Source organism: Eleutherodactylus coqui, chromosome 5, assembly GCF_035609145.1.
Source record: "Eleutherodactylus coqui strain aEleCoq1 chromosome 5, aEleCoq1.hap1, whole genome shotgun sequence".
Classification (NCBI taxonomy): Eukaryota; Metazoa; Chordata; class Amphibia; order Anura; family Eleutherodactylidae; genus Eleutherodactylus; species Eleutherodactylus coqui.
This window is the reverse complement of record NC_089841.1, coordinates 176,598,829-176,670,582: the sequence shown is the minus strand read 5'-3', so window position 1 is coordinate 176,670,582 and position 71,754 is coordinate 176,598,829. Positions and strand designations below refer to the sequence as shown.

The following is a 71,754-nucleotide window of genomic DNA, read 5'->3' as shown; positions in this document are numbered from 1 at the left end:
TGGCCATCGGAGGGCGAAAATTAGTCGGCACCATGGAGACGAGGACGCCAGCAACGGAGCAGGTAAGTATAAAACTTTTTATAACTTCTGTATGGCTCATAATTAATGCACAATGTACATTAGAAAGTGCATTATTATGGCCATGCAGAAGTGTATAGACCCACTTGCTGCCTCGGGACATCTCCTTTAATGATGCAGCCCCTTTTTTCCCCCCTTTTCTTTTTTTTTTTCCTCCCCCTGTTATGATTTTTTAAACTCCTTTATTTATCCATCGACGTTGCTGCATGATGGCTTGTTGTTTTTTGCGGGACGAGTTGTATTTTTCAATGGTGCTATTTAATGTACCATATAATGTACTGAAAAACTTTTACAAAATTCTAAGTGGAGTACAATGAAAAAAAAAAAATGACATTACGCCATATTTCTGTGCGTCTTGCTTCTACAGCGCACAAACTACAACAAAAAGGACATGATAATGGATCAGTACAAATACTACGATACCAAACTTGTATTTTTTTTCTGTGGTACTTGTATTTTTTTTTTCAAAGACATTTAATTTTTTTCAATTACTTGCTGCTCCATCTTCTGAGCGCAATAACTTTTTTATTTTTCCGTCGACATAGTTGAGCAAGGGCCCATTTTTTGCGAGATGTACTATAGTTTACAGCAGTACTAATTCGGAATATGACTTTTTTGATTGTTTTGTATTGCATTTTTTTCTGGGAGACAGTGGGACTGAAAGTGCATTTGTGGCGGTTTTATTTTTTTTTCGGACTACGTTCACTGTATGGGGTAAATAATGTGTCACTGATAGATCAGACTTTTACGGACACGGAGATGCCAAATATGTATTTTTCTTTTATGATTTAGATTTTTTTTTTTTTTTATGGATATGGCAAAAGGGGGGGTGATTTAAACTTTTATTACTTTTCTTTTTAAACTGTGAAAAAGAAAAAAAACTATTACAATTTGGTATTGGCATAATTGTACCAGCCTGTAGAATTACTTTAATACGTTATTTATACGGCTCAAAGAATGCAGTGAAAAATAAAATGAAAAACATGCCAGAATTACAGATGTTGTTAATCTTGCCACTAGAAAAAATGGAATAAAAAGCAATCATAATGTTACATGTTCCTAAAAATTAGATAAATGAAGACTAGAGTTCCTCCCACAAAAAACAAGCCCTTCTAGAGCGCCAGCAATGGGAAATAAAATTAATTCGGCTCTTGGAATGTGGCGACACAAAAGCAAACCTTTAAGAAAAAAAATGTTTTAAATGTACAAAACAACAAAACTGTATAAACTTGGTATCGCCGGAATCGTGCTGACTCAGATAATAATGTTATCACACTATTTATTCTGCACGCTGAACGCCGTAAAAATGAAATCTAAAAAACAAATGGCAGAATTTCTTTTTTTTTTTCCCCACAATCTCCCTACAATTTTTTTTACAAAAGTTATGCAATACATTATATATACACAAAAATGATGCCGTCAAAAAGTACAACTTGTCCCACAAACAACAAGCCCTCATATGGCTTGGTCAATGGAAAAATTCATAAGTTATGGCTCTTTGAACACAAAAATTAGTTGAAATTAAATGATTGGCCCATTTAAAAAACCTGCTTTGGTGGGTCTGACGAGGTGATAAGAAACCCGCCACTCAAGGGGTTAATATCTATAAAAACAAGTAAAATATCAATGGCTAAGAAAATAGTAATTCTATCAAACTGTAAGATCTCTGTATCCTAATTCTGGGTAAGGAACTGTGTCCCTGTTACACTTAGATGCTATTTTTGATATTAAAGAGATTAAAATCTGGTGTGTTTTTTTTCTTTTTTCTTTTTTTCAATAGAAATCAGTGGGTAAATGGATTCAGACCTGTAGCATATCTTGTACAGCAAACATTTAGATAAGTCTAAAAAAATAGATCTGTTAGGCTGATCCAAAAGTAAGTTAACTTTGTACTTTTCTTTTTGGGTCTGTTAACTGGAATCTGGAAAAAAAAAACTAAATTAAAAAGACAGGTTTGTATAAAAATGTCATAACACTCACAGTGCTATGACTTCCTGAGTTGTGCGGCTGGTCTGGGGTGATGTTAGCACAGCAGCCAGGGACCATGTAATGCATTGGGTGACACGTACAGTGTCAATCTGCACTAGTTACTGAGGGAGTAACGTCTCCCTCTGGAGCCAGCGCTTATAGGCTAGCTGTGTTCTCCTGCAGCCCAGTCAGCCTATCAGTTTACACGTAAAGGTATTTAAATCGGCCACTTAATACAAGGGTTGCCTAATGTATTGGCTATTTTGCTGCGTCACGTTAAGGGATGGGTCTCACCGGTATGTCTTGGACTGGTTCTCGATCTTACTCCTACAGTGGGGTCACCCTTTTCAGGGTGAGTGCTCTGAAAAGCTGCTTGAGGGTCTGGTGCAGTTTGGGCAGTTCTTGTAAATTACTTAGCACATTTCTTCAATCCTTGTTGCATTCTGCTATAATACTCTTAGTCCAGAACAACACAGATCACCAGCTACCAATTTGACTTTGGATACAGAACTTGTTACCTCCGGTCATGCCAACTAGTCGTACCAGCCGTGACAAATAAGTACTAAAGCAAACTTTTTTTTAAATTTATTATATATTTATTACTTCAAATGCTGCTAAGAATAGTAGTGAATCAATATATATTGTGATAGGACAAACACGCTGCATATATCAACCTGCCCCACCCATCCCAAGGAGTATGATACATGTAAACTAGACCTTGATACAGGAGGTCATGATAATGTTTAATGTGTGCCACCAATGGACATAATAACACTGAATTCATGGAGGAGCCCTTTTATTGTTGTGTGACATGGCAGATGAAGTGGGGCAATTTTTTTGCTTTCAGTGTACAAAGTTCTTCTGTTATCTCAGAGTTTGACAGGGTGATATTTGTGTTTGATAAACAGCGTTATAACAATCCTCATAAAACATAAGGCTGAGCGGAGGATTTAGGACTATTGCCTTGTGTCAACATTGACTCTCATGTATCAAAGCAGTCTCAGAAAAATATGTCCTTGTTTGCCAGTGGCGGTTTGTTTTTTGTATTTATCTAGTGCCGTTTAGCCAGAACAATATAGAGTTAAGTGATTCCTTCTAGTGGCGGAGTGGATTAAATATGGCCGAAGAGCTCGCCATACACATGCTTGTTGGGCTAACAGCTATCTCCTGCAATCTTTGCATAAATATTCAGGCTTGGTTTGGCCAAGTACACTTTTATTTCATTGGGGAAAGGGAGATAAGTCAATGACAGGCCAAGGTAGACAGGAGACCATTGGGTTGCCCCTATATACATTAGACTACTGAGTGATCACCCAAAATTGGTGGATTTAGCCAACATTAAAGCAACCCTTTGGGCCTGGACAAGCGAAGATGGCCACACCAGCATTTCTGACTACATGATGCACAATGTGCACTGGTATGCATCGTTAGCCTAATGGCCCTTAGAATAGATAATCATCCCATATGAACGCAAGCAGAAAACTCAAGGACGTGCCATTCAGTGTAAACAGCAGTTATTCACTTCTGAATGACTGCTTACTGTGAATGGAGGCAGCGCTGTGAGCGATGCCAATGATACTTCTTCCTGTGCAACAGCACGGGAACGAGCATCACTGGAATGAATGTTGGGCATAGTTTGCCCCACAGCTCGTCCCGTGTAAAAGGACCATAAGACACTATATATTGCTTTGATTCGCCAGTGCTGTCTATGTATTAGGCCTCTTTCACATGGGCAACAGTGATATCAGCGAATCCGAGCCAGTGCTCGATGATCCAATCACAGCCATTCAATACAATGATTGAATGGCTGTGATTGGTTCATGGAGCGCTGCAGTGATTGGCTAAGCCACGGCGCTCGAGAACTGACCACAGCCAGTGCTTCCTGAAGGTGGAGATTTTGAACCTCCAAAGCCAGAAGCTAAAAACTGCAAGCAAGCCTGCCAGAGCTGAAGAGGAGACGCGTGGTGGACCTGACAGCGGCTGTTGGGTGATCTATTTTTTATTTTAAGGAACCAGGGCTTATTTTAGGGCTCTTATTTTAAGACCTCCTACTGTAAAAGTTGCATTGCACTGCACGAAAACCGTGTTTTTCTGTGATGCAATGCAACAGAAAGAAAGGCTCCATAGGGAAACATGAGCTACAAAACATCGCGGCAATATTCAGCAACCCACAATTTTTTTTCTCGCAATGTAGCAGCCTACAAAACCTCGCTAATGTGAAGGAATCCATAGGAAAGCATGGGCTTCACATACATGCGATTTGTAGCGCTGTCACGTTGCGATTTTGTCGCTGTGTGAAACCGGCCTTAAAGTGAATGAGGCTCTTGTGTAGCGGCAGGACAGCCACAGTCGTATGCACATTGCAAGATACTGAAGTGGATTACCCATCAGCCAAATCTAATAGTAATCTAATGGCCTAATCTAAAGCAGGGGTCCCCAACTCCAGTCCTCAGGGACCCCCAACAGGTCATGTTTTCAGGATATCCTATAGTAAGAACACCTGCGGCAATGTCTGAGGCACCGACAATAATTACATCACCTGTGCAATACTGAGGAAATCCTGAAAACATGACATGTTGGGGTCCCTGAGGACTGGAGTTGGGGAACACTGATCTAAAGTATCCTAGAAAATCCCCTTACCTCTACATTGTCAAATAATCCAATTGTTTGGCAAGAAGAACATTTTGAGACAGTTTCATTATATGAGACCCTCTGTGTATTCCTGGTTTTGTAGACCCTACTTTTCAAGTGGCGACTAAGTGCTCACATGATGCTGCATCGTTCTCTGTGAAGCGCCCCCTGCAGGCAGATGCTGGATGTGTGGCTCCTGCTTCGCGTTGTGGTACTGATGAGAAGCTCCTTGAACAGTAACAGGATGTGCCAGTTGTTCCGGGCTGAACATTCCAGGTAGCCACATTTCCAGCTCTTCTTTACGAGAAGAGATAAAACATGGCGGGGTACAAAGCGATGCTTCTGCTGGTCTCTCTTGTTCCCAACCACTACGATCAGCGGAGGTTTGCTGGTGCTGCAGAATATCAACCATTCAGACATCAATAGAAGGTAATCTCTCATAAACAGCAGAGAGGATAGAAAACATTTCCATCCAAGCACATTAAATCCCTTCTTTGCCTTTTAAAGCAGAAATCTATGAGATCACACTGCTGAAGTCCTTAGTAATCGGCACTAGGCAACATGCAGGGGCTCTACAGAGAGATCAACACCCCCCCCCCCCCCCCCCGCCGTATTCTAAAAGCAAAGCTATATAAATCCATGGTAGTGTGTTTAGGGGGCGTTCACATATATTATTGGCGATTTGTGTTTTTGTAAACAACTGATGACAAAGATGTGAACTTTCTGCACCTCCTTTCTCCTTCCCTTAGGGCTCCTTCACACTGGCGATCATGATTATGCCGCTAGAAAATCGCTACAAATTCGAAATTTTGCTCACGAGATGTCTGAGCGTCCGCTGCCACTTACGATTTTCTCGCGCTTTTTCAACGCGATAGACAATAACAGGTTCTAATGCTAAATCGGATCGCACGAAAATTACAAGTCTGTGCTTGACGATGTGATAAAAATGAGGCTCCATAGGGAAAAATGGCAAAACGCAGAAAGATAGGACATGCTGCGCTTGTTTTTTTTTTCCACTCGAGATCACATGAGTGAAAACATCGCAAGTGTGAAAGCATCCTGGGGCTAGTTTTACACAGGATATCGCGATATCGTCGTGAGAAAATCACAGCAAAATCGTGACTTTGTTCCTGTGACTTTTGAGCATTGGCGCTGATTTTCTCGCAAAAACATTGCTGCTATTTGCGATTTTTCTCATGGTTTTTTTTAGTGTAAAAGTCAATAAGGCTTTCTAATGTTAAAAGACACTTTGAACGGAAATTGCAAGTTCGTGCGTTGCAATAAAAAGAAGACTCCATAGGGAAACATGGGAGATTTAAGAAAAAAAAAAAAAAAACGCAAAAAGATAGGGTATGCTGTAATTTTTTTTAGCATTGCAACATCACATGAGTGAAAATGTGACGGAAACCATTGAAAATCATTGGTTTCATAATTATACGTTTTTATTCTCTCTCGCATTGCCGGAAAATCGTGTGATTTTATCGCTCATGTGTAACCATCCGTAGGAAAAAGGGGGTGGGGGAGAGCTAAAAAAAAGGCAATAATTCTAGATGTGAGCATGACACTGTACTGTTGTTGCACGGTTTCCATATGACATGGTGGAGGGATGTGATATAAAGGGGTTGCCCCAGCTGATTCTGTAGCTTCTGCTCGATGTACTTGGTGAAAGCAGGTAATTACATTTAAATTAGTGCCATGTAATACTGCACTTCCACACTTCAGTGGCCACTGCTGTATCTGTATGGGTATGTTCACACGGTGCGGATCTGCTGCAGATTTCCCACAGCAGAAATCTGCATAGCAAAGGAGGAAATCCACTATTTGCTGCAGACTTTGTCATGGATTTTGGTCAGATCAGCGAATTTCACCCTTGAAATCATATTGAAGGGGTGAAATCAGCTGCAGATCTGCATCAAGATCTACAATAAAATTGGCAGTAAATCAGCTACGTGTGAATGCACCTTTACAATCTGCAATAAACAATTGACATGCTGTGGATTTAATATCTTGTCAATTTCGCTGTGGATTCCACATTAAGTTTTTTTTCCCTCGCTCTGAATGTACTGATAAAATCCATCCACAGAGAAATCAGATAGGGAGGAGGCTGAATAGTTCTAGTAAGTGATTAAGGAATTACAATGTACAATTTCCTAATTCTAAGCATATTTACCATTAGCATAATTGGTCATGAATGTCCCCAACTGTTATGATTTGTAGTGAGATGCTGACCTGTCTAGGATTTGCTGCCTTAATTGCTTCACATGGTGGAAACTCTCAGGACTACAGATATCAAAGACCAGAATGAAGACTCTGCTGTTCCTTAGACCCCGAAATCGTGGATCCAACCACTCCTTGGAAAAGTAAGAGGGGAAAAATAAGTATTAGAACTAAAAGTATTTTATTCCTCCGTGGTAAGTTGTAGTGACAGCCTGTTATTTATTTTCCATCTCCTCTATTAAAGTGTATTCCTAGTCATATATTTGCACACAGCCCTCCAGTTCTCCCATTGAGAGGTTATTTATTAAATTCTAGTATATACATAAAAATACAGTCATTTCATATGACAAGACATAGTCCCACATTATGCTGTCATATTGTATATACTCTATGCTATGATTTTAGATAAACCATTTTATAGTTGCACATTATTTTATTCTTGTGCCTCCTGCACAATGAAAGTATTTATGCACTGAGAATCTCTACTCGCACAGAGTCCATATCAGTCTGTAATATGGAGTCAATGACGCTCTATGTGCCTCCAGTGGGAGTTTTGGACGACACTATATTCTCCTCTCTTAGCATTGCTTCTAGGGAGAGTGCCTGCACAATATGTCATGTATGAATCTGCGAGAAAAATGTAACATAGTATGTGAGGCTGAAAAAACACACACGTCCATCCAGTTCAACTTATTACCCCCCAATATTGAGCCAGAGGAAGGCAAAAAAACAAACAATGAGGTAGAAACCAATTTTCCCCATTTAAGGGAAAAAATTCCTTCCTGACTCCAATCTGGCAATCAGAATAATCCCCGGATCACCGACCCTTTTGGAGTTATTAATGACTATAACATAACATTGTATCGAAAGACATCCAGGCCCCTCATGAACTCTTATCAAATTTGCCATCACGGCTTCCTTAGGCAGAGAGTTCCACAATCTCACTGCTCTTACAGTAGAGAACCCCCTTCAATGTTGGTGTAGAAACCTTCTTTCCTCTAGATGCAGAGGATGCCCCCTTGTTACAGTCACAGTCCTGGGTACAAAAAGATGATGGGAGAGATCTCTGTATTGTTCCCGGATAGGTTTCTACATAGTTATATGTATTCCTTAGAATAAAACCAGAAGAATACGGAAGTGCTTAATATGAAACCAGAGAAGTCCAGAGGTACAGTACAACCCAATAGATTTCAATGAATGCCACATTAGAGGTCCACACAACACAAACCAATAATACGACAATGTGCACAAGGCCTAATACTGTTAACTGATCGCATACATCTCAGCACATTCTGCAGATATTTATGAGGAGTGGCCAATGATCCCCCAATGAAGTTAAATAAATAATAAATCTTATTTGTATAGCGCCATATTTTTCCAAAGCGCTTTCAGATAATTTATTTATTACCCCCCACCAAGCTGGGTGCTCATTTTACCAACCTCGGAAGGCTGAGTCAACCTTGAGCAGGCTACCAGGTGGGGATCACAACCTTCAGGTCGTGAGCGAGAGCTTAGGACTGCATTTTTGCCCCCTTAACACTCTGCGCCACAACTACAATCACAGACATTGTACAAATTTATATAATAGCTTTAAACCAAAATAGCAGACTGTATAAAATATATTGTCCAGCAAATTTGGAGATAATTTTGAAATGGTGATTTAAGATAGATGTTATAAGTATCCATTATGGCAGGGGGTGATGAAATGGTGTGTGCATCATATGAACAAAAAGTAGTTTAAAAAAACATAAGTCTCAGGAAGAGAGTTTGTGAGTAGATCCTAAGAAAATATCACATTTTCATGAAACGTGGCAGTTTAGTGAGGATGGCAGTATGGCAATTCTCACCTGTACTGCAGAGACTGGGTATCTTGGCAGATTTGGTAAATCCAGGATTAGGAGCTCATACATCCTCTCGCTTAGAACAGCAGAGGCCCGGTACAGCTGCCTGCTCTCTGTTGGAGTGTATTCCTCTCTAAACTCCTGGGCTACAAACTGCCGAATGATGGAGGTCTTCCCAACTCCAGGTGCCCCCAGTACTGCCACCTGCACGGTCTGCACCATGGTCATAACAGCACATCTGATCTCTCATTTACTTCTACATGTCCATCAGAAATCCACTATTACCTTAGTATCCTGAAGATAAGCGGCACTCTCATTCTGAGGTCTGTAGGGGCAAAGTAAAAAACAAAATGACTGTAAGTCCAATGGTGGCTACAAATATTCGGAATGACTCATAAAAAGAAATGGAAAAGAACAGAGAGTCTATAAAATAAGAACACAAAGGGGCACTAGGTCTCGTTCTTGTATATATGCATTCAGAGTGCTTTTGGATACAATGTATTGTTCTCTGTCAGACTAGAGACTGTACTGCTCTTCACTGCATAAGTCATTATCGCTACTTTATATCATATATCCCCAGTTCCAGATGCATTCACCCACCACAAATATAACTATCCGAGATAAAACCTCTGCACACATACAACACAAGGCTGTATGGACATGAGCGCTGAGCTCAGGGAATACTTCTTCCCTCCGGGTGATAATAAGGCTCCATTGAGCTTATGCCACAGAGCTGATGAGCACTAGAGAGGTAAGCAGATTACAGTGTCACTGGTGAAGGTCACCTTCAGGTGAATATAAAGAGATGCTGCTAGTTTTCTGTGGCATGGGGTCAATGATAGCATATATACTCAGCTCACATAGTACTCTCACCCCCTTTCCTGTACATGCTGACCCCACACTTACCCTTTGTGCCCATCGGCACCATGGACAGCGCATCCAGCCCTCTGTTCTCTGCACTCTACCTCTCATCCCCCCCTCCCCCAATTCCTCATTACTGCTGAGAGCAGCAGGATTCTGGGGAGGTGCTGCAGAATACAAATAGACCCCCTCCCTTTTCTCTAAACTGCGGCATCTTGTCTCATATCAGTACAGGGGTCTCTATACACAGAAGTCTGTTAGTTCTGGGGTTCTGGGCTGCAAAAACTTACAGTCTATAGCAATTCTTAACTTCCTAAAAGCTGTCAGCACCTCCCAGTGTTCTAAGCAGAGGCACGTAGTCCCCAACATTCACCCGATTCAACAATATTTATCTGGAGATTGAAACATTTCGTTAAAAAATCCAAACACTTCTGTTAAAAATTAACTTTTATTCATTGCATCATAAAAATGATCCAAGTCGTGTGATCGTAACTAGAGATGAGCGAGCATACTCGCTAAGGGCAATTGCTCGAGCGAGCATTGCCTTAGCGAGTACCTGCCCGCTTGAGAGAAAAGGTTCTGGTGCTGATGCGGGGGAGCGGTGAGTAGCGGCTGTCAGCAGGAGGGAGCGGGGGGGGGGGAGAGATAGTTCTCCCCTCCGTTCCTCCCCGCTCTCCCCCACCACTCCCTGCCCGCCGGCAGCCAAAACTCTTCTCTCGAGCGGGCAGGTACTCGCTAAAGGCAATGCTCGCTCGAGGAATTGCCCTTAGCGAGTATGCTCGCTCATCACTAATCGTAACCTATCCTACGCGTTTGTAGCATTACCGCTCTTAAGCATGACATATTTACAAACAATAATCGGTATCTCCATCCCATTCACTGGTATGGCCGTTTCATGGATGATATTCTGATCGTGTGGGATGGAGATATCAACCAAATATCCAACTTAGTTTCCATTTTGAATGATAATGAAGTTCATCTACAGTTCACTAACAATTCTCATAAACATTTCATTAATTTTTTGGATATTATGTTAAGTGGAAATTCTAAAATATGACATGTAGTTACAACACCCTACTGCAAAGATACAGCTAGGAATAGCATCCTTCATGCCTCCAGTAGTCATCCGCTACATACAGTAGAATTATACCAGTGGGGGACGCATCATACATAAGCGAGCGTGTTCAGACACTGCAGTTTTTGACACATGAAGAAGAATTGATTACAAATAGATTCACCAAACGAGGTTATCCGGGTTGGATTTTAAATCGAGCTAAGCATATAGTTCGGGGGATAGATATAGAATCCCTTTTTTGTTCCAAACGGAACTTAAGGAAAAGCCCCCCTAGAATGTCTGATCTAACCTTCTCCACTGTTTACAGCACGGATTGCAGACAGCTTGTGGACATTGTTAGGAGAAACATTGGAGTGCTGTTCCAAGATGAGACAATAACAGATATTTTAAGTAAAGGGTGCCGTTTTGTAGCAAGGAGGGGACGCACCCAAGAAAATGACTTGTTACCAACACATAATAATAAGAGAGAAAAAAACGTGGTTGCACCATAATGGAGGAATATTTGCAAGGCATGCAGGTTCACATTCACACTGAACAGATTTACGAATGTGGAAGGCACACTTTTTTATATTAGTTATAAGTTACATAAATTGCATTGTTGTGTGTATCATTGAATGCTTGGCGTGCCGACTGCAGTATGTGGGGCGACACCAGACAATTAAAATGTACAATTCTAAACACATATCAGGAGCTGCAAGAACATTATCTCCTGGCATAAGCGTGATCTTGCCTTCTTCTGACACTATGGCATTGAAAGGGTTTTTAACCCCATATGCTGAGTACTACATAAATAACAATGGGCATACATATGTATACAGCTGTGTATATAGTTATATTAACCCCCAAAAGATAGTTTCAACACACAGATTAGGAATCTATAAAAAAAAATCTTTATTTATCATATTAAAATATTTCTATTTAAAATGTACAAGTTTTACAAGAGAGTGCAGCCTTCACACAAAAAACAGTACATCATCAGTCTAATGTGCATTAGTATAATGGCTGATGTCCCATATGTGTGTTACAATGTATACCAAGCATCATATCACAATACATTAATAGCAGTCACATGTTACAACGCAGAATAAATGAACATACTTCTACCATAGAACACCGACCTAGATGCACACCTTGGGGTGTGCATCTAGACCTTGGGGTGTGCATCTAGACCTTGGGGTGTGTATCTAGACCTTGGGGTGTGCATCTAGACCTTGGGGTGTGCATCTAGACCTTGGGGTGTGTATCTAGGTCGGTGCTTTTTATGGTATAAGTTTGTACATTTATTTTGCATTGTAATATGCCACAACTATTAATATAGTTTGATATGATGCTTGATATACATTGTAACACGCATATGGGACATCAACCATTATACTAATGCATATTTGACTGATGATGTACTGATAAACTGTGTATCTTTTTGGGGCCCATATGCTGAGGCGATAGAAAGAGGAAGCTGCTACACAGAGAAGCATTGGGGTTTTTTGAGTTGCACACTAGACTTCCATCTGGTTTAAATTACAAGAACGATTTATTATACCTTTACTTTGGGGGATATTGGGAGACAAGGACTTTTTTTTTTTTTGGTCCGTTTTTTTTTTTTACCCTGTCCTCTGCTCTCATTTCTTTTGACACTCAGACCGGTTTCACACGGGGGGGGGGGGGGGGGGGGGGGGAGAGGGAGGGAGGGAGAGAGGGAGGGAGGGAGAGAGGGAGAGAGGGAGAGAGAGGGAGGGAGAGGGAGGGAGAGGGAGGGAGAGAGAGAGACCCGGCGTCCCACATACAAAAATGCTCGAGTCTCCCCTTGTACTCAATGGGGCTCGTTACTCGAGTAGAGCTCTCGAATTTTACGAAAAGCTCAACTCGAATAACACGGACTCGAACATTAATAACCACTTAAAGGCATGTTAAACTTTTTGAATCTGTACCACAAACACACCCTCACTTCAATGCAATAGTAATAATATGTACAATAGGCTATTGTATCTACACTGGCTGTGTATATTAAGGGTTTACTGTCTACACTGTCTTCCCCTTTATCTCTCTGGTTCCCCTCCCTCAGTTTCTAGTTTAAACACTCCTCCGACCTTCTAGCCATCTTCTCCCCCTGCACAGCTGCACCTTCCCCATTGAGTTGCAGCCCGTCTCTACAGTAGAACCTGCAGCCAACAGTCGTCTGAGTTCTCCAGGAACCCAAACCCCTCCTTCCTACACCAACTCTGGAGCCACTTGTTTACCTCCCTTATCTTCTGCTGCTTCTTTAGTTTGATACGTGGTACAGGTAATATTTCCGAAAATACTACTTTGGAGGTCCTTGCCCTAAGCTTACATCCTAGTTACCTGAAATCGTTTTTAAGGACCTTCCACCTACCTCTAACTTTGTAATTGATGCCAATGTATACCATGACTGCTGGGTCCTCACCAGCCCTCCCAGTAATCTGTCAACCTGATCTACGATATGTTGAACTCCAGTGCCAGGAAGACACACTATTCGGCGATCCCAGTCTTTGTGGCAGATTGCCCTGTCTGTCCACCTACGGTAATAACTGAGTCTCTTGCTGCCAGGACCTGCTTAGCCTGCCCTGTACTGCTATTCCCTTTCTTACTGGAGCAGTTATCCCCCTGGGAGTTAGAGGTCATGTCATGATGCAGCAGTGCTAATCCTGTAATTGCATTCTTCTCATCTGCCAACTTCTTGGAGTGTGCCAGTTCAGGACTAGCCTCCCTGGATCTTTTCCCTCTACCCCTCCTTCTAACTCTTACCTAGCTAGCTGCCTGCTCATCCTGTACTGCTATACTACCATCCACCCCCACATCTACCCCATCAAGTGTCTGCTTAGTAAGCAGCAAACTCCTTTCCATGTTGTCAATGAATCTCAGTGTTGCAAGCTGTGCATGTAGATCCATGATCTGGGCTTCCAAACGCACAACATACTCGCATCCAATACAGTAGCATCCATCCTCGAACAGCTGTTGAAGGACTGCATACATGGCACAAGATGTACACTGGATGGCATTGTCAATCATGGAGCACATTCTTTCAAAATGTGTTTATTAATTTTCTATGCCAATCATACAACATTTCAATAAAATGGATACTTATTGTACCTGCAGGGTGTTGTTCTCTTATCTTGTGGCGCGGTCCGGGTCGCGGGCCAGTGCGGGTTCGTGCCTCTCCACTTTTCCTTTTTGTGTATCGAGAGCTTTATCTTAAAAAGTATTTATTGGTCAGGGGGGCCCCCACCTAGACAATGGTGTCGTTGTGTGGACCTCGGGGTCTGAGCCCCCCAATTTCTATGGAGGATTCCTCCTCTCAATGCTCTTTACTTTTAGTTATCGCTGTCAGCAGATGGGCTTCTGAGGGAGTCGCCCGCACCGCCCGCCACCCAGGAACCGCCGCCACTGCATTTTCATTGAGCCCTGCGGAATTGAACAATGTGCGTTGCAAACAGATTTTGTAGGTAACATTATATTCGAAACAAAACCGGACAAACCGATATATAGGTATACCCCAGACAATGCTGGGGGACAAATAAAGAAAAGGAGAAAGAAAACAGGGGAGGGAGAAAGAGAACTAGGTACAAAGGGGAGGAGGGGACGGAGGTGAAGGGTTTGGCTGTCTCGTGAAATCGCCGAGCGTATATGGATTCTGGGAGAAGAGAAATTAAGGAAACAGGCAGGTAAGTTGGAAGGAGGCCCCGATATCACGTGGGTGGGTTTTCATCTCTGTCTATAGAGATCCGTCGGCCAACCATTTGAGAAACGAAGGGGAGCCTTTGAAATCTATCCAGGCCATCCAGGCATCTCGAGACCCGGCTGCTGGTTGGTTCTGCACAGTTTCGCTGTTCCGAAGGTCCTCCATGTACCTAATATGTTCGACCTCCTCCACCCACGCGGACCTCTGGATCTCCCCTCCACGCCTCCAGTGGCGCATGGCCATGATGAAATGGCCTATAAGGCTCTTTTTGATCCTAGAAACCGAACCAGGGAGCATGGAAAGGAGAGCAGCCTCGGGGTTCAGGCCCATGGGAGATCTGCAGACCCTCTCGTAAACTCTGGCGACATCTCCCCAAAGGGGCGCAATTAGTGGGCAGGACCACCAGATGTGCAGCATGTCTCCCACATCGGAGCAGCATCTCCAGCATGTGTTTGAGACTTCTGGGAAAATTCTGTGGAGCCTGTCCGGGGTTCTGTACCATTGCGTGACGATTTTGTAATTGAGCTCCTGTGCCTTGGCAGAGATGGACATCTTGTGGGTCATCCGGTATGTCCTGCTCCAGAGCTCTCCGGAGAATTGCCCGTTCAGTGTCTCCTCCCATCTTGACTCCCATGGCGGTCGTGTGTCTCCTATTTTCGCCTCGGCCAGCAACCCGTACAGCAGAGATATTGCGTGAGGGGGTGCGTCAGAGCCCACACATAGCTTCTCGAGTGGAGTGAATTCCGAGCTCAGTGCCCCAGGATTCCCTAGCGATCCTATGTAGTCCCTCACCTGGAAGTATTGCATCCAGGCGCCTGGTTTTTGCCTGTGGGGCCCGACTAGTTCACCCAGTGTGCGCATACCACCTGAACCCCAGACCTCTCTGACTCGTGGCTCCAATGTGCCTGGTAAAATTGACAGTTTGGTTACTGTTAGGGTGGCCGGGAATTGGGGGTTGCCGGTAAGGGGGGTTAGTGGGCCCGGTATGTTCATTAGCTTTCTGCTCCTAGCTATTCGATTCCAAGCCCCCAGGAGATTTACGGCAAGGGGGGAGGCTCCTTGTCCTCTCCAATCTACCCTTCCCGGGATCCAGAATGCGCCCCCTAGGTTTAGGTTGTTCTCTTCCGTCTCTAAGGTCACCCATGTTTTTGTGTCTGGGTAATGGAGTATGTCTAGGATACATTTCCCTATTGCTGCCTTATGGTAAAGTTCTAAGTCTGGCAGGCCTGCTCCCCCTGCTGCCCGTGGGCGAGTGAGGACCTTATGGCTGATTCGCGCTGGACGGTTTCCCCATACGTATCTTGTTGTTGCCTTCTGTAATAGTGTGAAGAAGCTCCTGGGTATGTCGTGTGGCATGGTCTGGAAGACGTAGAGGATTCTGGGCAAGATATTCATTTTAAGTGAATTAATTCTGCCGAACCAAGAAAGGTGTAATTTGGACCAACCCGTCATTTCAGATTCAAATATGGAGAGTAGGGGTTTGTAGTTAAGTTCGAAGGTGTCCGACGGATTTGCTGGGATGTTTATACCTAAGTATTTTAAGGAGTTCTTTCTCCATATGAATGGAAATGTCTCGTTTAACCGGTTGGCCTCCGTTGATGGTATAGATATGTTGAGTATTTCGGATTTTTGAAGGTTTATCTTAAAGTTACTAATTTTCCCATAATTTGTTAATTCTTGTAAAATTGCGGGAAGGGACGTGTTGGGGCTCGTGACGTACAACAGCAGGTCGTCAGCAAAAATGGAGATTTTTTGTTCACCGCCTCCATCTAGCGGTTCCATCGCTAGAATGTATAACAGTGGGGAAAGGGGGCAACCCTGTCTGGTCCCGTTCCGAATTTGAAAGGGCTCCGACAGAAGACCATTCACTCTGATACGCGCAGAGGGGTTGCTGTATAGGGCCATGATCCAGGCAAGGGCCCTCGGGCCCAGCCCCACCCCCCTCAACACCTGTTCCAGGAAGGACCATCTCACCCTATCAAAGGCCTTCTCTGCGTCTACCGCGAGAAGGCACAGTGGGGTATGAGATCTCCGAGCTTTATTGATCAGCGATAGTGTTTTTATCGTGTTCTCTCTGGCCTCCCTTCCCGGGACAAATCCAACTTGATCAATATGGATGAGCGATGGGATGAGGGGATTTAACCTGTTGGCCAGCATTTTTGAGAATATTTTAAGGTCGCTATTAATGAGGGAGATGGGTCTATAGCTTTTACATGAAAGAGGGTCCCTTCCAGGCTTCAGGATCACAACTATGTTGGCTTGCAGGGCCTGGGGAGGGAATGGGCTGCCCCTAGTGACAGCGTTGAAGGCGGACAACATAAGTTCTGATAGCTGTCCACCCAGTAGTTTATAAAACCTTGGTGTGAACCCGTCCGGGCCCGGACTCTTCCCCAGTTTCAGGTCGTCCAGAACCTGGGAGAGTTCTGAGGGCGATAAGTCACTCTCAAGTGCTTCAGAGTCAGCACCTGAGATAGTGGTGCGTGTATGAAGACGCAGGTACTGCGCTGTATGCTCGTGAGTTTGTCCATCCGTCTCCCCCTGGTGGGGTATGTTGTAGAGCTTGGAGTAGTAACCCCTAAAGGTTTCTAGGATCTCACTAGGAGCGCACACCTCGGTTCCAGAGGGGGTGCGGATGGACATGATGTTTGTTTGGGGGGTCTGGGGACGCAATGCCCTAGCCAACCACCTCCCACTCTTATTGCCGTACTCGTATTGCCCCGCCCGAAATCTGTCCCTTGCGTTCAGGGTGTTCTGATTGAGTATGGCCAAGATCTCGTGCCTGATATTTGTGATGTCTGTTAGTAGGGCTTCTGACCTCTGTGCTTTGTTGGCTGTTTCGCGGGACTCTAGGTCACGGAATAGCTGTTTAAGTCTATGTGTCCGCTCTTTTTTAAGCCTCGAGCCGTGCGAGATAAAGACTCCCCTCAGGGTGCATTTTAGTGCCTCCCATTTGAGTGGTGCTGGGGTTGTATCTGCTGAGTGGGTCTCTAAGAAGGTGGTGATTGTTTTGGTGATGTCATCCATGCAGATGGGGTCTTTAAGTAAATTGTCGTTTAATTTCCAGTTAAACCCTCTGTAGTCCTGTTTTGTCGGGTTAAGTTCGGCTAGTATTGGGGCATGGTCGGACCAGAGGAAATTCCCTATGGTGCATTTAGGGGCCCCATCTAACAATTTGTGTGTGATAAAGATGTAATCGATTCTGCTGTACGAGTTGTGGACCCGCGAATGGCAGCTATAGTCCCTATCGGCCGGGTGGAGAGATCTCCACAGGTCGACTAGGTGTAGACTCACCAGGTGTTTCTTGAGTCTGCGAATGGCCGAGAGCGAGACCGAGGAGCGCCCTGAAGAGGTGTCCAGATGTGGATCTAGGACCATGTTGAAGTCGCCTCTGGCTATGATGGTCGTGTTTTCTGCGAACTCTGATAATCTCCGGAGAGCTCTGGTGCCGAACAGGACCTGGCCCTGGTTAGGGAAATAAAAGTTAGCGAGGGTGAGAGTGTCGTTTAATATCTTAATTTTCAGGAATAGGTACCTCCCCTCGCCCTCCTTTTCTGACGCTATGATCTGTGGCTTAAAAGATTTGTGGAAGGCTATGGATACACCTCCAACTTTACGGTCTGGGTGGGGAGCATGAAACCAGTGTGGGTAGTAGCGGTTTTGGCAAGCGGGTGTGCTTGCAGTGGTGTAGTGGGTTTCTTGGAATAAGGCAATCATGATCTTCTTTTTGTGGAGATTATATAAAATCTGGTTTCTTTTCCCGGGGCTGTTTAGGCCTCTCGCGTTGTAGGAGCTTATTGTCACAGGAGCCATTGCTTACCCTTGGGGAGACATCGCCAGCAGTGTTGAGGAGACAGCCTCATGGTTGTGGGATGGGGGAACCTAGGGGAGGAAAGTTTAAAGAAGGGGAGAATCCAGAAAAGGGAAAGGTGAGAGCAAAGATTGGTGACAATTAGAACTGTTCTCCTGTTGAGTCGGGATCTTAGGCCAGGGAAAATCCCGTCTCCGAGTGTAAACATCACGCAGCTGGTAGAACTGCGGAAAAAAGAGAAAAAGAAAAAACAAAACAAAAAAGGCAAGAATTGAATAACTAGCATGCAGCAACTCGTGCTGCTGGCCTAGTATGGGGGAAGCTGGACCCGAACACCAGACCTCGGCTCCCCCCGTACCCCGGCTTCTGATGCTGAACCCCCAGAGGGGTATGATTCAAGGCATCCACGGATTTTAACGATAAGTTCTCCGTCGGGAGGCTGCTGTCTCCGGCAGTAGGCGCATCGGGCCTACGAAGAAGGGATACTGCTCTCTCTGGCTAGCGTTTCCCGTTTGGGCTGACCAGGTGCCATTCTTCTCTTGGGGGCTGCGGGTCTGGTGCGTCGACTTTGGGCCAATCGGGGATGGCTATCATTGGAAGTTCCAGTTTGGCCAGGAACTTTGGGAGGTCGCCCAGACCTCTAAATGTGGCTGAACGCCCGTCTCTTCCGGCGTGCAGCTGAAAGGGGAATCCCCAGCGATAGGGTATGTTTCTTTCTTTTAGCGCCGTCAGTATAGGCTTCAACGCTTTGCGGAGCTGCAGGGTTCTTCTAGATAAGTCTGGCAGTAATAAGAGGTTAGTGTCCTTGTAGATTAAGGGGCCTCGTTCCCGGACTCTTCTGAGGAGCTCCTCTTTGTCTCTGTAGAAGTGAATTCTACAGACGACGTCGCCGGGTCTTGCTGGGTCGGTGCTCCTAGGCCCTAGGGATCTGTGGATCCTGTCGATCTCCACTGGATTGTTTTCGGGTCTATTGAGGATGTCGCCAAAACTTTTTGTAGCCCATTTCTCCAGGTGGGCTGGTTCTATTTCCTCGCTCAGGCCTCTTATTCGGATATTGTTCCTCCTGTTACGGTTTTCAATATCGTCGAGCTGGGTTAAGATATTGGAGATTTGTAAGGAATGGTCTTGTAGGATTCTGTGGTGGTCGGTGAGCTGTGACTGCATCTGGATTTGTGTTTCTTCCGATTCAGCGACTCTGTATCCTATGTGTTTTATGTCTGCTTGCAGGGCTTCAATGGCTTGCATTTGTGAACTAGTTGCCCTTTTCAATAGTGCGTCGACTTCGTTTCTTGTAGGGATACTCTTTAGGTGAGCTTTCCAGTCCCATTATCCGTCGTCGGCGGCTTCGTCTTCTTCTGAATCTGTCAGCAAGGTCGCTTTGGCATGGACCTGGGATCCTGCCCCCTTTAATGGTGGTGTCGAGATGGAAGGCGACGTGTTTTCAGGGGTCTCAGAGAGCTGCTCGTCTGACCCATCGTGGCCGGAGCGTGCGCTTGGGGGTCTATTATCGCCGCTTGTCGTCTCTGGCATTTGGCTGGAGGGGATTGTCCCTTGGTCTGCTGTGTCCAGGGGAGCGCAGCCTCTCTGTCCTTTTACTTGGGAGCCTGTGCCCTTGCTCTTCTGACTCGGGGTGCTTCTAGGCAGCAGCTGCGGTCCCCGGGTCCGAGGAGCGCTTATCTTGTCTCCCTTGCCGGTTTCTGGCTGTGCTGGGGTGTCTAGGGAGCCCCCTCCAAAAGCCCTGGTTGTTGGCCCCTTCTTGGGTATGGCGCCGGACGAGGTGGGCGGGGCCTGCCGCAGGAGACTGCTGGCTTGCTTGCTCTGTCTCTGGGGCTGCGGAGGTAAGTTCCGCTGGTGTCGGGGGTCTGTAGAGCTTATGGTGCTGCCCTGTGCCGGGGGAGAGTACCGTGCAGCCGTCTGGAGCGGCTCGGCTGGGAGCGGACATGAGGCTCCTCCCACTTCCGGGAGCGGCGGCGCCATCTTGGGGACCTCCGTGCCGGCCGGCCGCCTCGGCATATGAGCCAGGTACACGTCCAGCGGACCTGTTTCTTCTTGTTCCGGCGTCCCCCGGTCTCCCTGCTTCTTCATACGTCCCATCAGAGCGGTGCTGTGTCCGTGGATGCAGTTTAGGCACAGTTACAGCCGGGGCTTAGCGGGAGCACTGTTGAGGTGCGACCTACTGCTCCATGTCCTAGGCCATGCCCCCTATCATGGAGCACATTCTAAAAACAGATAGATTAGATAAAAGTAATGTATGAAAAATTAAAATATATTGGCAGTAAATAAGTACACATAACTCTTCCAAAGTATCTTAATCCAAAGTTACTGATCCCAAGTCACACACTTAATTAACAGCACACTTAGAATGCATCGTGCACACGCGCTTAAGTTTGCTTTATATAGCTCTTATCTGTAATACTCCTGTTCCTTCTCTTTGTGAAAACGCCTTAAGTGTACAATATGTCTGCATAGATGCCTGCATGGCACACAAAGTAGCAATGAGTACTATCTACAAAGAATATTTTCTATTTAATGATGCGTGGCCATGCTGTGACCAATCCTCGGAGCAACAGTGCGTCAGAACGAATATACATTTGTCTTATTTCCTAGCGTACAGAATAGTGTGGAGCAGCATTATAATATAGGCAGCTAATACAATAAATGTACTGATTTTACGAATTGAAGGGGCTCACAAGAAATGTTGATCGCCAGTTGTTGGAAATGCTAAACCTGCAGTCAGCTGATTGCTCACTGTACTGGCTTCCATCTGAAAATTGGCTGGTTTGAGAAGTCTTAATTTTAAGATATAGATGACTTCCATGATCATATATAAGAATTCCAGGAAAAGTCAACTTTTACTTATTGTAGAAAAAAATGTAAAATAGAGAACATAAATTCCTGAGATTAAAAATTATATTATAACGGGCAAAAAGCTTAACTTAATGGCGCAACGCAAAATAGGTATCAAAGGTACAATTATGTAATATTTAGTGTAACCAATTATGTCCACATAAGGATCCCGAAATTTGAATTACACTAATCAAGGCATACCCCAAGAGTAGTGTACCACAACTTCAGTCCTCATTTACCCCCAAGAAGTCATTTGAGGATATCCTATAGCAGGAACACCTGGCAGCAACAATAATGGCATCACCTCTGCTATACTAAAAGCTATAGGGGGCACAGGGATTGTAATTTCAACTGGCTCCCTAAGCCATGGGGGCCCAGAAGCTCCCTTGCCACTGTAATAGTTTTTGTCACCAATATACCACAAATGGAGGCACTATAACTGAAAATGGGTGACAGAAGGCTGCACTACAACTATGTTGGAGTCAAATGGGAAGACACTATAATGATGTGAGGGGTCACAGAGGGGAGCACTATAACCATGTGGGGGGTTGAAAAAGGAAGCACTATAACCATGTGGAAGGGTTGCCAAGGGTGGCACTATAACTGTGGTATACGAAGGCAGTTTTAGTCTATTGGAAGCTCTGCGAGAAGGGAATAGCAACAGGATAGTTTGTGTGCAGAGATGACTCATGGCTAGAAGAAGTCCTCATAATTATCTGGGCGCGGATAGAGGAGAAAAATGAAAACGGGCATTACCTGTGATCACTGGAGGTAACTGCACTGTAATCACTATTCCTGTGTAGACCTGGCATCTGACCATTACATAGTGACTGCATTATTAGGTGTACTAGAGCTGAGCCATGGTATTTAAGCCCGCCGTGTCCTAAACATTCTCTAGCAGACATGCTGTCTGTGATATATATTCTTCTGCGGGGGGTAATGCATGTATTTCGGAGCTTGCGCTCATAATCTTTCAAGACTAATTGATATGGCTGCCAGATTCATGTCTCTGGCAGTGAGACCAAGTGCTGTAGTGGAAAGTTCCCGATGAACTATACCAGCAGCCATAAAGAGCAGAGGGTGGGGGTGTTCCGGGATTGAACGGGGCTAGAGTATAACTTTTACACCAGGACCCACAAGCCTTAAGCTAATTGATTTCAATGGCCTTTGCAGATGAGCACTTTAGCATGGCGTTCCTAACGCGTGCTAAATCAAACGCTGTCAGTTCTATTTTAATGCGTTTCAGTGCTTTTTAACACACCGCATCACTCATTGCAATGATGGAGTGCATTAAAACCGCTATCGAGTGTGTTTAAAACGCCATTCTAAAATGCTGTAAAAGACCATGTTTTAAAAGGCGGCATTTTTACAAAAAGGCCTATGTGAGTCTGGCCTTAGAAACATCACTTTGTTCTGAAGGTCTGTAATCTCATCTGGTACTCCGTGAGATAATTGTATGCAACAGTGGACAATATGTCATACTATGGCCAGAACACTTAGTAACCGTGTATTTTTCAGTGATGCTGTCATATTATGAACCCTAAAATGCAGTTATTCTGCAGCTGTCTGACAACAGACTAAGGGCCCTTTTACACCGACCAATAGTTCACATTCTCCCTGAATAACTAATCTGAATGACAATCATTCAGTGCAAATGCTGCCAGCGACTGAATGATGAACAATAACTTGTTCCCCTATTGTTCGTCGTTCATTACCCTCTATAAAAACTAAAAAACGGGAAAAACAAGTCTGAGAAAAGATATTAAAAAAACATCCCTATATGTCATGGAGAAAAAAAACACAGAAAATATAAGTTTGGTAGCGGAAGAAAAAAAAATAGGGCAGTAAAACCACCACGAGTTAAATTTCTGAAAAGTGTCTGGTCCTTAGGCCCAATGTCCATGGGGAAAATACAATCATTAACCCTTTGCAATGCAATTTTGGATTCAGGGTTTCCTAGGGGGCTTTCTCTTTCTGCCATTATACAATGGCGCCATCTGCTGGCCAGAGCCAGTACTGCAGTATGTGACATGCTGGAAAGGCCCCCGACAACAGAACAGCTAGTAATATACAGTAGGAATACCCTGCCGGACGTCTTCCGACATCGGAGCTGTACAGCCTTCAATCAGAATGTCTTCAGAAGTCACACAGTGGATTGGAAAGGGTTAAATCCGCACGAGTCTCCCTCACTCGTGATGCGTGCCCATAGGGAATCATTGGGCACCCATAGGTAATGAAATACCTGCAGATCGCACACACAGGAAAACACCCGCAACATGCTCCATTTTGTGCGGTTTTCCCGCACGGATGGCTTCCACGGCTTCTATTGAAGTCAATGTAAGCTATCTGGCTCGCGATACAGACGCAGCTGACACTGCGTCCGTGCTGCCTAAGGCCTCATGTCCACAGGACCATAAGGTTTCCCCATGCAGAATGCTGCAGCGGATTCCATCCGGCCCCATAGACATGAGGCTAAAAAACAAAGTATACTCAGCTGTCCGGACACGGACATCACTGAATGTCTGTGATTAATTGGATGGAGCGCCAGCTCTGATTGGCTGGCACCCGATCTAATCACAGCACTCGCTTTCCGGAGGCGGGGTAATTCAAAACCCTGTTACAAGAAAGAAGAGAATCCTCGGTCAGGCTGACACGGTAACCTTCTGCAGCGTCCGAGACCAGCGCAAGGACCCGGATGCCGCAGACCAGGTAAATATAAGCCCCCCCACCCTGAAAATAAGACACTGTCCCTCTCTTAAGGAAAAAATTAAAATAAGACAGTGTCTTATTTTCGGGGAAAAACTATGTACAGTGTTTGTAAAGGAACTACAAATCTAATTTAGAATTCACGTCAGATAAAGGTTGTTTTTAAGCTTTCTGTCAATGAGGAACACTAGTTTTTGTTCCGTAATCAAAAACACACAAAAAACTATAAATAATCTGATTTATATAATGTGTGCAGAGAACAAGTAGAGGCAGAGTCTGGTAATACATAGTTCATAATTACAGCCATGATGATAAAAGGGATGGGCCAGTGACAAACCTAACAGTACATAGCTCTGGGCTGCATGCAGGCTGCCAACTGCCTACACATATTAGTGCTTCGAAGTGCTGGAAGCCTATGGGGCAGAAGGGTGATCAGTGATTGTGTGCTAACAGAAGCTTAGATAGACTGTCTATAAATGGCCATTTATATTTATGGAGTATCACTTCTCACTTTTAAAGTGCTCATCTGACTATATTCAAGTTTGCATAAATCAATAGTACAAGCGAAGGTAAGAAACTTTGTAATATACAGTATCTTATCAGAGCAATATCCCCCCTTCTACACTTTTCAAACTCCTTTCCTACTCACCCCTCTCTCCATAATTCCTTTACTCACCCTGAATTCATTGATAAAATCCATACAGCAGAGAAATGGATTTACAGCTTCACTGACAGATCAGAATATAGTTGCCCATAGAAGTCAAAGGAGGGGGGAGGAGGAAGCAAAAGCGGGAAACTAGCTGCTACATGTCCTATATATAGTATACATAGAGGAGACCTTGTCTCTGGTATCTCTCTGTAGCACAGCCTAAAAAGAAGCAGCAGCAACATGGACACCATTATACAGCAGTACTGAGCAAGGAAGAGATGAATACAGCACTGGGGTGAGACAGTAAAACAGTTACTAGAGATTTCAGCAGGGTCTCTGTCTCTCAGCAGCTATACATCCCTGTACCAAAAATGTATTGATCGGCCCACATACCTCAGATGGGACAGATTCCATCCCAAACACATCAAAAAGTCCATCGTCTACAGCCAGGCCATCAGATACAACTGGATCTGCTCTGACCCAACAGACAGAGAGGAACATCTATACCATCTTAAAAGGACATTTATAAATGATGGCTACCATCCAACCTCAATTGATGATCAGATCACCAGAGCCATCAGGATACCCAGGAATCAACTACCCCAACACAGAGAAGGAACGAAATGGTCATGGACCTCTAGTACCCACAATTCACAGCTAGATGTTCTAAGGAAAACCACAAAGAAACTCCATCATACCCTACACAAGGATGACTGTCTGAAAACCATATTCCCAGAACCTCCCTTTTTGTGTTACAGGCAACCTCCAAATTTGAGCTTTATAATCAGGAGTGCATTTCCCTCAGACACACAAAAAAATAGATTATACCTACCCGATAATCGGGTTTCCAGTAGTCTCCACGACAGCACCAATTCCTCAGTGGATTCTAACGAATTGCCAGGGTAGGAGCTCAACTTAAATTTTTTCCCTTAACCAGTGTTTTTTTTTTTTTTTTTTTTATTATAAAATTATATTATATATATATATATATTTTTTATATTATATTCTATAGTTTCTTTTCTATCAATTTAGGGGGGGGGAAGGTACGGGTGCTGTCATGGAGACGACTGGAAACCCGATTATCGGGTAGATATAATCTATTTTTTCCCCAGTCGTCTCCACGACAGCACCAATTGAGACGTACCAACTAAAGTTTCCCTAGGGTGGGATTGCTGCCGAGAGGACTTTGCGGCCGAAGGCCATGTCCTCGTCCTGCTGCACTTTTACCCTATAGTGTTTAACGAATGTGTGGGGTTTCTTCCAGACTGCGGCTTTGCATATCTGCTCGACGGAAGCTGAGCTATGTTCGGCCCATGAGGATGCTACTGCCCTTGTAGAATGGGCTTTAGGAGCTAAAGGGATTTCCTTCCCGAGGGCCTTATAGGACTCTATGATGGCCAGGCGCATCCACCTGGCTATGGAGCTTTTTGCTGCTTTGTTCCCTTTATTTGGGCCACTGAACTGGACGAACAAGTTGTCGTCCCGCCTCCAGTGGCTTGTCGCCTCTATGTAGCCTAGGACTGCTCTCCTAACGTCCAGGCAGCTTAGGGTTTTTTCTTCCTCGTTTTTAGGTTTACTAAAAAATGAGGGGATTATTATGTCTTGGGACCTATGAAAATGTGATACTACTTTTGGCATAAACGCCGGGTCCGTTTTAAATACTAATTTGGCGTCCGAGATTTTCAGGAACGGGTGGCGAATGGACAAGGCATGCAGCTCGCTAACCCGTTTTGCGGAGGTGATGGCTACTAAGAAAATGGTCTTGATAGTAAGCATTTTTATGGGTAGTGCTTCGATCAGCTCGAATGGTACCGTTGTCATGGCCCTTAGGGCCCAATTAAGGTTCCAGTCTGGAAAAAGATTTATGGGCCTAGGCCGTAATCTAGTTGCTGCTGCTAGGAACCTGTTGACCCATCTGTTGTCTGCAAACTTTGTGTCACATATGGCGCTAAGGGCTGCGACCTGGACCTTCAGGGTGCTTGGAGAGAGGCCCATCTCTAGGCCCTCTTAGAACTCTAAGATTAGAGGGATGTCCGTGATAGAATCCCCGCGATCCCTTCCCTGTCTCCATGAGGAAAACCTTCTCCAAATTTTCTGGTAGATAAGGTGGGTCGTCTTTTTTCTGCGGGACATTAACGTTTCTACTACTCTCTCTGAGAATCCCTTCTCTTTTAGTGAGGATTCCTCAAGAGCCATGCTGTTAAGTGCAGCTTGTCTAGGCTCAGATGGTTCAGTGGCCCCTGCGATAGAAGATCTGTCCAGGTAGGGAAGGTGACTGGGTCCTGGACGCTCAATGTTGCTAGAAGACCGAACCAGCTTCTCTTGGGCCAGAAGGGGGTCACCAGGATTAGTGTGCATACCTGGGTTCTGAAATGTTGTAAGACTCTGGAGATCAACGGTATAGGAGGAAAGGCGTACACCAGCCCCTCTCCCCAGTCTTGGCCTAGGGCGTCTACTGCTGTCGGACGATCTCCTGGCCGGAGGGAGAAGTTGCTTAGTTTGGCATTTTCCCTGGTTGCGAACAGGTCCAATTGTGGGGTCCCCCACTGGTTGGTCAGGATTCTGAATGTTTCCAGGGAAAGAGACCATTCTCCTGGGTCTATTTGCCTCCTGCTGAGAAAGTCCGCTTTTTGGTTTAGCGTCCCCTTCAAGTGGGTTGCCGTGATCCAGAGGATCCGGCTCTCTGCCCAGTGGAAAATTTTCTGTGCGATGTTTTGCAGGGCGGGAGATCTTGTGCCCCCTTGGTGTCGTATATGGGCGACCGCGGTGATCTTGTCTGACAGTATCTTTATATGCTGGTCCCGTAGCGAGTTCCCTAACTGCTGTAGGACCTGCCGTACGGCCTGTAGTTCCCTGTAATTTGAGGACTGTTCTTTTGTCCTTTGAGGCCATGGGCCCTGAAAGAACTGGTTCCCCACATGCGCTCCCCATCCCCAGGCGCTTGCGTCCATTGTGATGTGAGTGGCTGGGTTTTGTAGCCAATGAACCCCTTTCCACAGGTTCTCTGGGGATGTCCACCAACGCAGGGATGTTTTCACCGCGCTTGGGATGTACATTTTTGTCCCTAGAGAGGACTGCTTTTTGTCCCACATGGATAGGACTGAGGCTTGCAGGGCTCTGGTGTGAGCCTGGGGCCATGCCACTCCTGGAATGCATGACGTCAAGCTTCCCAGGAGAGACATGGCTTCCCGAATTGTGCATAATCGTCTCCGTAGAAAAGTTTTGACTAGCCGTCGGATTTTTTGTATTTTCTCCTCGGGTAGGCAGGAGCATTCTCATTGTGAGTCAAGCGTTATACCCAGAAACGTTTTGTGCTTGTCGGGATCTAGGCTGGATTTTTTCCCAGTTTATGATCCATCCTAAGGATTGGAGAAGTTCTAGCACTATCCTCAGGTGTTTCGTTAGGAGTTCTCTGGACTCTGCTATTATTAAAATATCGTCCAGGTAGGGTACTATTAGGACCGACTTCTTCCTCAGGTAGGTGGCTACCTCTGCCATAATTTTGGTGAAGATTCTGGGTGCTGAGGAGATCCTGAAGGGCAGGCATCTGAATTGATGGTGCTCTATTCCTTTGCCCATATTCACTGCGAACCTTAGGTATTTCCGGGACCCCTCGTGGATCGGTATGTGGAAGTAAGCATCCTTTAAATCGATGGATGCCATGTAGGCTCCTTTGGGAATCAACTTTATCGTTGAGGAGATGGACTCCATCTTTAATTTTCTGTATCTGATGCAGGTGTTCAGAGGTTTCAGGTTCACTATCATCCGCTGTTTCCCGCAGGGTTTCCTTACTAGGAAGAGCCTGGAATAATGGCCCTGGGTTTCCTCGTTTTGCGGTACGAGGGATATTGCGTTTAGTTGTTGCAGGTCCCGAACGCTTTGCCTTAGTAGGTGTGACTGTTGTTTGGAGCCTCCTGTGATAACGAATTTTCTTCTGGGGAGGGACACAGCTCTATCCGGTATCCCTGCTGTAAGATCCTTGGGATCCATGGGCCTTTGGAAATCGCGGCCCATTGATCCACAAAGCTCCCCAGCCTTGCCCCTACGGGGATGGCGTCAGGGTCTCTGCTTTGGCTCCCCTTGGTGGGGGTTAAAGAGGATGTTCCTTCCTCTGCCCCCCTTGGGGTAACTCCAGCAGCCTGTCTTGCCCTTGCCTTGTTGGACTCTGGCTGTTGCACTGGGGCCCGAAAGAAGGTCTTCCCTCTCTGTGGCTTTTCTTCCAGGAATCCCTTCTTTTGTCGTCCGCCTTCTCTAGAATCTTGTCAAGGTCCGGTCCGAACAAAAACTGGCCGTAGAATGGGAGGGCGCATAGCTTATTTTTTGAAGCTAGGTCGCCTGACCACGATTTCAGTCATAACACTCTTCTGGCTGAGTTAGACCGGGCTGTAGCTTTCGCCGAGAGCTTGACAGTTTCGGCCGCGGCGTCCGCTAGGAAATTTGTTGCCATACACAGGATCGGAAGGGAATTTAGGATCTGTTCCCTCGGCGTCTTACTGGTTAGGTGTAGCTGTAGCTGTTCTAGCCATACCCCCAGAGTTCACGCCACACAAGTGGCTGCGATCCCTGGCCTAAGTATGTTTGCCGCTGCCTCCCATGATTTCTTTAGAAGGCCCTCAGCTTTGCGATCCATGGGATCTTTTAACTGTGCAGCGTCCTCAAAGGGCAGGGTCGTTTTCCTGGCTACTTTGGCCACTGGGACGTCTACCTTAGGTACCTCCTCCCAGCTTGCGCAAACTTCCTCCTCGAATGGGTACCTTCTTTTTACCCCTCTAGTGGAGAAGGAGCTTGCGTCTGGTTTCCTCCACTCTTTCTGGATTATTTTGGTGATATTCTTGTAGACAGGGAAGGTATGCTTGCGCCTCTCTTCCATTTTTAGTGTAGCCCTGACTGACTTAATCAATTCCGTTAAGTCGTCCTGATGGAATAAGTATCTTTTGTAGTCCTCCTCATCTGAGGACTCCTCGGCCGCCTGTTCCTCTTGCTCCGACCCGATAGAACTCTCGGAAGTCGGAGTCGGAAGTCTCGTCAGGAACATTCGCCCTTTTCTGGCGTTTCGCTGGCGGCGCCAGCTGTGACGTTAGGGCTGATCGAACCTCCTCCTTCACCAGCTTCCTAACGTCATCCAGGAATCCCCCCGATTCCTCTTTGACTAGCCTAGCTACGCATGCCTTGCATAGAGGCCTCTGGTACGTAGCTGGCAGTTTTATCCCGCATTCCACGCATTTTCTGAGTTTTGTTCTGGGGGGGATGTCTTTTTTATCCCCCTGACAAATAAAGCATTTTTGCAGGTAAATATGCAATTTTTCCATACACAATACACTGGATATTTGCATTGTATTTTTTGCCGCACTGGCTACTTACGGCCGCTGAGGCTGAGGTTTCAGCTCTCTCTGGGGCTGGAGCACTCATTACTATACCGGTGCTGCAGGCACCTTGCGACCTGTAGTGCTGGTTTGTTCTGGCTTCTCTCAGGTTCCTATTTTTTTTTAATTTTCGCGCTCCTGCGCTAAGCCCCGCCCCCTCCGCTCCTGATGCAGACACGATGATGTCATCGTGCTGGACACGTGACGCGGCGCCCCGCCCCCCGCCGTCGAAGGGCTTCCTGGAGCGCCGCGCTGTAACTTTGCAGGGAGGACGAGGGGGACTGAGGCTCCCGCTTTGTACCCCCCATGGGCCGCTGCGGGAGGAACCTGGCCCGGGGGTTACCACCCCATGTGGCGTCCCGGGAGTCGTCTGGCTTGGAAGGGAGGACAGGCTGACCCACTGCCCTCTGATCCGCCTGTAAGTAATCCTGGCTGGCTTCTCCACCAGCCCCTCTCAGAGATCCTGCCTCCTGGCAGGACAGGAAGACACTGAGGAAAGTTGGGAAGGGGGGGAGCTTTTAACCTCTCAGTGTGTTCCTGTCCTATCAGGAGGAGGCAATCTCAATTGGTGCTGTCGTGGAGACAACTGGGAAACGAACTTATCCCTGTAAGGTAAGGAGCTGTAGGACCTGCTCACATGTACAGACCGCGGACAGGATACAAATCTCCAACACACAGCACAACTATAAGATCCCGGGGACATTCACATGTTCCACGTCCGATGTTGTGTACCTGATCCTCTGTACTCAATGTCCTGTTGGGGGGTGGGGCTGGGTTCTTCAAATCCCAATTTCATAGAAGAATTTGGGAGTATAAGTTTATAACCATCTTTCACGTTCAAGACAGACCTAAACATCTCAAGCAGCTTCATGCAACAGTGGAGAATATGAGAAATCAATAGCACAGATCACACACAGGCCTGGCGACCCCCTAACACCAATTTAGAGACCATAAAAGTTTCACATACCTAATCAGTAGATTAAGTATTTACTCCTCTGCTCATCTGTTCTGGTATGTGCCTTTTTATAGGACTGTGTGTATAAAATATATTACACACACTTCGCATCTATTCCATGAAGCCTGAGGAAGAACCCCCAAGTAGGCTCAAAAGCTCGCTATAACATTATGTCTTTTTGTTAGCCATTAAAAAAAAAGGTATATCTAAAAGATTAATTGGCTTCTCTTATTGAGAATCACATTTCTGTTTTTAAAACGGAGTAGCGCAGCAACTTGCACTATTTGTTCCATTTTAAAAACAGAAATGAAAAGGGAACTGACGCAAACGGAAACATGTCAGACTTTTAAAAAAATACATTTAAATCAAAGGGGTAAAAAAATGGAAACATTTAATCACTTTTTTATGTCTGTTCCAAAAATAGAATAGAGGAATGAAAATAACTAACGCTGCTGTGAACATGCCCTAATACTACCTCGCCTATCAGCCACAGCTTCAGAAGTACTACTGCACTATCAATTTATTTAATAGCAACTTTGCTGAAGCAGCAAAGTTACTTTTAGGCCACATGCACACAGGAAGGTTGGATTCCGCATGCGGGAGCCCACAGCGGAATCCGACCCTATCCCAGTCGGCATCTGCGCTTACCTGCATTTTCATCTTATTTTCTGTACTGGAGACGGTCCGTGCGGCTCGCCGTCGAACATGCGCAATACAGATTTCTTATTTAAACGCCTGCTTTTCCAACGTTATTCGCAATGTCAGTTGCGGACGGCCTGCGCATCAGGTGGCTTCCATCGACTTCAATGGAAGCCATCCATGCAGAATCCGCAGGAAAATGGAGCATGCTGTGATTTCTCATCCATGAGTGGAAACTGCAATTTGTTTCCGCTCGTGTGCATGAAGAATCATTTTTGCATTGCATGCTATGGATGCCCACACTGGATTCCGCAATTCAAATCTGCCGGTGTGCATTCACCCTTAAATAAGTTGATGGGGGAGTACTACTTTTGAGGTTGTGCCTGAGTGTGGGGATGGTGGGGCAGGTAGTACTACTTTGTCCAACCCCTGCCTTGCCCCGCACACACACACACTTTGCAGAATCCTTACAGCCTCAGCAGGGCGCATGCAGCAGTCAGTGTCTTGTATCTTCATCTGCTCCATGCGTCCATCTTCATTCATTCTCTTTTGTCTGTGGTGCTGCAATGGAGCAGACAGAAGTAATCAAATGACGACACAAGACCGTGACTGCAGCAGGGGGCGCCATGTTGGCTTCAAGGATGATAGTGCAGGCAGTGCTAGTTGGGCGAGGGGGGCCCGTTGGCCCCCTAGCTTAGGGGGCAATGGTTACAAGTGTGACTCCTTATAGCTATGCCACTGGTCTGCCTTACGGAGGCAGGAGAGAAGGAAAACAGTTGGTTAAGAAAGACATCTTGCTTTAGTAAGAGAGTATAAAGTTTCTCATCTTCTCTTGTAGTATTAATTTCTGGATAGTTGTTTGTATCAGTTACACCTTTAAGACAAACTGACTGACATTGTGAGCCCAACTGTAAGATACAGAAGGTGTTTCACCTGCAGGTGTTGCCTTGACATAGCATACACTCCTGGTAGTAAACAGGACATGAGTCATCCATAAATACTAGGCTCCTGAAAATAAGTACAGTTCTGCACAAATTACAAGCCTAAAGAAGGGTTGCACTTCGAGTAAAACACCCTGTATGTAGAAATGACACCGCGAAGACATGTAAAACATATTATTGCTTTTGGGGAGGTTTTTTTTTCTCTTTTAAAAGAACCTTATTGGAAAAACATGGTTGTTTTCACAGCCACTTGGCACCACAATGTGGGGTCTACGCTGAAAATAGTGAAACAGATTGTACAGAACACATGAGGACTGGGGAAATAAAGCACTAATACTGAGAGAATCAACCAGGCAGGTTTCAATTAGATAAATGAAGGATATATAAATGGGATTCCTTGGTATGGACAACTGCTCCATGAGTTCCCTGGCAGGCGGTATTACTCTATGCATAAATGCATCTCTAACAATGTTCCAGTTCTGCCCACAGTAACCTCTCAGATAACATATCTCCAATTCCAACCTGCACTGGTAAAGTGAAGTTTAGAATCCGAATGGTTGCTGTTGGCAATTCTGACACCCACTTTCCCCACTGTAGAGGCATCATTAGGGCCCTTTTACACGGGATGGCTGTCTAATGCTTCAGCACCTGACAGCCACCCAGAAAGAATTGCTTCTGTGCTTTTATCCAGGAGCGATCATCACTCAGTGAATGGAAGTGGAGCAGGTCGGGGATGGCTGCAGCCTCCAAGCCTCCATTCACAATAAACAGGCAGTCATTCATAGATGAACAACTGCCTGTTTACATGAGCCAATCAGCGTTTGATTTTTATGCCTGTACAATCCAAACGACTAACAAATTACACCGGTTAACAAATTTTATGTTTCACAGAGTTTTATTGGGTTTAAACTTAAAGTTGGCAATACTGCCTCAAAGACCCCATGCAGGGAGATATAGTCAATTCTTAACATTGGAGTACAGAGATCCCGTACTTCAGATGGGCATGAATCATTGGTATTAAAGCAAGAAGAGGGGAAGGGTAGGAAGAAAGAAAAGAAAAGGCTATGAAAAATTAGGTGATGCTAGGATAGAGGGGAAAAGGTAGAGAAGGAAAAAAGGAACAATAGACAGGGTACAGTTTTCAATTGCATGCTTAGAAAAATCAACAGCTCGTCTTACATCACACGGAAAGAAGGGAACTGATTCCGATATCTCCCACTCACTGTTGTGCTATAGATTGAGGGCTGTATGTGGGTGTGGAGTTGCTCCAATGCCTATCTTATTATTTTTGAAGCGTGTCATTCATTTTCTGCCTATAATCTCACAAAGTAGGGTAAGTTCGGTACATTGGTGTAAGCTATCCAGGGGCTCCACACCTTTTCAAATTGCTGGACTTTGTCTTGTCGTATGGCTATGAGTTTTTCATTTAAAAGGGTTTTGTTGATGCGGGTTACTAGGAGTTTGAATGGGAGTGTTGGTTTACGCCACTGCTGTGCTATCAAAATTTGTGCTGCCATTGTAAGATATTGTAGTAGTTTGAAGGGGGGCGTTGTGCATTCCGGCTGGTTTGTTTCCCAGCAGAAATACAAAGGGGTCAGGTTTGAGGGTCATCCCGGTCACAGAAGCTATAAGGTGAGAGACCCTTTTCCAAAAGGCCTGCGCCACTGGGCATGACCACCAGATGTGGAGTTGAGAGCCCACATCATTACATCCTCGGAAGCACAGATTGGAGGCCTCTGGGTAGATCATATTCAATCTCTCTGGTACTAGGTAGGCTCTTTGTAGGACTTTTATGGACGTCTCTGTCAAAGAGACTTGCCAGCTGTTTTTGCTTATGGTCTCGCAGCAGTGGTGCCAACGTTCTGATAGGGAGGAGTGTAGGTCAGATTCCCACTGTAACATGAAGGGCTGTTTGGAGTCTTGTAATGATTTGCTCAGCATATTGTAGAAATGGGAGAGCGTGCCTGGGTGAGTGGGGCAGAATTTACACACGGCCTCAATGTGGGTCATTTCACTCTTGGTTGAGGAGGGTAAAATAGAGGACCAGTAGTGGAAGACTTGTATTTTTCTCCACCATTCTTGTGGAGGTGGCCTGTGTTGATAAGTGAAGGCAGACATTGAGATCAGTTTGTCATGTATAAGGAAATCGTACAAAGACGTCAAGTTGTTTGTTTTCCACCATGTAAATTGAGACGCATCTAGGCCAGGGGGGAATTCTGGGTTGTGTAGTAGGGGGTTTAGTGGGGATGGGGTGGGTGTAGGGTTAAGCTTAAAGGGGTTGTCTCGCGAAATCAAGTGGGGTTATACACTTCCGTATGGCCATATTAATGCACTTTGTAATATACATTGTGCATTAAATATGAGCCATACAGAAGTTATTCCACTTACCTGCTCCGTTGCTAGCGTCCTCGTCTCCATGGTTCCGTCTAAATTCGCTGGCAGCTTGCTTTTTTAGACGCGCTTGCGCAGTCCGTTCTTCTCCTTTCAGCACGAGCCGCTTCAGTGTGCTCCCCGCTACAGCTCTTCTGCGCATGCGCAGACGAGCTGTCACTGCTCGGGAGCGCGCTGGAGCGGCCATTCTGTACCATCCTCTGTTAGAGGAAGGTGCAGAGCCGTCAGCTGTCCCGAGAAGCCGCCCAGCTGTCCCGCCGTCCTGCCGCCCAGGTAAGTGATGGGCCGGGGGGGCTGCTGCTGCGCCGGGCTGCGCCGGGGGGGGGGCTGCCGCTGTGATGGGGGGGCTGCGCCGGGGGGGGCTGCCGCTGCGATGGGGGGGGCTGTCGCTGTGCCGGGGGGGGCTGCCGCTGGGATGGGGGGGCTGTCGCTGCGATGGGGGGGGGCTGTCGCTGTGCCGGGGGGGGGGGGGGGCTGCCGCTGTGATGGGGGGGGCTGTCGCTGCGATGGGGGGGGGGGGGGGGGCTGCGCCGGTTACCTGCTGCCTGGTGGTGGGTGACTGGTCGGCCGTGTTCAATCCAGGGGTCCGGTCAGCGGCTGCGGGGCGTCTGGTTGTCAGGGAGACACAGCTGGTAGCGTCTCGGGAGCGCGCACGTCGGGCTGCAGCAAGCGATGGGAAAAGAGCCGGCGGCCATCTTGGGAAAATTTTTATAAGTTGCTGAAACGCTGGAACTGTAAGTACAAACCAGCTAGAAAAGTCATTTACAGGGGGGCTTAGTAATGTATGCTTAATTAGGGGGACTGGGCAAAAAAAAAATTCACTGCTTCCTCGAGACATCTCCTTTAAATCTAACTTGTCTCCATAGTAAAATGGAGAAAAAGGTGAAGGGTGTATTAGTTCTGAAACCGGACGGGAGAGAGGCTTTTGTCCAGAGTAGGGCTGGCCAAGTGTGCGGGGAGAACTGGGTTTCCTCAATAGAGGTCCACAATGGGGGCTGGTGACCAGCATAGATGAGTGGGATCTGTGCCAAGCGGGCGGCTTTATAATATTTCAGGATACAAGGAACTGAGAGGCCTCTGTATTTCTTGTGCAGACACATTATGGATTTAGAGATTCTGGGTCGTTTATGTGCCCATATAAAGGTGAATATTTTTTTTTGGACCGCTCGGAGGTCTGAGGCTGGGACAGGGATAGGAAGGGTTCTGAACAGGTAAAGCAGTTTAGGGAGTAGGGTCATCTTGATGCTATGGATACGACCAATCCATGAGAGATATGGGCAATCCCATCTCTCTAGATCTAGTCCTAGTTGGCGGAAGAGTGGATCATAGTTGCACTTGTATAGAGAGTCTAGCGTATTTGTAAGCTTGATCCCCAGGTAGGGTAGATAATGGCGTTGAGTTTTAAATTGAAAATTGGTTTCAATTAGATTTTGCGTGTAAAGAGGGGTATTGCAGTGGAGGATTTCTGACTTTGTCTGGTTGATTTTAAGTCCGGAGGTGAGACTGAATTTTCTTAATAACTCTAGCAGGTTAGGTAGGGATGTTAGTGGTTTAGTTAAAGTTAGGAGTAGGCCATCGGCAAATAAACTCAGCTTGTTGGTGGTGGTGCCTACCTGTAGTCCGGTGATATTGGGATTTTCTCGGATAGCAATTGCCAGTGGTTCCATTGCCAGCGCGAATAGAGCAGGTGAGAGTGGGCATCCTTGGCGGGTGCCTCTCAGGATCTGTATTGGAGATGGCTGGGTCCATGGAATTTTAAGGTATGCCGTAGGTTTAGAGTAGAGCGCTGAGATTATTTTTTAGGAATGGGCCAGTAAATCCCATTTTGTTAAGGACTAATTGAAGGTAGGACCATGAAAGGGAGTCAAAGGAGGGGTGTACTTACAACGTTCTTTGATCCAGTTTCCAATGATGTCCTTCATGGCCATTCTCCCCTCTTGAAATGTGCTACTCTGTCTCTGCTGTCCCACTCACAAAGGAAACAACAGTACTTTCTATAACCTAGCTGAAGTCCAAGCACTATAGCTACAATTGTCAAATCGCCACAGACCTGCCATTTGTGTTCTTCATAGCTGACTCTTACAAGAAGGTGCTTTATGTTTTCATGGCATTCTTTTATCCGTTTTCCATCTCCTATAGGAACAGAGGGTAACATATTGCCAATATATAACAAAACTGCTTTCAGACTCATCTTGGAAGAGTCTCCATTCATTTGGTTTCTGGCTAATATTAATAGCAGTCATAAGCCCATTTACATCGTTACCAAAGACAAGATTGGCATCCACTTTGAAGAATTCCATTGCAGTAACCTAGCTCCCAGCAGCTCAGATTTATTTTTTGGCAGTTAGAGGTCATGTACCAGGTCATTAAGTTCAGTCTGAGTTATTAAATGAGGTTCATTCATTTGTTGCTGGAATGAAATCTGGATAGGTTGATGGCTCTGCACCATCATGAACTTCAATTGCATTTTTTCCTTTTGCAGTGTCAAGAGAACATGATTCTGGTGGCTGAGGAATTGGAATAGCTTCACTATGGGGAACAGGTTGACGTGCAATCAATATCGGGATAATTGATCATCCATTTTTTCTTCTTTGAGTAACTTTTACTTATTGGAGCCACCAACCAAAAATAGCAGTTATTTACATGGTCTGTAGGCTCCTTCCCAGACCATGAGAACACCACATTTCATGGAACACTTCTTTCCTTTCAGCCACCGATGAAGAGTTGTTACACAATGGTTACAACATATATCATAAATATTTTAAAAATTAAGTAAACTAAAAACAGGATTATATGCAGATAGAGAACCTTTATTTTTGAGATTTTGAAAACTAGAGCCAAATTGCAATTGTTAGGTCTCCCTCACACAGACGTTTGCAGCAACCCAGCGTTTTTCAATGTTGCGTTTACTGCAGATTCAGCCCTGTTTCAGTAGTGCTGGCATTCTTTATGCCAGTGTTTTGGCTGAAAACGCAGCCAAGGAGGCTGAAAAAAAAAAAAAAGAAAATAATAATCAATACTCACTTGGCTGCTGCCGTCCGAGTCGCAGCCGCTGATCTCTGCCGCTGCTCCAGGCTTCCCCTGGACTGACAAATCTATTGCCGTAGGCCAGGTTTGAGAGCCCCACCTCCAGCAATGGATTGGTTCTCGGTGCAGGCTTGATGCCCAATCACAGCCCTTCATTGACTGGCTGAGGCAGTCAATGAAGGGCTGTGATTGGGCATCGAGCCAGTGCAGAGACCAGCAGCCATGACCTGGACGGCAGCAGCTAAGAGAATATTGACTTTTTTTTTTCTATCTAGTGTAGCTAGGACTGATTTTCAGGGGTAGGGCCTATATTGCAAGCCCTCCACCTGGAAATCGGTGTGCAGTTAACGCTGCCAAAAACACAGTACCAAGTTTTGCCGCATTTTCAGCAATACTGAAACCGCTGCCCATTCAATTCAATTGGCGAAGCAGGGCTGAAAACGATTAAAGATAGAACATGCATCGCTGTCAAAGCACAGTGTTGAAGACGCTGCGTTTTCAGCCTTGTGTGAGCAGCCTCATTGAAATGAATGGGTGCGTTGTACAGCGTTTAGCGCAGCACTAAATGCTGTACAAAAACGGCTGTGCGAGAGGCGCCTTATTGTCAGATTCTTGTTCAGCACCCTCGAATTAGTAATATTTGGCTCCTTTTGTTTCTGAAGCTTTTTAGCTGTAGACCAGTGTTGAGGTTGCGCAGGCATTTACACTGAACCATTATCGTTCAGATTCCCACAATCCGGCGAGAATCTAAACGATAATCATTCGGTGTAAAAGGGCCCTTAAGGTAAAGTCAAACATTGTCACAGACATCTCTGCAACTGAAAGCCAGTTCCACACATCCAAAGGGTGCTGATGAAATTCTGGGATATGCATTCAGAAAAATGGGAGTACTGCAGATGTTTTTGCAATAGGCCCACAAACTGAAATTACACTTCGGACATTCTGGAAGAGGGCGAAATGGGAAACCAAGGATTTGCTTTTCTCTATCCATGCATGATCAAATTGCCCCACATTGTGAAGGAATTGTGCCAGATCAGATATTTTTAGGGGATTGCTATATAAAAGTAGGACCTGCACTGCATCCCTTCTTAACTTGTCCAGTAAATACCCAGGAAGGTGGTCTCGCCAACAAGACAATACATCAGAATGAATGTTGAATCTCACACATAGCAAAGTTTTTCTGTACATTTTATCCAAGTTCTTTATTGTTTAAATTAACAGGATCCAGCAGAACCAATACAGCATCTACCATAAAAAGGGCTGGGCTCTACCCACGTACTCATGAGAGCAGTGAAAGGTTTAACCCCCGTGCTGTCCAGGCGGTAGCAAAGGGTTTAAAATGAAGGCAGGATAAAGAGATTTTGGGAGTAAGAATAAAATCAACACTATTCATTTATTTGGTCCATGTTCATTTATCCCGATTAGAAAAAGTAGCAGACACATGCGCACAAGGCCTCTTTCCCGTATGCCCAGCCTTCACACAGAAAGCTTAGTGATCGTCCTACAGCCGTTACAGAGGAAGGCTCAGTTCTTCAGCACCATTTCAATGGCTTGGAAGATGAACGGCGATACTTCAGGGGCCCGACACTTCAGAGATACCTATTAAGAGAAAAAGATAATTTCTGAAATATTTGTAAAAGGTCAGATTGCTATATAGTGCTGACAATGCCAATAACCGCAGAACACAGTTCGAACAAGAATGGTGGAAGAGTTCAGCTCTGAAGGCTGCAGATTTGTGAATGCAGATTAGATTGTAACTGAATTTAAATAAAACTAATTTCTATATTCATCACTAATCATCATACAATCTAGAGCAAACGTTATGCCTCACACCATCTACATCCACACAAGTGGCATCAAGCTCTCTCAATCAAACACAGAAGCCTACATTGTATAATGTACACGCTCTCAATCAATCATCTACTGAGGTCCCATGACTATGATTTAACAAATTCCTAATTTAAGTCCTGTGACATTATGGTATGTCCTTGAATACATAAAAGCGAAGGGGAGCGTCAAACTGCGCAAGCAGAGAGAGGGAGTATAACATTTTATATACACACTAATATATATTTATTGCACATACACACACACACGTATGTGTTTGCGGTTACCGTCTTGGCACTAGCTTTCTACTGGTATGACATACAGTATGTTTTTTTACAGAGTTAAGGCTTCATTTGCATTCTGTAGTTTTACGATTGTAGCCTTTCACTGTGCTAGGTTTACGTATTAAAGTTTTTCCTACAAGATACCCTTATAGTTCAGCAGATCTCTTGCTGGGATAGAAACACTTTTTACAGAAAAAAAAATATCAAAAACAAAATCCTGCCATTTCCCATGGTGTTCCATATGAGAATCTTAAATAAGATGCAGCTAGTTTATTCAAACTACTAATGACAACCTGTTTGTCTCTGTGTGAGTGACTAACATGCTCCACCCCTGATGACAGTGAAATCATCAAAAGTCCTTCATGCCCACTGAGGGAGTTGCATGCTCCACCCCTGATCAAATGAAGGTGACATCATCACAGGTCCTGTATGCACTCGGCTGCTTTCCAGCTAGGTGTTTGTTAGTATTCCATAGCAACTGAGGCCGCAGGGGTTTGTAGTCCCCTCGTAATCTGCACAAGGATGCAAAACCTTTGAAGACATCAGTCATGTGATCAGGGGCGGCGCATAACAGTGATGTCATCACAGGTCCTTCATCTTCAGTGCTGTGCTGCTTCTAATCCCTGTTGTATGTAGCATGTAGCAGTGCTGTGTGCGCGAGACGTGCATGGAGCACAGATGTTTGGTGCATTGCACCGCTAGAAACACTGGTACTATAATTTCCTAATAATTACTAGCTATTTTTTCAGGGGCCACATGTCTCTAAAAAAAAATTAGATGCATTATTGCCTGCCTGTTCAACACAAACTGACATCTACACCAGTAATGACCTGCCGTAGATTTCTACTATAATCACAGCAATTTCTGGTGTAAATTATGGTGAATTGGTCAGGTCACCCCCTCCCACTAAGCTCTGCCATTTTCAAAAGTGGCAGGAAATGTTAAAAAGGCACAAATTTTAAGTACAAGTATCATGGCCAAAATTGTAGCTTTTTTTATGGCAGAAAACAGCAAAAGGGTATGTTCACACACAACGGAAAGGGATGAGGATTTTGGTGTGTTTTTAGTTGCGGTTTGGATGTTGATTTTGGTGCAGAATTTACAATGTGGAAAATCTGTACCATTTTCCACTACGTGTGACCACACCATAGAATGGTAAAGTTGGAAGGGACCTCCAAGGTCATCCGGTCCAACCCCCTGCTCAATGCAGGATTCACTAAATCATCCCAGACAGATGTTTGTTCAGCCTTTGTTTGAACACTTCAATTGAAGGAGAACTCACCACTAGAGATGAGCGAACGTGCTCGGCCACGCCCCTTTTTCGCCCGAATACCGCGATTTTCGAGTACTTCCGTACTCGGGCGAAAAAATTCGGGGGTCGCCGTGGCGGCGCGGGGGGTTGCAGCGGGGAGTGGGGGGGAGAGGGCTCCCCCCTGTTCCCGGCTGCTACCCCCCGCGCCGCCACGCCTCTCCCCGGCGCACCCGAGTACTTTTCACCCGAGTAGTGAAGTACTCGAAAATCGCGGTGCTCGATTGCGAAATCGCCCTTACAGAGTACGTTCGCTCATCTCTACTCACCACCTCTCGTGGTAACCTGTTCCACTCATTGATCATCCTCACTGTCAGGTGTTTTTCTAATATCTAATCTCTGTTTCCTCCCTCTCAGTTTCATCCCATTGCTTCTAGTCTTTCCTTGTGCAAATGAGAATAGGGCTGATCCCTCAAACTAAAACGGTTGGTAAATCCTCCTTTTTGTCTATAGTCTATTCCCTTCAGATTTTGCTATAAAAAGTCAGAGGGGAAATGGACATCCAAATGGATCTCATAGTTTCCAATTGGAACCATTTTAAACAAGAACTGATTACCTGCCTGATAGGTGTGAGGTCCAGATCTGTGCAACCTGAGCAATCAAGGCTGCACCTCACAGAAGAAAGTTGTTCAGTCTTCATTGTGCTTGGCCATCAACGTGCTAGATTAAACTGGCAGATCAGGGTGACCGCTTAAAAAATAAAACCTGACAGACTTGGCTTGTGCAGAGTAGCAAATGATTGGTAGCATTGCATGTTTATCAGACAATAGACTGCCATTAGCCATTGCAAACAATGGCTCACCTATAAATCTTAAATGATGAACTGAAAGGGTCAAAATTGGCCATTTCAGGCAATTTATTATCGGGCTAGCGTCAGCTTTTGTGTTATGTAACTTTCACATTTTTCAAGCCCTAAGCTTGACTCAATGCATTCCTAGGGTAAGGCAAAAATTATTTTTAAATTAGATAGATGCAGAAAACAAAGTATGAACGCCGCCTCCCTTTCTGTACCTAGTGCAAGACGAAAATATATGAAAGGTTAAATGGGTCTTTAGTATAAGTGTTACAGTGTGACCAGTGTATTCAGTGTCATGATAACCATGTACAAACCTTTGAGGGTTAACTAACAGAAATCACTTACTGCCTTCATAAGGGACATCCTCCTGTCAGCACTCCGGTTATGAATATTTTATATAATAATTCGAGAAATCCGTAATACAGAAGCCAGTAAGCCCATAAAAGTTAGGGGTGATGAAAAATAACAGTGAACAACCTCTCAGTCCCAGATTAACATAATGGCTAGACCAAAGAGGGACATTAAAGGGGTATTCCCATCTGTGGGGTCTTACCCAGTCCCAACACTCCCATCCCACAGCACTTTGTGCTATGCTATGCTCGTAACTTTCATAGAAGAGAAAGAGACTTGCGTAAAGAGTGTAGCTCAGTAAGATATGTAGTCATGACATTGCATAAGTTGTGGAAACAGAGTATCTTGCTATGAAGCTTATGTAACTCCCATTCATTTGTATGGGATTTACAGAAACCGAATGACAAAAAAGGTGCTCATCTGCTTTAATAAAACCCAAGGCCAATGCTCAAAGCCTGGATGCTGTGGGGCAAAAGTGGCAAAACAGGGTAGAATCCTGAGATTGGAACACACACAAAAACCCCCAAAAAACTCTAAACATAGAAAACACACAAAAAATAAACGAGCTTCCCAACATTTCTCACATCATCTAATGCGTTCCTCTCATCTTATTTTGCATTAGATTATAACTAAGACAAAGAAATCTGTATTTAAAAAACAAACAAACAAAAAAACTCTTCAGTCTCCTGAGGTCAGTAAGGCCCCCCCCCCCCTCCTTGTCCTGTGTCTGTAAGACAACTGGCAGCAGGAGGAGCATATTCCCTGTGACCTGTCTGCAGTAGGACAAAGATCATTAAGCCTTACCCCACTGACTAAAGGCCCATTTAGACAACGATTTTCGCTCAAAATTCTCTCAAAAGCCATCTTTTGAATGATAATCGTTGCGCCTAACCGCATGGCCATTGTGCAGTATTCTTTCAGTTGGTATCCCGCTGGCAGTTCTCAGTGGGACACCAGCTAAAAAGCTCCAGGAACAATGCAGCCGTTTGCATATATAAAACAGCTGCTTTGTTCTCAAAGCTATAGCGGCGGTATCCCGCTTCGCCTGCATTAACACTTAAGTAGCTACTTAGGAGTTATACAAAGATGATCGCTCAAACTATCGTTTGAGCGATTATCTTTCAGCATAAGTGGGCCATAAGCCTGCACCATCATGGAACAGCTTGGCAGATTAACCCTTGTGCTCCCTATAAGACTTCTACAAGGCTGGATATTTAAGGATCATGCAGGAAATGCTGCAAACTGAAAAACAGCAAGGACAACTAGATTTTTGCTCAATTCCTTATCACTCGTTTCCACGTTTAGTGTTCCTGTAATACTAGATACTCACTGCACAGCTAGGACTTCCCGGTTGCATCCTCAGTTCTGCCAGCAACCAAATGCCATTTGTGAGCTTTATAGACTGGTACAACATGTCCTGACCTTCAACTGTACGCCGAGCCACTGTGAAGACATTGCTGGCCTGCAGCTTGTTGCTGACAGCGTCTGCGAAATCAAAGCATTGTTATAAAACAGTCAGCTCAGCATTTAACTTAAAAGTTGGAAAGCATTAGAAGGTAGCAGCAATGTTGTCATTAAGAGAGTGTGAGCCGACTACAAAATCATCACTGTTACTTTCGCTGCAATTGTTTTTTTGTAACATTATTTGCGTTAAAGGGCTTTTCCAGGGAAATACTACTGATGACCTTTCATCAGGATAGGCCATCAATAGTTGACCGGCCAGTGTCAGTCACTCGGGACCTGAACTGTTCAGCTGAGCAGGCGCATGCTGTCGGCACTGCAATAACACAGAGGTCAGTGCCGAAGCCTCTGCGCCGACCTCAGTGTAGTGGCCAGCGCTTGTAACTGCAGGCGCTGCTTTCATTGAAATCAATGCAAGCTGTGCCTCCAGTTACAAGCACAGGCCACTGCATGAGAGGTCAGCGCGGAGAACTCCATTCTGACCTCTGTGTTATTGCGGCACTGACAGCTTCCACCCGCTCAGCTGATCGGTTGGGGTCCGTCGCTCGAAATCCTTGCTGATCAACTATTGGTGACCTATCCTAATGAAAGCGCTGCGGTATGTGTTGGTGCTATATAAATAAAGATTATTATTATAGGTCATCAACAGTGTTTCACTGGAAAACCCCTTTAATTGGTATTATTTAATACCCTTAATGCCCATGCAACACTTACCTGGACTTGGAGGACAGTCTCTGACCTGGAATTGTGCCTCATTCTCATTGGGGATGTCTTTCCACGTAGCCAAAAACATTTGTCGCTCTGTTCATTAAAAGTGAAGACAAGCTGGTGAGTTTTTGCCCTCCGTATGATAACACTAGTCGGGTACAGGGTGGATTATTTTATGGATCAGGAGGGGCTGAGTTGCCACTTAACATTGGCTGGTGCTCATTACACAGCACCAGTCTTCATGACCACAAGACCACCAACATTGCTGTGCTTGGATTTAGAGATACTATGGTGGTCTTCACCAAGTAGTACATTATTTTTCCTACAATATGCATGTAGAAAAGATAGTCCTCCATGTCTCTCTATACAATGGATAGGGTACAGATGGTACTGTCTTCCTGTAAAAGATGTATACATAACCAAGTATATCATGTAGGTACAGAACATACTGACCCTACCAGCACAAAACAGAATAGCGCCAATTGTGAAATACAGCCAAGGATAAGATTCCACACAGCTTTTACTGTACTTACAAAAAGCTAAGAAAAATCACAACTGCATCCAATAAAGCACAAACTCCACATATCAGACGGATTAATTCATATTTTGCTCCAACTGAGCTTTTTTTTTGTGGCTTAGCATTACTTCCTTTTATACACCCTTATAAAAGTATAAACTACAACAATTAAAATCCATCTTCCAAGCATTGGATTCCAACCTTTTTCATCCAACCTAAGTCATTTATAACTAGTTACAAATAATTAAAGCTTAAACATAATTAGCGATTTAAACATATTATGGTTTACATTTTAATTAACTAGTTATAAATGAATTACACATAGATGTGTGAAGCCCCGAGATCCAATAATTGTAAGAGATTTTTAATAGTTTTACATGTAGTTAGAGATGAGCGAGTATACTCGCTAAGGCACATTACTCGAGCGAGAAGTGCCTTAGTCGAGTATCTCCCCCCTCATCTCTAAAGATTCGGGGGCCGGCGGGGGAGAGCGGGAAGGAACGGAGCGGAGATCTCTCTCCCTCTTTCCCCCCCGCAACTCACCTGTCACCCGCGCCGGCCCCCGAATCTTTAGAGATGAGCGGGGAGATACTCGGCTAAGGCACTACTCGCTCAAGTAATGTGCCTTAGTGAGTATACTCGCTCATCTCTACATGTAGTTTATACTTTAAGAGTTTATAAAATGAAATAATGCCAAGGGTCAGACCAACACCCAGAAGGTCAACGGGAGCAAAACTGGAGTTAGTCAGTCAGTCTGACACGTGGGGCTGACGCTTTATGCGTGAGATGTCTTTGCTTTTATAAGCACAATATAACCGGTGTGGAATTTTAACCTTGGCGATATTTCACTATTGGCGCCATTTGGTTTCTGCTGGTAGAATTGAATACCTGAAAGATTACCCATGTCAGTGATTCACCGAGGGTCATTAAAACTGATGAACACCTGGCTAAAGATAATAACTGGATAATGGACTTTAACTTTTGCCCACCTTCCCTGTTATGGCCCGCTTTCATATTCATGAAGCTGCGTGGTTTTGTGGCTAATTAACGGAGTATATCTAACTCTGGTCCCACTAGGGAAACTCTGGCTACTAATACCAAGTTTGGAATGAGTACATTACTACAGGTGATAGGGTGACACTTCCTCACCATCTGTCTATAAGTGGGGAGTGATTAATAGAGTCTTTCCCATCCATTCACATAGACCCAAGCACAGCACCACACTAAAACAATAAGAGCAAGAAATTACGGATGTATACGCTATGGAGAAATAACCTGGCTAGTGGGCTTAGAAATTAGAAGCTGATTATTTGGGGGAACATTACGGATATACCCTGAACACACTCACCCATCTTTCCATCTTCCACAAACAGAATGTGAAGTGGATACACAACACTAAAGTAAAATACATCAATGTTGTTCTTTACTGCCACCTGCAGGAAAACAGAATTATTGTATCAGATTATGAAAACATTATACCAAGGTTTATAACTATAAGGCCTCATAACTAAATTGCAGAATCCGTACATGTCCCCCGCACGTGCGATCCGCAGTTCAATCAGCCCATAGACAATCATTGGGCATCTGCAGGTAATTAAAAATCTGTGGATGTCATTTTTCCCGATTTTGGGGGGGGGCGGAGGGGGGAAGTGCACTGCGCGTTGCGGAGCGCCGGCTGGTGTTCCCTGCGGGAAAAAAAAGAAGATCCGGCTAAGACGGAGAAGACCCACACCGCATCCGGACAGGTAAGAAAATGTCCCATGGTGGCGGGCACATGTGGAATCTGTACGTGCCATGGACATACGGTTTTGCATAAGAGAAATTGCATGAAAAAAAAAAAATTTAAAAAAAAAAAAAAAAAAAAGAGTATACGATCCTATTTTTATAAAGGGAATAAAAAATATGACAGTGTGATGAACATACAACACTAGGAGCAAGAAATTCAGGCAAACTTACCTGCAAGTTATTGAGCGGTTCCATTTTCATGACAGATCCAACTGTATTTAAAGGAAGGGAGACCTCTGTAGATTGGTTGGGGGCCAAGGGAGTAAGAATCTGTAGCGGAGCAGCTGGCGCCAACCCAAAACTATTAAGGAAATTGAAAAGAAATCATTTAGCCCAACCATTGTATCCCCCACACTTGTTTCAGAGGCCTGACTGCTGCACGTTCTATACCTGTTACGATTGAACTGTATAGCAAAGTCACTCATGACCTGAAGGGCTCGATTGGTAAACTGCAAATCCATAAATACTGCACCAGACCTTCTAGCAAAAGTGCCGCTGATTTCCAGGCCTTTGCCTTTCATGGCATGTAACCATACCTGTCGGAAGAAAACAGGGGGGGTCATCAGCTGCACAAACCACATAGGAGGGAAGCGGGTCCTTTAATGGAGTATGACACGATGGCTAAGGATATCCAAGTAGATTTAGAGCTCAAACTCTCTGGCATGTAACATTCAGGCCGGCTGTCCATGGGCGTTGTGATATACTGCAGAGGATTTCCGCCGCAGGGGAGCACTAATGTCACCGTGATTTTCCACGATGAGCCTATCTTAATGATAGGTTCATTGCGGAGAATCGCGGCAAGGCCGCAATTTTCCACTCATGTACATTGGGCTGAGTTTTCCATAGTTATCCTATGGAAAGCGTTCATTGCGTTACCCGCGTGCGGATTATCGCTGCGGATAACGCAGTGAAATATCGCCCGTGGGCATCAGGCCTTCGGCTCCTGTGTTTAATTACATACATTTGCTCATATAAACAATGTCAGTGAAGTATCTCATCCAGAGAGACCATCTAGATGTGGCTGCGTCATGAAAAATCGTATCACACCGTAAACCAGCAGTTACCACTCAGACTAAATTTGAACATAATAAAACCTCTCTGAGAAAAAGAAACAAAATCACATTAAAAAGTGGTCTGGAAAGGGAAATGTGCGGGTGTTACTTACTGATTTTGGAGCCACATAAGATCCAATAATTGCACCTGTTCCACTACCCAAATCAAATATGTCACCAAGTCCTCCAGACAGTGGAGGCCCAATGGGGGCAGCAGCCACTGGAGGAGCCATGAATCCAGAAGGCATCTACAAGAGAGAAGCAGAACAGACATACAGTATACAAAGTAACCTTATCTACACGTAGAGATACACATTATTTCACAGTCAAATGACCAAATACAAGCAATATGGATGCTCATCATACATACAGTATCTAAACATTGTCTACTAACCTGCAAAATAACACAATTATGACGACATCTTTGGATATAATAAAAAAAAAGAAAGAAAAACAAAAAATAAAGCTTGGTTAAATGAGTAATAACTAGAGATGAGCAAGCATGCTTGTCTGAGCTTGATGCTCGTTCGAGCAGTAGAATCCTCGGAGGTGCTCGTTACTCGAGCGAGCACCACGTGGTGCTCGAGAAAATGTCATCTTCACCTCCCCACATGTTTAGCGCCATTTTTTAGCTAATAAACATGCAGGGAAGGCTTTGGCCCCTCCTGCTGTGACGTGCTAACCCTGTGCATGTCTATAGCAGTGACTGGCTGGTCTGATCAGGTGACCTACGAGCATACAAACTCCGGTCACCTGAGGCTCGCCTCACATGCATGCTGCATGAGCTGAGGGACAGAACTGTTGCTATTCAGGACAAGTGATAGTGTAGGGTAGAGGTTGCGGTCAGACAGGGATCCATGTTCCAAGAACCCAACAGTCCTTTCTAGGACTACAACTCCTGTCATTGTATGCATCAGCAGTTTGGCTGTTCTCGGGTCCTTACTCTGAGTCGGAAAAAATGGTTCATCAGCCACCTGAGGAGTTGTCGTGACTGATGGCCAAAATTTGGACCTTTCACAGTCTCGGGGTGATGAGGCTGGGGACTTCCAAGTTGTGTCTCAAGAGCTATTTGTGGATGTGATGATGAAACACAGTTGTCTGTCAGTGAGGTTGTTGTTAGGGCAGTAAGTCTGAGGGAGAAGCAGACTGAGGAGTCAGAGGAAGAGCTGGTGGATGATGAGGTGACTGACCCGACCTGGGTTGGTAAGCCTACTGAAGACAGGGCTTCAGAGGGGAAGGCAAGTGCAGCAGCAGAACATGTTGGAAGAGGCAGTGGGGTGGCCAGGGGGAGAGAGAGGGCCAGAGCGAAGAATCCCCCAACTGTTCCCCACAGCACCTCTTCACGGCAAGCCTCCGTGCAGAGGGCTAGGTGTTTGAAGCTCTGGAGTTTTTTTTTATTGAGAGCGAGGATGACCGACAAACAGTGGTGTGCAAACTGTGCTGCACCAAGATCAGCAGGGGAGCCACCATTACCAGCCTGACCACCACCAGCATGCGCAGGTATATGATGGCTAAGCACCTGACGAGGTGGAACGAAGGCCATTCACTGCCTGCGGGTCACACCACTGCCTCTTCCCGTGTCACCTGCTGGCACTGAGATGCAACCCCCCTCCCTGGACGCAAGCACGAGCGTCTCCTGGCCTGCACCCAACCCTTCACCTCCACTGCCTCCACTAATGTGTCCCAGCGCAGCATTCAGCTGTCCATAACCAAAACATTGGAACGCAAGCGGAAATATGCAGCCACCCACCCACATGCACAATCACTAAACGTGCATATCTCCAAACTGCTGAGCCTGGAGATGCTGCCATATGGGCTGGTAGAAACTGAGGCTTTCCGCAACCTCATGGCGGCGGCCGTCCCTCACTACTCGGTCCCCAGTTGCCACTATTTTTCCCACTGTGCAGTCACCGCCCTACAACAGCACGTGTCACGGAATATAAACTGTGCCCTCACCAACGCGGTTACTAGGAAGGTCTACTTAACCACTGACACGTGGACAAGTACTGGCGGGCAGGGACACTACATCTCCCTGATGGCACATTGAGTTACCTGGTGGAGGCTGGGACCGAGTCTGACCCTGGGTCCGCTCACATGCTAGCCCCACCGAGGATTGCAGGTCCTACCTCGGTCATCTTTTCTCCGGCTTATTATGCCACCTCCTCCAAGCACCCCCCTCCTCCTTCTCCACCTCTCAATTACCATCTGTAAGCACGTCGCCTTCAGTCGGTAGCTAGAGGCGCTGCAGCACTGCCATGGGGAAGCCACAGCAGGCCGTCCTGAAACTCATGAGCTTAGGTGTCAAGAGGCACACCGCCCAAGAGCTGTTACAGGGTTTGATGGAGCAGACAGATCTGTGGCTTTCGCCAATAAACATCCAACTAGGCATGGTCGTGTGTGACAATGGGCATAACCGAGTGGTGGCTCTGCAGCTTGGCAGACTAACACACGTGCCATGACTGGCCCACGTGTTCAATCTGGTGGTTCAACGCTTTCTAAAAAACTACCCCCATTTGTCTGATCTGCTCAGCAATGTGCGTTGCGTGTGCGCACATTTTAGAAGATCAGATGCTGCCACCCTCAGGACACTGCAACATTGCTTCCAGCTGCCAGTGCACCAACTATTGTGCGACGTGCACACGCGCTGGAATTATACGTTGCACATGTTGGCCAGGGTTTTCGAGCAGCGTAGAGCCATTGTTGAATACCAGCTGCAACATGGCCGTCGGAGTGGTAGTCAGCCTCATCAGTTCTTCACAGAGGAGTGGGCATGGATGTATGACATCTGTCAGGTCTTTGGAAACTTTGAGGAGTCAACACAAATGGTGAGCGGTGATGCGGATATTATCAGCGTAACCATTCTGCTGCTTCTCCTGCTGGGAAGGTCGCTGCTAAGCATTAAGTCCGACGCTTTGCGGCTAGAACAGGAGAGGGGGGGATGACAATACGTCGCTTGATAGCCAGACCACCCTCACGTCTGTTTCTCAGCGCATATTGGAGGAGGAGCAGGGGGGAAAGAGACTGCTGCCCACACTGCAGAGGGTATCCATGGTACTTCCTTCACATCTGTTCAGCATGTATGGGCTGAGGAGGAGGAGGAGGAGGAGACAGAGTCATCCTCCTAGTGAGGAAAGTGATGTGTTGCGTACTGGGACTCTGGCACACATGGCTGACTTCATGTTAAGCTGCCTTTCCCTTGACCTTCACGTTAGACGCATTCTGGCCAACACGGATTACTGGGCGTTCACCCTTCTTGACCCACGGTGTAAGGAGAACCTTTCTACTCTCATTCCCGAAGATGAAAGCAGTACAAGAGTGATGCAATACCACAAGGCCCTGGTGGAAAAGCTGATAGTAAAGTTCCCATCTGACAACGCTAGCGGTAGAGGACGTAGTTCAGTGGGCCAACTAGCAGGGGAGAGGCACGGAACATGCAGCATGTCCAGCGCAGGCAGGGGAACACTCTCCAAGGCCTTTGCCAGTTTTATGGCACCCCAGCCAGACTGTGTCACCATTTCCCAGTCTAGGCTGAGTAGAAGGGAACAGTGTAAAAAGATGGTGAGGGAGTACACAGCCGACCATACCAACATCCTCCGTGATCCCTCTGCTCCATACAACCATTGGTTTTCAAAGCTGCACACGTGGCACGAACTTGCGCTGTATGCCTTGGAGGTGCTGGCCTGCCCTGCCGCTAGCATGTTATGAGAGAGGGTGTTTAGTGCTGCTGGAGGGATTATCACAGATAAGCGTACCCACCTGTCAACTGACAGCGCCGACAGGCTTACACTCATTAAGATGAACAAAGCCTGGATTTCTCCTGACTTCTCTTCTCCACTGGTGGAAAGCAGCGGAACATAAAGATTCTTTAAGCTGGAACAGGAGAACTATGCACCCTCTATCACCCCAAAAAGGAGAAGTAGCTTGCTCTATCCTTCTCTGATCCTAAACAAGCATGTCAGCACGCGGAACAGCCAATTCTTCAGAGGGCCTGTAAAAACTAATTTTTTCGGAGGGCTGCCTCCAGGCTCCATTAGTAAATTAAGCAAGTACGAGCTGTATGTTAAAGAATTTTTTCTGGGTTTCACCTGCACTCTGGGTAAACAAGTTTTTTTAGGGGTACACCTACACTCTTGGCACACAAACTTTTTAGGGGTTCACCTATCCTCTTGGCACACACATTTTTCAGGGGTTCGTCTATACAGTCTTGGTACACAAATGTTTCAGGGGTTCGCCTATACTCTTGGTACACAAATCTTTCAAGGGTTCGCCTATACTCTTGGTACACAAATCTTTCAAGGGTTCGCTTACCATACTCTTGGTCAACCACTGTTTTAGGGGTTCGCCTATATAGTCTTGGCACACAAATGTTTCAGAGGTTCGCCTATACTCTTGGTACACAAATGTTTCAGGTGTTCGCCTATATAGTCTTGGTAAACAAATTTTTCAGGGGTTCACCTATATGCTTGGTACAGAAATTTTTCCGGAGTTCACCTATACTCAATAAACAAATCTTTCAAAGGTTCGCCTATACTCTGGGTAAACAAATCTTTCAGGGGTTCACCTGCACTCTGGGTAAAAAAAATCTTTTAGGGGTTCACCTGCACTCTGGGTAAAAAAAATATTTTGTTTTAGAAGGGGTTGTTAAATTGTGGAGATGTGTAGAAGTACTGGCATCTGAGTCCCATTTATGCCCACGTTTGTAGCCCATGAAATTTTGTGACGAAGGTGGCATGGGATTGGAATTATTGGAACCCAACAGTCCTTTTTAGGACTACAACTCCTCTCATTGTGTGCATCAGCAGTTTGGCTGCCTGGGACCAGTAGTGCACACAAAGCAATGGCAAGCATTCCGGCTGTATACTGCATACTGTTACCTGTTCTATATAATATACTGCTACTGGTGTACACAAACTATATAGGAAATAACAAACCTCCTCATTTTTAATTTTTTTAAGTGTTTTTGGCTGAAAGCATTTGCATAATAGGCCCAAGTGTTATATAGTGCAGATTGAGAGGACACACAAGACACTACACATTTTACACTGTCTATTTTTGGCTTAAAGTGTATGCAAAATACCTAACAGTTTGCGCAGCATTTTGACGCAGTGCATTATACAACATGATGAAGACTAGGGGTAAGGGTCGAGGAAGTGGGCGCCCGAATGAGGGTGTGGGCAGAGGCCGAGGTCCTGGGCGGGGGTGCAGCTGTGCCTGGTTTGGCCACTCAAATTTATTCATAGTACATGCGGTCTTTCCCTGGGGCACTGGTTAATAAGCCCATTGGGAAGAGGTAGGGGACTGGGACAGGTGGTAGCTTGTCTGCTGGTGGACCCCCACCTGGATCCCATGAAGCCAGTACGAGCTCTACATTAAAAAAAATAATCTTTCAGGGATTCACCTGCACTCTGGGTAAAAATAAAATTAAAAAAATCTTTCAGGGGTTCACCTATACTCTTGGTACACAAATGTTTCAGGGGTTCGCCTATACTCTTGGTACACAAATACCCTGCACTCCCACTCAACAAATCTTTCAGGTTATCACCTGCAATGTTGGTAAAAAAAAAAAACATTCTTCTTGTTAAAATGGTTTGCTTTCTTCTTAAACAATGAAGAAGTACTGGCCTCTGAGTCCCCCCCTATGCTGGCGTTTGTGGCTAATGAAATGCTGCGACGGAGGTAGCATTGGATGGCACTTACAATCATACATGAATTTGTCTGCGATTTGTCAGCTATGCAGCACAATTTTAAAAGGGTCACACGGCGTACAAAAATGTATCCCAGCGCGGTGCCCATCTTTGGCCACTAATTTCTTAACGGCTCATGCTGTCTTTCCCTGGGGCAATGGTTAATAAGACTCTCCGGCAGAGATTTTTTTTTTCTTCTTCTATTTGCACGCTTCTTCAACCGGCAGAGGCATTGTTGTGTGCCCGGCCGCTCGGAGGGGTTGCCGGGTTGGATGGCCGCCCACCAGCTACCGCGGGTGGACAGGCAGAGTGGGGAATTGGGGCTCTGTCAGAAAGGGAGGCGGCAGCGGTGCGTTGACTCCAGCGTGCGTGTCCCCACTCCTTCTCGGCGCTTTGAGAAAATAGGTTAAAGACCGCCATCTCTCCACCAGTACTCCCGGACAAAGGCGGGTTGATCCCGAACCCCCGGGATGAGAGGAGAGGCCTGCTCCTCTTTTGCGTGCCACTCCGCGCGGGGGCACGTCGGACATCAGGAGCCAGAAGGCCTGGCCTACGGTGTCGCGGAGCTCCTGTCCGCGAACTAGGCGAACGGGTGCGCCTTACCCTGTCTGTGATGGGGACAGCTGGACGCTGCGCTGGGAAAATTTTTCAGTATGCTGTGGACGCAGGCTCATGCGGGGGAATTGGACTGCAATGCCAGCATTAACACAGGACAAGAGGCAGTGGTGTCTGTTGCAGGCAGTGATTGGCCTTGGTTCCACCTAGTGTGGTGCTTAGCTAAGATGTGCCAGCGTGTATGCCTTGCTGATTATGGTCTGGCCCAACTAAATTATTAGGGGGGGGTGACCGCCAGGCTGTTGCCCACAATTTAGCTTAATAGTGCGACCTGGAAGCCTCAGATGCATCCATGCATGCTGCCCCTGCTGTTCCCTATCAGTTTCTGTGGCGTTTCCATCACTTTCTGATGTTTTCGGGTGATTCACACAACCTCCCCTATGCAGAGCATGGGTCACCTTGAAAAATGCTCGAGCCTCTCATTGACTTCAATGGGGTTCGTTACTTGAAACGAGTTCTCAAGCATTACGAAAAGTTCGCCTCGAGTAACGAGCACCCGAGCATTTTGGTGCTCGCTCGTCTCTAGTAATAACTAAATGAGATCAATTATGCAAATGATATACTAAATGACTATAAAGGAAAGACAGGGATAAGGAATTGCACTTACAGTCAGATTTGGGCCGGTATCACCACCCAGCTGTAAAAAGAAAGAAAGAAATGTTTAAAACGAGAATACTTCTTCTAAAAGAAGGTCAAACTTTAAAAAAAGTATCCACAGAACTACCCTAGAGTCCCCAGGATGTGATGATGACTCCTAGCGAGTGGTTCCATGAATGTCATTTTGCAGTGGGTGCTGATTTTGATGAAAACCTATACAGTTGAGAACGACCCCCAACAATCCATGCAGTATAGATGTGTAGTCCCCCCCCCCCTAGCATACCCCTTCTGAGTCTTCCACAATCTTTGGAGTTGAAGCGGATGGGAAAGGATGCAGAGCACAGGCAACCAGAAATAGGCAGGGAGACACACACAAAAGCCGAAGAACAGCAGGCAGGAGCAGCACAGGAAAGTACATTGACAGAAAGAGAAGAGAAAATGAAATAAAGGATCAGCCCGATACACTATGGAAGAGAGATGAAATATTTTACATTTTAACAGCATGAAAGATTTACAAGGACCCCAGATGGACTTAGATCACTGTGTGTTCGAAAAGCTTCATGCTCATGGGAATGACAACATGAATAGTTTCCGGGAGATGTGGGAGCCATGGATGAAACACAACTACCTGGAGTTATAATAATAAGAAAAAAGGATAAGATGAGTGGGCGAGGCTTTAGTGCGGTGGGTCAGCTACAATAGGACTATAATGTTAGCAATCTTTTGGTGTCAAATCAAATAATTTAGGATATTGGATCTCAATTCCTTCTCCCCCCCCCCACCACCACCTTTCGCTCCTACAATTTGTTCCCCTTCCTTCCCTCCCCTACCTTTACCTCCCCCCTTCCTTTCCACCCCTTTTATCCCTCAATTTACATTTACTTTTAAATATAAATGGATCAAACAGGGCCTTTTATCACTTATGGAAATGTAACTTCTTGATTTGTAATATGCAAGTAGCAGTTGTATAATACTTTTGTGAAATGGCTTTATTATCTCAATGAAAATCAATGAAGTTAAAGATTTACAAGGACTGTTGAGAGCAGAGGTGTGTGCAATATGCGTGCCCCACTTTAGTCCTAATACTTAGCGATTTAGTCCACTTAAACAGTGGAAAGCATGAAGACAAATATTGCAAACATTGAGTTGGAGATATTTTACTACATATACAAATTCAAGTAAATTATGATGGATTTGGGGGTTGTTACATACCAGACTGTCCAGTCCACCACTCAGGAGATCCACTCCGCCCAACGGTACAGAACTTGGTGCCAGGGGAGGTCCACTGACTGGTGGTGCCAAATCAAGGTTAAGGAGGTCACCCAACAGATCGCCCTGAGATGGGATGACTGAAGGGTGCGCTTCTGCCTGGGGTTGCACTGTGGTAACTGCATCTGGACTCTCTGCACTCTCACTGCTGTAGACAAAAAGCAAGTAAATTAGTAACTGTGATGTGATGCTACACCTCCTATGGTTTACTTTAGAATTCCTTCAAACAGGTTCCCATTACTATGTAGCGAGGATGTAGAAGTGCTTTCACTGGGAAAGTAGTTCAGATCTCCATATGTTTACTAAAGGGAGCCTGTCATCACCAACTATGTTATGGGCTCATAGGCCAAGTCCCAAGGAGTCTGGGGATGTACTTTATATATATTTATATGGCTCTTTGATCCTGCATAGTCACCCATGAAAGTCAGTACTTGGATAGTGCCTTGCATCTCTCTGCAGGCTGTGCATGCTCCCATAGAGAACAATGTATGTGTGCAAGCACAGCCTGCAGGGAGATAAGTGCAATGCACTGTCTGCATGCCAATTTCCCCAAGCAACAGAGTGGGATTGGGGAGCCAGGCAAGAATAAAGAGTACTATTCGGGACCTATACTATCAACACCGCAACAATCTATGCAGCTTATAGGTGATAACAGTCTCTCTTTAAAAGGGTTTTTTCAATACTTAGGCCATCAATAGTTGATTAATGGGGGTCTGCCTCTCGGAATCCTCACCAATCAACTGTTCACTAGGCCCACAGTCAATGTGGACAGACCCATAAGCAGACAGCTCTGTCCACATTGCAGTGGCCTGGGTTGGTAAGGCACACAGCTCCCACTGAATTCAATAATGAAGACTACTAGTATTACTTTCAACTAGTTGACTACGCTATTCTGTCTCACCATAATGCTAGAAAAGAAAGGAAACCTGAAGATACTGAGGCCAAAGTTTGTGGCTTTGATCTTCATTTCAGAAACGACAACCTACAGAATTATCCAGGGTCCTGTCTGACTGCTGTTTTTGGATGTCAGACAAAACCTATAGCTTAAAAGCATAGAAAGGTGCCTTAACAAGGTGCATATGTAGCCTAGCACATTCATAGACAAGAAAAACTAGAACTTCAGGCACTTTGAGCCCGATTTATCAAAATTGTATAACACAAAATTATATAACACTGTGCTCCGATTGGTTGCCCATAGCAACCAATCAGACAACAGCATTCATTTTTCACAATCTGTTTAAGAAAGGATAACAGAATTCTGATTGGTTGCTATAGGCAACAAGGACAGTTTTACTATTAGACAATTTTGATAAATTAGGTCCTCTGTGTTTACATGGGGTAAAATGTGCTGTTCCAACACACAGTAAACCAAGTACAACCTGCTAAATTTCAAACCGTCAGCTTCTGGATAGAACAAGCATTTTCTGCATGGTACATCAAACCCATTAAAGGGGTTGTCCCGCGCCGAAACGGGTTTTTTTTTTTTTCAACCCCCCCCCCGTTCGGCGCGAGACAACCCCGATGCAGGGAGGTAAAGAAAGCTCACCGGAGCGCTTACCTGAATCCCCGCGCTCCGGTGACTTCTCTACTCACCGCTGAAGATGGCCTCTTCCTCCGTGGACCGCAGCTCTTCTGTGCGGTCCACTGCCGATTCCAGCCTCCTGATTGGCTGGAATCGGCACGTGACGGGGCGGAGCTACACGGAGCTACACGGAGCCCCATAGAAGACTGCAGAAGACCCGGACTGCGCAAGCGCGGCTAATTTGGCCATCGGAGGGCGAAAATTAGTCGGCACCATGGAGACGAGGACGCCAGCAACGGAACAGGTAAGTATAAAACTTTTTATAACTTCTGCATGGCTCATAATTAATGCACAATGTACATTACAAAGTGCATTATTATGGCCATGCAGAAGTGTACAGACCCACTTGCTGCCTCGGGACAACCCCTTTAAAGCAACAGATCGTCCAATAAATACTCACGAGCCGGTTCGAGGTGGTAACCTTTTGGGAACAACTCCACGACTTCCCTCTACAAAAGCATTTGGAGGCTTGTGGTAGACAGAGGCTAGTGTACCAATGTAACAGATAAGTTCCTCCAGTAAAGTGGGCTCAATAAGGTCAGTTTCTTCTGAGATCAAAGGCTTTTCTGCCAGGACCACTTCTTTGGCAGCAACAGGATCTGTGGAGAGCAGCCGCCAGTATATATAGCCCCGATCTCTGAGATCTGGGTTATCGGAATCCTAAAATGTATGAGGAAGACATAAGAAACACATGTAACACTAAATAGTGTGGTCCATAACAAAGCAAACCGTAGCTACGTAGCAATAATCCTCTTTTTTTTTAAATAGATGACAGCTTGTAGGTTAATCATAAAATCTCTCCATAACATCACTGTAACCATATGGACATACAAAACATTTGTGTTACACTCACCTGAGTTGCCAAGCTAAGTACTTGCTGTACCAGCTCCTGGGTCTCTGTTGGCTTTTTTAAGAACAACTTCACAATAGCCGTAAGAAGTTGTAGTTGGACCTAAAACAAAATAGCCAAAATTTTACCAGTTTAACCCCTTTGCCCACATGGTGACAAAAACCAAACGAACAAAACACCAAAATACCACATTTTAATACACCAGACATTTACAGATGTCTCAATACCACATATATTTATGTTGAAAATGGGGGAAAAAAAAAAAATGTAAATTTTTTTTACTATTGCAATCTAAAAAAACACCACTTATTTTTAGGGTGAATGCAGATGGCCAGGTTGGATCCAGCTGCAATGACCCACGACTCACCTGCGGCGTCTTCTCTCTGCTCTGTGATGTGCTGGCTGGCGCACAGCCGCACATGCGCAGAGCAGAGCTGGTGTGTCAGCAGTGACGTTTCTGTGTGGCCCTCTGTGAGGCTCACACAGAAATAGGACATGCCGCGAATTGTTTATCACACGAGTTTTCACATCACGAGTCAAATCGCTACTTTCTGCATAGGATTGCATAAACCAATGCAAACCTATGGCAGCGTGCATGGGCGGAAATTCTGTGGGAAATCTTGCCAAGGAATTTCCACCCGTGTGCATTCACCCTTACTTTCTTGAACTGGCGATCATCTGATCGTTTCTAAAATACAATTTACTGCAATACTGAAGTATTGTATTTCTGCAGACAGTCTATTAATAGTCAGAAATCCAAGAAAGCCCTCGTGCCTTTACAAAACCCCACGCTACCATGTTATCTGAACTACACCCCACAATCTCCCTGCGCGATTAACCGTTTGGAATACTGAGGGAGCTTCCTCCTTCTGTCAAGACCATTTAAATGCCATTGTCAGACTTGACAGCTGCATCTAAATGCAGCATAAATTGGAGTTATCTTATCGTGGCTGGCGCAGACAGGCATTGACTGTCAAAGACAGCCAACATCCGCCATGTATGGAATGGGCTCGGCTCCCAGGCTTGCTCAATTTAAACCCTGCCACCAAAGGGTTTACATGTACTTCCTTTAGTGTTAAAACAGATAGCTGCCATTAAAGGTGTTCACTCAAAAACCGGAGAGACGATAGCCGGCATACAGTCTATTCTAACTCCAATGATTCCACACAAAGTAAGGTGGACTGGCACAAGACTGAAAGTTGAAAAAGTTGTGCCAGTGCCCATCAGATGGCGCTATTAACCAGATTTTTTTTAGGAACAGATGAAAGTGGAAAACCTCTTTAAAAAGCATTTCTCTTACATGAGATATGGATTTTTTAAGAAAATCATGAAGGCATCAAGTTGTGACCTACGTATCAAAACAGCCCACAACTCATCCCCATTACTCATTCTTCAATATCCCTGAAACCATCGACGCCGATGCAGAGATGCTGTGTCAGTAGTACCATGGCATGGCTCACCTGTGTGCTCTCATCATGGAATCCTTCCAAGAAGCTTTCTAGCAGCTCGTCAGCATTGTCAATACGTTCCGCATACTCTCCTACTATCCAAATCATGGCGGCCCTTGCCTCTGGTTCATCAAGAGAATCCAGGTTCTCACATAGTGTGGAGATGACACTCTCATATCTAAGAAAAGATTAGTGAAGACAAAACTTGTTTTTGTTCCATATTTTGACATGTTGAAAATGATTAGTAATGTATAAAAGGACGGATCTGCCCTTCCTTCTAAGTCATTACTAGAGATGAGCGAGCATACTCGCTTAGGCAAACTACTCGAGCGAGTAGTGCCTTATTCGAGTACCTGGCCGCTCGTCTCTAAAGATTCGGCTGCTGGCGCGGGTGAGCAGCGAGTTGCGGTGGTGAGCAGGGGGGAGAGAGATCTCCCCTCCGTTCCTCCCCACTCTCCCCCGCCGGCAGCCGAATCTTTAGAGACGAGCGGGCAGGTACTCGAATAAGGCACTACTCGATCGAGTAGTTTGCCTTAGCGAGTATGCTCGCTCATCTCTAGTCATTACTCATCACCAGCAAACAGTATGCTTCTTCTATGGAAAATTACCACATACAATAATGAACACACCAAGAGCTAAATCACTTCATTGTCTGCAATAGGATAAATCCATCTGGACTGCAGGACTGAACTTCCAGTAACACCTACTTGTTTGGATACTTTCTAAAGATGTCCTTTATCACCACAATGGCTTCTTGGACAACATAATTCACCTTGGTCTGGATAAGATCCAGCAGGGTGCTCACACAGCGCTCGGCAGATTGCTGAAAGAAGAAAATTATAAAAATAAGAATTCAGGCTCAATTATTGCCTTTCCTTTTTTTTTCCAAAAAGTCAACCAAAGTACTGATTAGAATAAGTTATTCATACCTCCACTTTAATGGCACAGCGTCCAATCGCTCTAACAGCCTTCCGTACAAAATCTACGTCCACCTCTGTGGCGTATTCCTTAAGTTCAGCCAGAACCTAAATGATTTTAAAAGAAATATTTTCCATAGGCCATTGATATACTGACTAGGAGACTTCAGTACTGCGACAAAACTTGTAAACATGCACACAATACAGCCACCAACCTGAGCTATATTTGCAGGTGATGCCAGTCTGATCATGATGTCAAGTTTTTCAAGTTTAACATAGATTGGGTCATTATATTTGACAAAGAAGACTTTCATCTCATGCTTCAAGATTTCTGGCCTGGAATATAGGACATGAAGAATAAGCAACGGACTGTAGTGTACATAGAGCCTTTGTAAGGCTGGTCAGTAAGGAAATGAAAGTCTTACCGTTTCTGCACTATCAAGTTGATATTGCGCAGTGCCACATACTGCAATTCGGGCTCAGCAGAGAGTAAAGTGACAAGAGGGGGTGCCAGCTTCTTTAGCAGTGTCCCATAGTAATCCAAGTCTTTTGATAGAAGTTCCATGAGTTTCATGAGAACCTTCACCGCAGAGAGGACCACCGCTGAATTGGCATGTGAGAGACGAGGCGTAACACGTTCACATACGCTGTGGAGACAAACACATCAGATATGGTGTAAAAAATAAAAACAGCAAGCAAAAAACAAAATAGACAAATAAAACCTTAGGCCGCCTGCACATGAGCATATTTGCATTGTGGAATCCAGAGCGGGTGTCCGCCCCAGATTCCGCAGCAAATACAGTCCATAGCATGCTATGGAAAAGCGCTTTTTCCTGCATACATGCGGAACTCAATTGCGATTTTCCAGTGTCCGCATGGACGGCTTCCATTGAAGTCAGTGGAAGCCGTCCAACCCGCGGCCAGTCTGCAGTTAACATTGCGGACAGGCCACGGATTCTGCATCGTTGTCTAGTGACAGTGCGGGAAAATCCGTACTGCGCATGTCCAACGGCGAACTGTCTGGACCATACGCAGCACAGATAATGAAGACGACTGACAGATACGCAGGGTCACCAGCCGGGTACAGGGTCAGATTCCACTGCAGGATTCCGCATCCGGAATCCGACCGGTCGTGTGCAGCTGACCTTATATAGGTTAGCCGGTTCCAACTTACCTTTGAGCTTCCCGGTCATCTTTGGGAACATAGTTGGCCAAACAGTCCAAGATGAAGATCTGACCCCACTCTGTACACTCATTAAGAGCAGTGAGCAGCTTATTGATTGACTGAGGGTTCAAGTCCAGAAGGTTACTACTTGGATGGGACTCTGCAATCTCTGACAGAGCTGCTACGGCATTAGCCACAACCTAGAATTAGAGGACATAATGCACATTTACAGTCAGGTGAATGTTGTATATGACTGACAAGTCCAAATTATATCCATGATTCATGCTGTTTTACACAATTTCAGTGCTGATCATCAGCGTCAAATGGGCATTAACTATTACAGAAATGCCACAAGAAGCAGGAATGTTTTATAAACTGGTAGAAGCCTTTCCAGGTACAGGCAGAGACTGACAGCGGGCTGTCCATGTACAGGAACTACTTTCCTCCTTTTACTCTCGCCTCCAGTACGTTGCCCCTTATCTCTTAACCAGCACCAACCATACATTACAAGGGCAGTTTCCTTACCATAGGATTGGAGTCAGAAATTAGATCTTTCAACGTATCAAGGAATCCCTGGTCTTCCACTAACTGAGCATTAATGTCATGCAGCTTGGCAACACAGACTGCTGCCGTCTTGCGCACATACGGGTCCTCATCCTTCAGGCACTTGCGCAGCGGCTCACAGAGATACTCTGTGATTTTGTCCACACGGATACAGCCCATGGTGCGCACAGCTAGTGCCCGGATCAGTGGGTTTGCGTCTTCACAGTCCTGGAAGGAGGGTGCAACAAGTCATAAACATGTATCAGAAATGAATATAACATCCAGATTTGCAGGTATTTAGAATAACATGAGTGCTGATTATTATTTTATTACTTCACATCATAAATCAAGGAAGGCAGGAATATAATAGAGACTAAAGCCCCGAACCACCTGCAAAAATAGAAATACAATGTAATGGGATCCGTATAAATCAGCATTGAGAAAGCTCGCTCTACTGCCCGGGCTCCTGGAATAGTTGCATTTACCTTCCCTAGCTACATGGAGACTTTTATGAAATAAAACAAATTGTAGCAATGGGTTATACATAAGCTCACTGTACTGTATACAACATGGAGTTCTGCACTGTGTTAAAACGCAGCTTTCAGGCGCTCATCTGAATGACTGAGGTAGTAATTATTTAGAGGCAATATGTCAGCCTGACCCCCCATAAACCCAACCCAAAGACGGCGGTTTCATTCGTAGAAGTGTGATATCTGAAAAGTGCACTTGGATGAAAGGGGACTTTGTTATCAGTATTTCAGGGTGTGTGTGCATAATATGACAACCAAATAGAATGTCTTTAGGGTAGGTTTTATATTGATTAGTTTTACATGCGCCCAAATAAAGGAGATAAAACAGATGTCTGAGGATACTGTATGTAGTAAATGCCGGGCTGCTATATGGCATAATAACTGCAAAACCAATAATACTGGAAACAGTCAAGTTACTGTAAATAGGGAGTCTTTCTATACTAAAACTACTTGATAGACCTCCAGCCATGCATTCCATTTTCAGCAACTCCAGTAGGTTACACAGATGTGAATCTGGCCTTAGGCTTTGTTTACTTCTCATTTGGTTTATGCAATGTAAAGGCCCATTTACACGGAGCGATGATCGCTCAAAAATTACTCAAAAGCGATCTTTTGAATGATAATTGTTGCGGCTAAATGCGCGGCCATCATGCACTTTTTGTGCACTGCTAGCTGATCATTAAATTCAAGCCAGCCTAAAAATCATCCTGCGGTCTCATCAGGACCGCACGCCGAGTTCTCCACAGGTAGTGTAGATAGCATTGTTTCAGCTATTTAACCCATCAGAGAACGATGGAGCTGGATGCAGATAAGAGCCTTCCAGCTATTACCTGCATTCAGCTAACGGCTTCATTAGCACACTAATAAGCTATTAAAGGGGTTGTCCCGTGCCGAAACTGTTTTTTTTTTTTCTTTCCAATAGGCCCCCCGTTCGGCGCGAGACCCTTTTAATGCATGTGTTAAAAAAAAAAAAACGTTTAGTACTTACACGAATCCCCGCGCTGCGGCGACTTCTTCCTTACCTTAGCAAGATGGCCGCCGGGATCTTCACCCACGATGCACCGCGGGTCTTCTCCCATGGTGCACCGTGGGCTCTGTGCGGTCCATTGCCGATTCCAGCCTCCTGATTGGCTGGAATCGGCACACGTGACGGGGCGGAGCTACGAGGACCAGCTCTCCGGCACGAGCGGCCCCATTCACCAGGGAGAAGACCGGACTGCGCAAGCGCGTCTAATCGGGCGATTAGACGCTGAAATTAGACGGCACCATGGAGATGAGGACGCTAGCAACGGAACAGGTAAGTGAATAATTTCTGTATGGCTCATAATTAATGCACGATGTACAGTACAAAGTGCATTAATATGGCCATACAGAAGTGTATACCCCCACTTGCTTTCGCGGGACAACCCCTTTAAGTAGTGGAGTAGCTACTTAATAGTTTATGCAAAATAATTGCTCAAAGCTGTCACTTAAACTGTCATTTGAGAGGTTTTTGAGCGATCATTGCTCTGCATAAATGGGCCTTTAGGCAGCCTGCATTGCATTGCGGAATCCGTGGTTGGAGTCCGCACCGCGGATCCGCTGCAAATTCTGTTCGTTCCATGCTATGGAAAAGTGCTTCCTCCTGCACGCTCACTGAATCGAACTGCGATTTTTGCGAGCGGAGGAAAAATTGCACAGCATGTTCCATTTTAGTGCGGATTCCGAACGGACGGCTTCCGATTTTGTGTATCGATACGCAGTGCCCACAAATCAATGAAAGTCCATTGACTTTCATTAACTCCATTCACTGCATATCATGCAACACATGCGTAATATGAGGTGAAAACACGGTTGTGGACATGAGCCCTAATATTGTGGGTTTTTTTAAATGCAGGCTGCTGTGCCACTGGAAGGGGAAAAAATGGTTGGGACATCCTCAACTTGCTTGTCTGCATTTTTACTATGCAAAAATATGCAGTAAAAACCCATGCACACAAATACGAAGCTGCACACAGTGAAATGCCGAGTAAAAAAAATTAAAAAGGTTTAAAGAAAATAAATAATGCTTATGGGGTATATACCAATTAAGTCAGAAAACTAGTGTCATTCCACTATTAAATCTCAAACAGAAGGTAAAGTTTTTCTCATGGTAGCAATATTTTTACCTAAGCGGTTTATTATAAGTGAGGCTCAAAATAGAGAATTTAGTAAAAATGTCTTGTTTCCATGCAGTCATCCCATTTAACGAAGCAATAGCTGCTATTAATTCTGACCAGAGCTGCTCTTTCATCACAGCTCACCTTAACAAACGTGTTTACAGCCATGATGGCCATATCTGGCTGGCTCTTGGCATAGTTCATCAGGTACAAGTACACTAGCTTCTTCAGTTCCAGGTTATCGGTCTGCATGCAGTTCACCACATCAGGAAACAGGGCGCTGTCACAGAGAGGAGAGGTTCAGTTACACGGCGACACATAATCCCATGCAAGGACATAAAGAGCCAGCTACTACTAATGGAAAAACATATTAATTACTCTCAAATGCAAAAAAAAAAATTAGTATGAGAGACAATTTCTGCAGCGCATGAGGCTGTAGATTACCGGAGTTTTTGGAAAGAGCTGAATCAGCAGCATTTTTACCATGACTGATAACTTCCCGACTCTAATAAAAGCCGAGTCAGCTTGTTAGTGTATGAAAGCCTTCTAGTCTGTACTGTTCTACCGGAGCGCACACGCCATCACACGTCTTCAGTTACACTGCAATGTGAAAACCTATCCCCCTGCTCACCTGACATCCTTCCCAACGGTCATGGATGCAATGACTTTCTTCACAGCTTCCTTCTTCTTCTCCTTCTTGTCACTGTTCAACTCTGCTTTTAGCTCAAAGATCTCACCTGCAAAAGTGAGAAATACAGAAATAGTTCTAGCAGCGACTCCTAAGGCGGCGGCTGGCAGAGGTCACCCGGATCGCCACATCTTACCTTTCTTGGTGGTGGTGAAATACTTGGAGTCCGTCATATCTGCACAGGGATTTCACGCTTAGCTGCAAGGAGAAGAGACAGAGCGGTCAGGGCACAAGTAGGGAGTATTTCTACTAGCAGGAAGGAACAACGCTGCACCACCCCCATCCAACAGGAAAGAAAGCAAGGGGAAGGTCAGAGGGGAGGAATGAAGTACACAGAGTCTAATGTATCTCAATTCTAGGTTGGAGAATGGTGTGATCGAGACAAAACGTCCAGAGAAATGGGATCCTGTGGACATAAATCATTGACATAACGGGGGTCAGAGGAGGATGTCAAGAATCATTCTGATGAACAGGCAGTGCACAGTCAAGTCAACTGCAGCCAACTACATCATTGGTGCTTGTCGCTCCTCAGCACAGATGGCCATAACCATACAAGACGAGTTTCAGTGTCATTTCTGTCTAACAGAAAAAGTCTCCAGTGGGTAAAAGAGCACAAAAGTTAGCAATGAAGAAACGTTGCCTGATCAGAGAAATGCACATTTCTGCTGCACTATGCTGATGGGAGGGTTAGAATTTGGCACAAGCAGCATGAATCAATGGACCCTTCCTGTTAGCAGGTCAGAACCGCCATCTAATTTGCAGCAAGACCACCTGTCCTCATGGACAATACCCTTGTATAACAATTAATGCCTAGCGCAATCTATGCCACGACTAACTACCACGAACCTAAAGGCTAAAAGGAGTTCCAACTCGTTACTAGATGGGTCTCTCTTATAAAGTGACCATTCAGTGTATGTCGTGACTGAACAGGCAGCAACTCCTACATTCCAGTAAGGACTCCTGCACGCTGGCGAGAGCGATACCAGGCTGTGATTCACAGATATCGCTCCCCACCATGTAAAAGCCTCGTGGATGCGAGGCGTTTTCATGTGAAAATAGCCTCACATCACGGCGGGGAATTCCTTCATCCCATTGCTTTCAATGGGGCAGTAGCAGCGCCGGCCCCATTGAAAGCAATAGAACATTGCAATCTCCTGCAGCTGCTGTCACAGAGTTCAGTGATGAGGGGACTCCCCGTGGGGATGAAGGAATCCCCTGCACAGCGACAGCAGGGAACCACGATGTTCTCCCTATGTTTTAAGTGGCGCCGTCGCTGCTGCTGCCGGCCCCGCTGAGAACAAGGTTAAACCCCTGGATGTGACAGCTTCACATCCCGGTGGGGCTGAAGGAATCCCCCAATGCAGCTGTCACAGCTACAGCAGGGAATCGCGATCTTCTCCCATTGCTTTCAATTGGGTCGGCGCTGCTGTTGCCGCCGGCCCCAATGCAAGCAGTGGGCAATATCACAAAAAGAATGGGCAGGCTGCAATTTTGTTCCATGCTGCATCGCTGGAGTGAAAACATTGCAAATCAGAATAAAACAATAGGAATTCATTGGTTTCATATTCATGCGTATTCACTCACTCTCGCAGCACGAGAAAAATTGCCTGATTTTCTCACCAGGCCCCCAAACATAGATTATACCGACTCCTATGCAACTGTTCTCAGTAAGACAGACAAAGTAATCTTGTAGATAGCCATTAAAAGGTATCCTAGCAAAAACAAAAAATGTAATAGCGAGCTTTCCATCCTACTTAGGGGTCTGCCTCAGGTTTGAAAGCTTGCTATAACATCATTTTTTTTTGTTAGTCATTAAAAGGTAAAGTGTATTAAAGGTGCTGTCCAGTTGTAAACAAGTGATGGCCTATCAATAGAAGATTGGTGGAGGTCCGCCACCAGAGACCCCTGCTGATCAGCTGTTTGCCAGGCTATATTCATGCAGTGAGCTGATTTCTGCAGGAAGAACAAAGCTCTACTCTCACTGCAGTGGCCAGGCTTGGTATTACAGGCAAAGAACCCATTCACTTTAGTGAGAACAATACCAAACTTGGCCACAGCAGTGAGAGCGGCGCTGTCTGCTTCCTGCAAAAATCAGCTCACTGCATGAACACAACAGCCTGGCAAACAGCTGATCGGAAGGGATCCCGAGTGGCAGGTCCCTGCTGATCTACTTATGATGACCTACTCTGCAGATGGGCCATCAACAGTTTACTACTGGCCAACCCCTGTAACAGAGGAAAACCGTTTGCTATGCGGTGATAATCCATACGTGTAAACAAGCCGCTACTTACCAGAGAAGGTCACCCACACACACAAGCCTGAACGCCACATGCACGAAGCGACAGCAGACAGAACAACAGAAAACGCACTGTAAGTTACTATATGCACCCTCCAATCCTGCCCGGGCTCCTATTTTTTATTATTATTTTCTTAAATGAGGATAAATATTTAAAAGGAAAATTTAAAAAAATTTTGCGCCACATTCATGTATTACAGTTTTTTCTACCAGGCGACCACAACACAAAAGTTTTTCTTTAACAGCTGTAACTAAGGCTGGATTCACACGACATGTGCAGATTTACGCTGCGCAAATACGAAGGAAGATAGAACAGGCGGTGTGTTATCTTACATAATGGAATTGCGTACAAGATCCTCGCCGGTGAATGAACCCATTGTAATCACTGGGTTCTACTCACTGCCACTGCGGGCGCAAATGTGATCCTGTGAATCTGGCCTCAGAAATCTCCTGCTGAGAGGTGCCACTTGTGGCACTTGTGGCACCTGCATCATTCTGTCAATTTCCTCACAGCAAAGTTCCACAATGGAGCCCGACGGACGGTACAACACACAGTCTCCCAGCAGCCCTCGCCAGGGGACGGTCTCTGCATTCCTGGTAGTATCCCCTGTACACACCGGTTAGGGCATATTCACACTTGTACCCGGTCAGCTCCATCCCCGAAACCAAACAACAAAAATACTGGAATTACTGGCTCCGCAGCCTAACAGACCCCACTAACTATATAACGGGGGGCTGTCCAGCTCTCATGCACAGCACGCTGCGCTATCTGCTCTGGGATTTAGGGCGCCCACCCACTGGCGTTTGTGATTTCCGTGCGTTAAAAACGCAGCGTTTTCGCGGCGTTTTTCCCGCGTTTTCGCGGCTTTTCCATTAATTTCCATTGACTTTCATGGGTGCATTAGGAGAAAAATAAGGACACATATGCAACTGACAGTTCCTATGTTAAAAAACGCAACGCAACGCAAAACGCCAGTGGACAGGAACACGTTATCTCTATGCCTGTGCAGGAAAAACGCAAAACGCAAACGCAGGTAAAAAAACGCCAGTGGGTGGGCGCCCTTAAACCAGACCTGCACAGATAACCGTACAACAACCCGATCACATGACAGGCGCTCCGAGAAGCTCTTATGGCGCACTTGGCAACAAACTGGTCATTGGGATCAAATACTGAGCAACTAAATCCCGGAGTGTCACACAAGCCGTGACTGCGGATCAGGACGGGCGCTGGGGTGTATGGGGTTACCCAACCGCTTTACATGTAAACTGTTATTACAGCCGGATTCACATCTGCGCTAGATCCTCCAGTCAGAGGTCCCGTCGCAGATCCGGGCCAAAATCCTGGAAGAAACAGCTGCATGCAGCCGGGCAGCAGAGTGGAAAGCGGACAGACCCCATAATAGTCAATGGGGTCCTTCGAGGCTAGCCTAAGACGGAGCCGTTCAGCCATGGGGATTCACCTTTCCTGCGCTCCTAACAGAACAGGAAAGCGGAACCCCGATCGCAGAGGAGAAACCCCCCTAATATGGACATGTAGCACAATCCTACTGTGACGGATGAGGGTCATCCGTCCGGCGCCATGTCAGCATTATATCACTACCACGTCTTCACGGACTTACAGGAAAACGAAAATATATGAACCCTGAATTCTCTGAGTCACCACAGGCCAGACCGCCTGGCCCCCTCGCTGCACAGCGCAGCCCGCATGCTAAATGCCGGAGGAGAGAACCAACCGCCTGAGGGGGGAGTTCAATCTAACTGGTTACGAAAATGTGAGTTTCTGAGATGCAGAACGACGAGCCGACACGACCGGTAGGACGAGAATAACCACTATCAGTAACGGAAGGGAAGGGCCGCGACGGAGCGCTCACACACCGACAGTCACTGCAAGATCCCATCAGGATGCAGAAAACAGCACGGCCAGAAAAGCCTCCGCCGGAACCAACCCCTGTCATTTGTGCACGACGGGTCTCGTCAGCGCCGTGTAAAGCACCGCGGGTGTCCACATATAATGCAGACAAACTGAAACCGTGGAAAGAGAGACACAAAGCGCCATCTGTGCCACCAATGACGGCGAACCGTTCTGCACATCTCCGTTCGGGGATCACAGCGCTATTTTCGGCAACTGTCAGGTGACACCAGACGGGATCCCGCAGTGTAAATACCGCTGTGATAACGCTCACACGGACATAAACTGCTGCGCGAGTCACACCGGGTCTTACTGCGGTGGAGCCGACATATCGCAGTGAAGCGGTAGCGTATAACGGCGTTATGTGCAGGCCGCCTGCTTTTTTTTTTTTTTTTGAGATTTCCCACGCTGTCGCTTCGCAACAATGCGGATACACATGGCCCATACGCAAATATATTGCATATGTGCGAGTATATAGGATACGGCGCTCACGTGCAGACGCAGCACAATAGAACATGCTGCAGGGTTTTATTGCGCTCACATATTACGCGACTCCACCACGCTAGTGTGATCAGAACTGCGTAAGACAATGTGATTAACTGCGAATTACCGCATATCACACGGGCGGACAGCGCACACGTAATACGCGATAATCATACACGTATGTGAGCCCGGCCTCACCAGGAGGCTCCACCGCAGTCGCCGGACCACCGGAGACAACGCGGAGATTTCTTATTACCGGTCAAATCTTAGACAGCGGAACACAAGGTGCAACAATATGGCGGCCGCCGCCGCACCGTCTACCGCCTGGCTTATAACTCCATGACAGTGCGGCTGAAGCCTGGGCATTCGTGTCCAGCACATTCACACTAGTAACCTGCCCCATAGTGCTGCTGGGCTTCTCATACCCCTATGGCACTACAACTCCCAGCATGTCTTGTCACAGCTGCAGGCCAGCGGAGCAGCACAGGGGACCGCGCTACAAGCCGCCACATATGTGCCTTCTGGTATCAATGTCAGTGGGGAAGAAGGAGCCAGCCGGACAGGGCTCCTCCACCGGAAGCGGGGCAGGAACGTCCCTCACACCCCCTCGTCATCAGCTGCTCGCCACTTCCGGCCCCGCCGAGTCCAGGGCCGCGGATGGCGTCTGACCTGTGTGAGGAGGCGCTGACCGCGGCCGGGCTGCTCGGACGTCAGGCGTCTGCGGCTCTTCCTCCTCCTCCCGGTAGATGACCGCAAAGATGGCTGTCACCTGCGGCCGGAAGTGACGGCTCAGGGACTTCCGGTAACCACGGCTGCTCGCTGCAGTTCCTATGGAAACGGGGAAACTAAAGAGGAAGGAATTCATGGTGCGCGGGGCTGGTGTTATGTAATACCCGTGTATACTGACCCCCCAGTGTTATATAACACCCGTGTATACTGACCCCCCAGTGTTATATAATACCCCTGTATACTGACCCCTAGTGTTATGTAATACCAGTGTATACTGACCCCCAGTGTTATGTAATACCCGTGTATACTGACCCCCTAGTCTTATATAACACCCGTGTATACTGACCCCTAGTGTTATATAACACCCGTGTATACTGACCCCCCAGTGTTATGTAATACCCCTGTATACTGAACCCTAGTGTTATATAACACCCGTGTATACTGACCCCCCAGTGTTATATAATACCTGTGTATACTGACCCCCCAGTGTTATATAACACCTGTGTATACTGACCCCCTAGTGTTAT

General features: G+C 45.8%; 2 protein-coding genes across 4 annotated transcripts; both read right to left on the bottom strand.

The window, feature by feature from the left end:
* Nucleotides 1–2,646: 2,646 nt before the first annotated feature.
* RASL10A (RAS like family 10 member A) lies at nt 2,647–24,489 on the bottom strand. Of its 3 annotated transcripts, none has more exons than XM_066603807.1 (4): nt 24,406–24,489; nt 9,021–9,060; nt 6,907–7,028; nt 2,647–5,071 (listed from the first exon to the last, which is right to left on the bottom strand). In XM_066603807.1, the coding sequence occupies exons 1-4, from the start codon at nt 24,414–24,416 to the stop codon at nt 4,810–4,812; spliced, it is 435 nt and encodes a 144-aa protein (XP_066459904.1). In that variant the 5' UTR covers nt 24,417–24,489; the 3' UTR covers nt 2,647–4,809. The 3 variants fall into 3 exon arrangements, with proteins under 3 accessions (XP_066459904.1, XP_066459903.1, XP_066459902.1); XM_066603806.1 differs by having other exon boundaries at nt 8,742–9,060; nt 24,406–24,481; XM_066603805.1 differs by lacking the exon at nt 24,406–24,489 and adding an exon at nt 9,642–9,695 and having other exon boundaries at nt 8,742–9,060.
* Nucleotides 24,490–38,865: 14,376 nt separating this feature from the next.
* On the bottom strand, nt 38,866–71,301 carry AP1B1 (adaptor related protein complex 1 subunit beta 1). The gene is made up of 22 exons (XM_066603804.1): nt 71,168–71,301; nt 65,947–66,008; nt 65,754–65,859; nt 65,267–65,402; nt 62,437–62,682; nt 61,921–62,111; nt 61,172–61,393; nt 60,962–61,082; nt 60,759–60,854; nt 60,537–60,652; nt 59,842–60,007; nt 58,385–58,483; nt 57,932–58,191; nt 55,893–56,097; nt 54,691–54,720; nt 47,898–48,032; nt 47,123–47,268; nt 46,904–47,033; nt 46,296–46,380; nt 44,437–44,523; nt 43,592–43,746; nt 38,866–39,293 (listed from the first exon to the last, which is right to left on the bottom strand). The coding sequence occupies exons 2-22, from the start codon at nt 65,981–65,983 to the stop codon at nt 39,219–39,221; spliced, it is 2,844 nt and encodes a 947-aa protein (XP_066459901.1). The 5' UTR covers nt 65,984–66,008; nt 71,168–71,301; the 3' UTR covers nt 38,866–39,218.
* Between the last annotated feature and the right edge of the window lie 453 nt (nt 71,302–71,754).

What these genes read in the sequence shown, in the direction of transcription:
- RASL10A (XM_066603806.1), bottom strand. Translation starts at nt 8,963, where the DNA reads ATGACCATGGTGCAGACCGTGCAGGTGGCAGTACTGGGGGCACCTGGA. An exon ending in ACCCAGTCTCTGCAGTACAG is followed by an intron (nt 7,029 to 8,741) that starts GTGAGAATTGCC and finishes TACTTTTCCAAG; the next exon opens with GAGTGGTTGGATCCACGATT. An exon ending in AGGCAGCAAATCCTAGACAG is followed by an intron (nt 5,072 to 6,906) that starts GTCAGCATCTCA and finishes GATATTCTGCAG; the next exon opens with CACCAGCAAACCTCCGCTGA.
- AP1B1 (XM_066603804.1), bottom strand. Translation starts at nt 65,983, where the DNA reads ATGACGGACTCCAAGTATTTCACCACCACCAAGAAAG. An exon ending in ACCGTTGGGAAGGATGTCAG is followed by an intron (nt 65,403 to 65,753) that starts GTGAGCAGGGGG and finishes TCTCTGTGACAG; the next exon opens with CGCCCTGTTTCCTGATGTGG. An exon ending in TTTCTGACTCCAATCCTATG is followed by an intron (nt 62,112 to 62,436) that starts GTAAGGAAACTG and finishes CTCTAATTCTAG; the next exon opens with GTTGTGGCTAATGCCGTAGC.